Source organism: Hibiscus syriacus, unplaced genomic scaffold (assembly GCF_006381635.1).
Source record: "Hibiscus syriacus cultivar Baekdansim isolate YM2019G1 unplaced genomic scaffold, ASM638163v2 tig00111810_pilon, whole genome shotgun sequence".
Classification (NCBI taxonomy): domain Eukaryota; kingdom Viridiplantae; phylum Streptophyta; class Magnoliopsida; order Malvales; family Malvaceae; genus Hibiscus; species Hibiscus syriacus.
The window spans coordinates 2,258,269-2,330,357 of record NW_024063186.1 but is presented as its reverse complement, the minus strand read 5'-3'; the positions used below and the strand labels follow the sequence as shown (position 1 = coordinate 2,330,357).

At 32.7% G+C, this 72,089-nt stretch overlaps 2 protein-coding genes, 1 long non-coding RNA gene and 1 pseudogene across 3 annotated transcripts; 2 read left to right on the top strand and 2 right to left on the bottom strand.

Moving 5' to 3' along the window:
- Nucleotides 1–22,682: 22,682 nt before the first annotated feature.
- LOC120171091 lies at nt 22,683–24,786 on the bottom strand. Its single transcript, XM_039178888.1, has 3 exons — nt 24,506–24,786; nt 24,144–24,234; nt 22,683–23,192 (listed from the first exon to the last, which is right to left on the bottom strand). Exons 1-3 carry the CDS (start codon nt 24,570–24,572, stop codon nt 22,748–22,750), a joined length of 603 nt encoding a protein of 200 aa, XP_039034819.1. The 5' UTR covers nt 24,573–24,786; the 3' UTR covers nt 22,683–22,747.
- Nucleotides 24,787–30,072: 5,286 nt separating this feature from the next.
- On the top strand, nt 30,073–62,024 carry LOC120171056 (annotated as a pseudogene).
- Nucleotides 60,667–61,152, top strand: LOC120171067. The gene is made up of 3 exons (XR_005520841.1): nt 60,667–60,752; nt 60,921–60,984; nt 61,074–61,152. It is a non-coding gene; the product is annotated as an uncharacterized LOC120171067 (long non-coding RNA).
- Nucleotides 62,025–63,959: 1,935 nt separating the features above from the next.
- On the bottom strand, nt 63,960–66,009 carry LOC120171089 (transcription factor HHO1-like). The gene is made up of 4 exons (XM_039178887.1): nt 65,813–66,009; nt 65,490–65,739; nt 65,311–65,387; nt 63,960–64,026 (listed from the first exon to the last, which is right to left on the bottom strand). The coding sequence occupies exons 1-4, from the start codon at nt 65,909–65,911 to the stop codon at nt 63,985–63,987; spliced, it is 468 nt and encodes a 155-aa protein (XP_039034818.1). The 5' UTR covers nt 65,912–66,009; the 3' UTR covers nt 63,960–63,984.
- Nucleotides 66,010–72,089: the final 6,080 nt, after the last annotated feature.

Below are 72,089 nucleotides of genomic sequence, written 5' to 3'. Positions count from 1 at the left end.
TGTCTCAAACCTGCGACCTTCACATTAATTAATACGACCTCTAACCAACTGAGCTAATAGACCGTTTTAAATCAAAATATTATATAATTTATATAAGGAAACGCTTTAGATGATGAGATTGATTTTGGTTTATGTGTTTCTAAGATTTTCAATTTGAGTAGTCATTGTTAAATATATTTGAATTTCGATATAAATTTAAATAACCAGACCCTCTAGTGCAATGGTAGGGTTAGATCAATTCCACATCAGTCAAAAAGAAATTAAAAAAAATATTTTAGTATTAAGCTTATTTATTCTTTGTATAAGTTGTGAGAGTAAGATCCAACAACAACAAAATAAATAAAATTGACCATTTCTTACTCTTTTCAAGGACCTTAAAATATCTTGGGATTATATTTCTCACATTAATCCAAGTCTTCTATGAAATTTCATTCAAAGGTTTAAACTTTATAGGTTGTGAATTGTTCTCTTATTAAGCAACATTGATGAAGAAATGATCATATTCTATCAACAGAGTGGGGTGAGATCTACCGTCTTAACTAATATTATACTTTCCAGAAATACAATTATTATAATATTATCACTTGTATCATTTTTATAAAAAAAAATTATTAGATTTTAAAATACTATTTAAACCTTTGAATGGTCCCGTCCTTACGGAGGGTAAGGGCTTGTACGAGAAAGATATAAATTAGTTTTCTTTAGGGAATGGAGCATATGGTATCGTGCTAATCTTTAAAATTAAAAATCTATGGCAAAAAAATTGGTTAAATTTGGTTTTGGGACCACTTTCATAGAACATTAAAAGTTCACATATGTAAATTAAAAAAATAAAGTAACCTACTAATCTTTCATTAACAAAAAATGATTAATATGTTATTTTCATTTCTACACCAAGGCTTGGACCACAAGAATATATATGTTGTCGAAATATCAAGAGAAGAATTATCACATGAAATTAACTTGATTGATTTCTAATCCCTTTCATATTTTATGTAATTTAATGGAATGACTAGTAACAGTTTCTCATAAAGCTATAAACCATTAACATTTTATTGTTTTCGGTTGAAAGAAATTAAAATGCCTAAGAAAATTAATATAACCTATAAAGTGTGTTTTTACACTGCCAACAGAAAAGGAAATTTAAAAATTAAAAATAATTCATTATTTTGAAATTAATTTAAATTATTATTAAATTATTATTCGTTTTCTCTATTTTTATATAAATGAAAAGGAAACATATAAAACTACGGGAGTGTTTTTCTATCAAACTTCACTTAGGGTCATGATAATTTTATAATAAAATTTAGGTTTAAATACACGATTGATCACTTTTGTATGCGTTTTGTCCAATTTTTCTCATGATTTCAAAAAAATATTTGGTCAATTTATTTTTATTTAATTAAGATACGGACACTTTTATTTTTATTTAGTTAAGATATGATCACCACGAGTTAACAATAATTAAAAATTAACAAATTAGATGATGTGACATTTTGGTATAATCACACATTTGGTCCATGTTATTTACATATTCTCTCAATTTAGCCATAGTTTTAATATATTAAAATAAATTTAATCCTCCAACCGAATGATTTCACGTGTCATTGGTGCCATGTGTGTGTCACATGTCACCATTTGGTTAGAGAAGTAACTTTATTTTAATTTAATATATTTGATTTATTAAAATAAAGTTAACCATATATTAAAATAAAAATATTAAAATAAAATAAATTAAAATAAAGTTGGTCCTCTAAACTGAATGGTGACACGTTACACGACACTTAGTGCCAGTGACATATGGCATCATTCAATTGAAGAATTAAATTTATTTTAATTTATTAAAAGTAGGACTAAATTGAGAGAATATGTAAATAACATGGTCGAAATGTGTGATTATCCCAAAAATATTTAACGGTAGTTAACTCGTAGTGATCCATATTAATTAAATAGAAACGAAAGTGACCATATATTATGTTTTTTAAAATCAGTGAGGAAAAGTGAAAAAAACCCAAACATAAGTGATCAATCATATAATTAACCCTAAAATTTAATGTTTTATTTTTACTTATATATGTAAGCATATATATATTTAAAAATTACCTTAGGGGCCAATGTACAAAACAGCCCAAGCATTATTTACCTATTTTAGCTTTTCCAATTAAAATAGTGCAAGGGAATATTTTCTCATATATATATATTTAAACAATAAACTTATTCCCTATGCTAGTTTCATACAAAATAAAATATGCATATTCTTGCATACCTTAGCAAATATGGCAGATAAAATTAAACAGTTGGATTATACAATTAATTTCCTTTTTATTTATTAAGACATTTTTTTGCCAAAAATAACTTCTAAATATATTCTTTTAAGAAAATAATGTTATAAGTGAAATTGGAACTTTGGTTCTAATTAAAGAGTAGAATAAATACTCAACTAAATATTATCTTATATATAATTTTTCCGAACTTGGATGCATATGCACTTCACCTTAAAATTTAAAATATTTTTAACCATTGTTGAGGGAAGATATTAACTCAAAATTTTCTTTTAAAATTTACGTGATTCTATTGTTAAACGAATTCGACATATTCTATTAAATTGTCATGAAAAATTTGTTAGCAAAAGAATGTTGTAAAATAACCTATTAGCAGTGACTAGCAAATAATAAATTATATTAAATAAGAAAATAAAACATAATAAATGTAATTCATTGTCTTAAAAACAATGTTTCTCGAACTAGTATAATCGCTAAAGTATATGTTTGTTGAGATACTTTAAGTAACTCATGCACGTGAGTTAGAGCATGTCATGCATGTGAGTTGAGAGGTGATGATGGATGTAGTTAGCCATCATGTAGAAGTTGTTAGGAAACGGTTTTAGGATTGTTAAGTTGTTAGAGGTTGTTGTAAGTGAGCTATAGATAATAGGCATAGGTGATGTGTATAGCAAGTTAAGTAAATGAAATGTTTTCCTGTTTCATTTATGTTATAGCTATGCTGTGCATTTTCAGCTATACTTGACATGGTGTCATTCGCTGGATGTTCCTGAGGTCTCCATTGCGTGCTGTGCTATACTCTTGTTCATGGAGTTTTATGCTGGAAAAACCTTCACAAACAAGAAGGTTAACATCATTCTTGATGAGGCTAACTTTCTACTTTGGAAGCAGCAAGTCTTACTGACTGTGCGCAGTCACCGACTGGAGTGGTTACTAACCGGAGCTGCGTGTCCTCCTCCTGCAACAGTGGAGGATGAGAATGGTAACACGGTGGCTAATGAATTGAATGAAGAGTTTGTTGCACAAGACAATGCACTAGCTTCTTGGTTACTGTCCACGATCAACCCTCATTTGCTGTCCCAGTTTGTTGGAGCGGAGATGACAACGGCGGTCTGGAGCACAATGCTACAGCTCTTTGCGAACCGATCTACCATGACAGTTATCAACATTCACTATAAACTTCAGTCTCTCAAGAAAGGGAGTGATAGCATGCGAACGTATCTTACTCGCATCAAAGAGGTTTGTGATACGTTAGATTCTTGTGACAGTGCAATTCCTCAGGTCGAACATGTTGCGAGTATTTTAAAAGGCCTTCCCCGAGAGTATCAACCGTATATTGCGTTCATAACCACCATGAAAGATGCTTTGTCTCTTAACAACATCTGCTCGATGTTGATCGATGCATAAACTCAACTTGTTGGGTTTGATCCCTAAGAAGATTCTCTGTCGATGAGTGCTCATTTAGCTCAATCTAGTCCTAGTTTGAAGAATTTTTGTCATAGTTTTTTAGATCGTTCTTCTGGGAGGTCTGGATTTAGTGCTGGAGGTTGAGCTGGAGGTCGGGGTCGTGGTCGACCACGCTTTCAATGCCAGTTATGTGGGAAAAATGGCCATTTGGTTGTTGATTACTGGTACAGGTTCGATCAATCATTTAGTAGTCGATTGGTGATCGTGCTGTGAGTTGTGGTAATTCAGGATCTGTAAACTACTCTAGTTTGGAGTTAGCTCCTGTTGATGTGGATGAGTGCGTGTGTTGTACAAAAGCTAGGGCTGAAGTGCAGGCCTGCTACTCTTCAAAGCCGCAAAGTCACATTGCCACTAGCACGAGGGATCACTATGTAGTTGATTCTGGGGCTACACATCATGTAACCTCTGATTCAACTGATGTTCTTAATTAGAAAGACTTCTCAGGACCAGGTAAACTTATTGTTGGTAATGGAGTTTTACTTCCTATTCGAGCCATAGGTAAATTAGTTTTGTGTTCTTCTTCTCGAGCATTAATGTTAAATGATCTTCTTCATGTCCGTAAGATAACTAAAAATATTCTCCTGGTCTCGAAGCTTGCTTGGCACAATGAGGTGTATTTTGAATTCCATGCTTCACACTGTTGTGTTCGTGATGAAGACACTAGTGAGGTACTGCTGCAGGGACATGAGAATGATGAACTATACTTGTTTCAAGTTTGTGGTAGTAATAATAAGGGTACTTGTTTTGAAGCTAATAGCGTTTTACTTTAAATCATTTGTATGATCTGTGGCATATGCGCCTTGGGCATCCTGCTCATGGGACCCTTGAGCAAATATGCAAACTACTTGATGTAAACATTGAACAAATGGTTAATGAAATTTGTGTTGCTTGTCACATGAGAAAAGTCATAAACTTCCCTTCTCTGATTCAATTACGGTGTATAAGTCTCGTTTCCATCTTGTGTTTACTGACCTATGGAGCCATCACCTATTGTTTCGAATGGCTATAGGTATTATGTTAGTTTTGTAGATGCTTGCACTCGACACACGTGGTTATATCTACTCAAAGATAAGTTTCAAGCTACTCATGCTTTTCAATTGTTTCAGCAGCTTGTGGCAACACAATTTGGGTTAAAATTTTAATTTGTGCAAAGTGATTGGGGCGGTGAGTATCATAGGTTGTCTCGTATGCTTACTGAAGCTGGTATTTCTCATCGTGTTACTTGTCTACACATGTCAACAAAACGGTGTAGTAGAATGTAAACACATGCATGTAGTTGAACTTGCTCTAATGCTGCTTGCACAGGCCTCCATGCCAATCAGCTACTGGTCATATCCAGTGACTATGGTTGTGCACTTGATTAACAGGTTATCCTCGAAGGTACTATATGAAAGGTATATTTTTGAATGTATGTTCATCAAGAAACCTAATTATGGCTTACTTAAGGTGTTTGGGTGTCGATGCTTCCCTCATCTACAACCGTTCAACAATTATAAGCTTGATTTTTGGTCTCAAGCATGCACGTTCTTGGGTACAAGCCCTCAACACAGAGGATTCCTATGTATAACACCCGATAAACATGTAGTTGTGTCTCGACATATGAAGTTTGATGAATGGTGTTTCCATTTGCTGATGATAAGACTGTCAGTCAATCAGGAATACATTTGCAGCTGAGCAGACCTCTTGACATTGTGGTGGATGTTAACAAACTGTATGTTGATGTTGTTCAAGAGCCACATATTGTTGAGCTGTCTGTAGATACTCCTGAACACAGATTCACGATCTGGTGCAGATAATATTTCTGCTGCAGTGCCTGATACTACTGAAGTTACTATGGAGGTGCATCCACCATCTGCTGACAGAACAGGGACTACAGTTGCTAATGGTCACCCTATGTTGACTAGAGCAAGTGTGAAGTGTTTAAACCAAAAGTGTACACTACATTTTTTGATGATGTTGTGCCATCAACTGTTGAAAAAGCTCTTCAGTCAGCTCTATGGACAGATGCAGTTCATGCTGAATATTCAGCGTTAATTCAAAATGACACGTGTGTTCTTCTTCCCTACCTGCTGACAGGAATGTGGTGGGATATAAATGGTTATTTAAGCTTAAAAGAAACCCTGATGGGTCTGTGCATAAGTATAAGGCTCGACTGGTTGCAAAAGGTTTATACAAGTCCCTGGGCTTGACTTCAAGAACACATTTAGTCTAGTTGTAAAGTTCTCAATGTGTATGTCCTTTTAACCATGGCTGTTGCAAGAGGCTGGGTCTTGAGACAGGTTGATGTCAACATTGAGTTTTTAAATGGTAACTTGAGCGAAGTGGTGTATATGCAGCAGTCTCCAGGGTTTGAACGTTGTGCTGTAGATGATACTCCACTAGTGTGTAAGTTGCAGAAGACACTCTACAGACTCCGCCAAGCACCACGTAACTGGAATGAAAAACTTAAAGCCAGTTTCTTGGAGTTAGGGTTTATTGAGTCGAAAGCAGATGTATCGTTGTTCATTAGAATTCAAGACGATTGTTGCATATATGTCTTGGTGTATGAAGATGATATTATTATCACCGGAACTTCGATTACTGTTGTTGATAAGGTCGTTCATATACTTAGTACTCGATTTTCTCTTAAATATATAGGTGAGTTATCATACTTTCTAGGAATTGAAGTTAAAAAGGTTGGTACTGGTTTGTTGTTAACTCAACGTGCTTATATGTTTGAATTGTTGAAGAAAACCAACATGAGTCAAGCAACACCTGTGTGTACTCCTATGGTCTCTACAAAGGTTGTAGATCATACCAGTGAGCTAATGACAAACACTCGAGAATATCAGATATAACGTTTGCAGTTAATAAAGCAGCTCAGTTCATGCAGTCTCCATGAGCAACTCATTTTGTGGCTGTCATACGTATTATGCGTTACTTAGCAGGTTCACTTGATTATGGACTGGTTTTTTCAAAAGGTGATGCTCGGTTGTGTGTCAAAGCCTTCTTGGATGCTGACTGGGTTGGTGATGCTAGTGATCGCAGGTCTATGTCTGGGTATTGTGTTTTCCTTGGAGAATGTTTGGTTGCATGGAATTCAAAGAAGAAGAAAATTGTTTCTCGTTCAACAATGGAAGCTGAGTACAAGAGTATAGTGACTATGCTACAAAAGTTACTTGGCTTACTGCATTACTTTGTGATCTTGGTTTATCCTTGCAGGATTCACCTGTTATTTGATGTGACAACACAAGTGCTATTGCCTTGAGCGTGAATCTGGTTTGTCATGCTCGGTCCAAGCATGTTTAACTGGATGTGCACCTTGTTCGTGAGAAGATTCAACTGGTGCGCTTCGTGTTAGTTAAGTTCCTGCTGGGTTCCAGGTAGCAGATGGCCTAACCAAGCCAGCGTTTGAGTGATTTCGAGAAACACTGCGGTTGTTGCCTTGTTAGAGAAGAGAAGGAAAAGAAGTGGAGAGAATGTTGAGATACTTTAAGTAACTCATGCACGTGAGTTAGAGCATGTCATGCATTTCATGCATGTGAGTTAGAGGTGATGATGGATGTAGTTAGCCATCATGTAAAAGTAGTTAGGAAATTTTTTAGGGTTGTTAAGTTATTAGAGGTTGTTGTAAGTGAGCTATAAATAATAGGCATAGGTGATGTGTATAACAAGTTAAGTAAATGAAATGCTTTCTTGTTTCCTTTCTGTTATAGCTAAGTTGTGCATTTTCAGCTATACTTGACAATGTTGTCCCTCAAGATTGAGAGAGTCTTCCAAATTATGTACACCCGAAATAATATAGTAAAACTCAATTGACCAGAAAAGAGATGAAGAGGATGAAAGGAAATAACAAGTTTTAGCATAAAATATGAAAAATGGTATCTTTTTATAGTAACGGGGTAAAATTATCCGACGATAATTACTCATTACAATCACTCACATGATATCCTCACCCACAATAAAAAATATTCTCAAATTATTTACATTACTTATCATTTAAAAATGACGATGAACATCACTTTATTTATTTATTTATTTATTTGATAACGTAGGACCTCCCAAGGTCAGGCTAAAGAACCCGACCCTACAAGACAATCCTCTATAGGGGCTCAAAGAACCCATCACTCTGTCCCCCCCGGTTTTTTCCAGGATTCCCAGCCAGCGCGGTTCGAACCTAGGACATGAGACCAGCTCATAATCCCAAGAGCCCTTGCTTTGCCAACTGGGCGACGCCTGCGGTGGTACATCACTTTATTTTATGTATGACTATAGATCATTTTTTCAATATCACTCATAATAATATATGCATGCTATTTTTCTATAACTAATTGATTATGATTGAGTAGGGTATGAATCGATACTGAAATGGTTTGAGGGGATGCTGTAAATTTAAAGGTAAAATTTTTCATAGTTATGACTATATAGTCAAAATCAAAAAGGAAATTGGGACTCATGCAAATATGAAGGGTATTAATATGATCATATGACTACCAACAGGGCAGAAAATATTAATTTATCTTTAAAAGTGATGTTCTATTTGTCCATAATTTTCCTCGTTAAATCAATGTATTATCATTTTTTTATAGCAATGTATTACGACCTTGGGAGACAAACTCATGTTTAGATGAAAATCTAATACATTTCCCTTCGAAATCGAATGATGATATAGACAAGAATATTGTCACATCAAATGCGATGTTGGTCTTAAATTTTTTGCACGTAAATCAAATCTTTCGTGTTACGAAGATGATGCGACTCTTAGAAGGTGCTAAGCCAAACTTAATCCAGGTGAATTTGGATTAACGGTGGTGTGATTGCAACTTCTTACAATAATTAAAGTATTCATGCACTCACGACATAGTCATATGTCTATAGGTTTATATAGATTACGTTAATGATAATATCACCTTTTATGTGTCTTCAAAGAATCACGGTATATGAATATAAGTTTCCTCCAATAAAAAAAATGAAAAAGAATGTAATCAAGTTATAACTTGATATACAATTCAATCATATCCTTTATTGTGTAGATAACCTATAAATAATGTGAAATCAATTAGGATTTATAATAATATAAATATTAGAGAGAAGACATGATAAACTAAACGACGTGGATACTACAAAAATTTATACCATAATATAAAAAATTATCTTTTTTATCATTTCGCAACCCCGAACTATAATTTCTAATTTTTATCATTTATAATTTTCTAATAATAGATTTTTTAATTATTTTTTAACATATCATCATTTTTTTTGTTCGGCAAGAAAGTTTATTAATAGAAACACCACCTAGAATGCAAGTCTCATTAAAAAACTTCTTTAAACTTAAATACAGAAAAAGAATACTCGCATCTAGAGAAATAACAACACAACAAAAACCTATCAACAGAACCAGCAAGACACTCCAGAATTAAAACGAGTAACACCCTAAACTAGAGAACTAAGCACACTTAATAGTAGCAGTAACCACTCTTGGTAAACAACCAATTATCCCAAATGTCCACTCACTCCAAGCAAGCAAAGTTGACAAAACAATTGCCCTACCAACCCACAAATCAAAGGAAAAAATAAGCAGCAAACTTCTTGATCAGAGTCCAACTCCAACTGTAACTAGCAAGCATGAAATAAAAGAATATCCCAACTTCCCAAAAAAGACCAAACAAGCCACTTACAATCGACCAGCTTCACGACTGGAGCGCCTAGCTTAACTGGTACGCCTTTGTTACCGTCAAGCTTTGTAAAGAGACTTTTGAGGCATATCTTCCTTTGCAAGATGATCTACGATGAGATGCTTTGTCGACGGACAATGGAGAACTGAGCGTTCCCAGTTGTACAAACTAGATTATCTATTTTGACTAGGCTCTACCACGGACGTTAAGGTTTTAGAGACGCATCTGCCATCCTATTCATCACCACTTTTGAGCCCGATTCTACAACCCACATACCCTTCCCTATCCGATTTGATTCATGAACACTTCCAATGCTATTTTTACAGCACATAGTCCAGCAAAATCTGCTCCAAACCCCTCTACTGGCCCCAAAAATAAGGCCCTCAATATACCATTCTTAGAACGCAGCACCCCTCCACACCTTGTTACCTCAACATTCGCCTTGCCAATGACATTATGTAACATCCCAAAATTTCTTTGAAGACTAAACTGGTAAATAAAATTAATTTTGAGGACTAGTTAAACAATTTTTATGTGTTGTGGGATTAAATTTGATGAGATGAAAAATTAATTCTTAGAATTTAGTTTGTGGGAGATTAGTGACTAAATCAAAATAAAAGAATTACACATCTCTAAGGTGAAAACAAGGGAAGAGTTGAATTCTTTAATTAATAAATTATCCCCAAAAGTTATAAGATATTTTTACTTGGGTGGTTATGGACCGTTAGATTAGATGAAGTTATCCATCTTTAATTTAGACCATTGGATCTAAATAAAATGTGTGGTTGTTATTTTATTAGAAAATATGTTTATATGTGTAAATAAATGAGATGGAGAAGAGATGAAAAGAGATATCTTCTTCTTTCATAAACCTCAACGTTACTTACAGATATAAGCTAAAGTCTTCACTTTTTCTACATTTCCTCCATTTCTAGTTAGACTTGAGGTTAGCTTGTGAGAGAAAAAAGTGTTGATCTCCTCATTTCCTTCAAGATGAGTAGAAGAATGTGAATTATGAATGGTTTTGTTTAAACCCTAAGTTTAAACCGATTAGAATGTCACACAGAACCATAAAAATGGCTAACAAAAAATTTGCTTTAATTTCTCATTTAAAAATGATTGTTAAACATTCAAAGTAAAACAAAGCAACCATAATTAGGCCTGTAAACGAACTGAACGTTCAGCGAACCGTTCGGCGGGAAGTTTATTTCGTTTATTTATTAAATTAGCGAACATGAACAATATTTTTGTTCGTTTAATTAAATGAACTAATATGGACAGAGGGCTCGTTCGTTCATTTATGTTCGTGAACGTTCGGTAATATGTTGGTTTATGTTCGTTCATTTATGTTCGTTTATGTTTGTTCATTTATATTCGTTTATGTTCGTTTGTTTATGTTCATTTATGTTCGTTCATTTATGTTTAACCCAATCTCTCTAGACCCATTTAAAATATTAAAGCCCAATAAATTTTAATTTGATACCCATAAATATTTTAAAATTCAATTAATTTTAAATACAAATAAAAAAGGCTCAAAACAATTAAATAAAATATAATCCTAAAATTGTTAGGAAAGAAAAAAAATCTATTTTTATTTATGTTTGTTTACGTTCATTTATTGTGTTCCTTTACGTTCGTTCATTTGTATTCATTTACATTCATTTATTGTGTTTGTTTATGCTCATTTACGTTAGTTCGTTTACGTTCGTTCATTTGTGTTCGTTTATCATTTAAATGAACGACATGAATAATACGCGTCGTTTTCGCGTCAAAATAATTCTTTAATCCCAAAAGAAATATAAAGAAAATATAACAAGTGGAAAGTAAGGGTCGATCCCACAAAGACGTTGTAGTTTCAGATTCAATTATCTTTTTGTTTCTGAACGGTAGAATTTGGATAAGAATGAAATTTAAGGTAAAAATAAATAAAAGTATAAAAATAAAAGATGAGATAAGAATAAGATAAATAGGATAAAATAATGATTGGAGTTTGAAAAGAAGAGTTATTGTAAAAAGTAGGCTCATGCTTTCATCTTTGACCAGTTTCCTCGAATCTTCGAAATAGATATTTACTTCAGGATTCACGCGATCACTTGTCTACAAGGACAAATCCTTGTTACTATGCTTTGTACACTGAATACCCAAGTACAATCTTTAATATCGGTTTGTGAATTGATCTAAGCAACAACAATGTTGTAGATCTAAAAACGTTGAGGCTCGAAAAGCTGCTGACTCGATTATGTTGTTTCAACAATAATTGGTTCAGATTTCAGTTTCCTCTTAGCAACCAATTTTTCTAAGTGTGTTCCCGGGAAGTCGAATGTGTTGCCTCTATAAGTCGACCCTTCCTCCAACATTAACCATAACAACATTAAAACCAACGTCAACTTTTTAGTTTTGAAAATTGTTTTGATTTGAAAATAAGCCCAGAAAACTGAGAGAGATATCCGAGGTGATTTAAGTGTCTTACAACTCTCACATTTGGAATTGAGCCACCACTTTAGCCTTCGGCTTAAAAGAAAATTAGCTAAGCATGACAAAGTCATGCTTAGCATATTTAAAAATAAAAGTGAAAACAAAAAAAACTTTGAAAACGAAAAGAAAATAACTTTATTGAGAACTCATGGCAAAGAAGAGAAGAATGATTATGATATATCTGAGTTGTAGAGATGTGTTTTTAGGCTTACACTGAGAGGGTATTTATAGCCTTCAAAACCCTAAAAAGAAGGAAACAATAATTTCTAAAATAAAGAGATAAATCCTAAAGATAAATCCTAAACTACTTAAACTAAAACTCTTAAAGATAAACATAGAATAATAATAAAAATAATCTTAAAGATAATTCTTGAATTAATTAAACTAAAATCCTAAAAACTTGGGAAAATCTTCGATTCGAAATTCAAAACGCGTGGCTGATTTATTTGTCTTTTTAGAAGCATTGACTGGACCTTCTGGAAGGTACTGACGTCATGCCACGTCAGATGCATCATGCCTACTAATTCAGCTTTGATTCCGAAAATAAAAAAACTGCAGAATTCTGCCCTTTAAGTGCATTTTCCAGAATCCAATATCTTATACAGAATGAATCAAAACAAACAAATCAACGAAAAAAACTACAACCAAGGGGCAATTTAGACACAAAATATTAGCTAAATAAATCACTTATCAAATTCTTCCTCACTTGTTCAATGCTGTCCTCAAGCATTCATCAATTAATACATCAAAATCTTAATTTGACGTCTTGAATCCCATGTTATTCCTCAAACTTCTAGTCAAACTAAGTCCATGACAATTGTGGAATTCAAGGTACAATCAAGCAAAGACACAACTAATAAAATTTAAAGCAAGCAAAATATTCCAATTAATTGCCAACTTCAATGAAACCTCACAAAGATTCACACATATCACTCAAAGTGTTTGGGGTAAATGAAATCGCTCAAACTAGAACTAACCAAAATATTACCATAGGCTTGGAATCCAATCAAGTCTCCACTAATAAAAGTGAACATAATGCAATAATCAAGAGGTCTTTAAACAAGGTGTAACGAGGCTTAGGTTAGGGAAGGGAAAATGCCATGATATTGGTTTAAATACCAAGACAAGATTTATAAATTATTCCTAAAAATTAAAATAACATAAAAGTGACATGTAAACATAAACATAAACATAAAGCACTTTTGTTTTCAATCTTTTTATTTTGTCTCTCTCTTTTTTTTCTTTCTAGTTTTTCTACATGTATTGCTGTAATTTTTACACTATTCAAACCATATTTTTTCTGCAATCAACAAAAATAATAAGATAATAAAGAACATACATTTTAAAAAAACTAATAATCAGCTTGTCTTGATAAAAGTATAAAATAGGGATAAAAACAAAAGCTTGGGGTTTAATTATGTGGTGTAAAATAACTCAAAAGGTGGCTCACTAGTGGATAAATAAATGGGTAGGCTTTTTGGAAAAAATGGGTTTATCTTAGGTGCCCATATCACATTAAAACATTACGTTCAACATGTAGTCTCGATATGCATTGTGATTACAAGTTCTAAAATATCCTAATTAGTCCAACACACTCAAATCAAACAATGAGCAAGAAAAAAATGTATACTTGTTTTGGCTCGAATCTTACAAGAAAGGTTTATATGCACTGAGTCAAGTTCATCTATATCAACAAAAGCATGAAATAACTATACTTAACAAAAATTTTACCAGCTATGCCAAATATCATCATGCATATTAAGTTCGATCAAAGCATAGTCACAATCCAAAAGGAAGCAAGAGTATAAAATGAAGTTCAAGAATAACAACCAACGATCCCAACACATCAATATCAAAATAAATCAATTTCAATCAATTAAACAAGCTAAGGAAAAATTTTACATACTATCCTTCCCCCCTCACTTAATTGGTTTTGTCTTAAAACGTATATCAAATTTTTAAAAAAAAAGAAAAAGAACTCCCCGATATAGTGGTGACCATGGCCACGTCGAGACGAGCCCGGGCAAAGGTAAGAAACAACCTCAGCAAGGTTGGCTTCAATAGTGTCAAGGCGACCATATACACCTTGCATCTCGTCTCGCAATCCAGTTGTGTGCTGGTTGCGCCTGCTTCTTGTCTCCAGATGTGAGACATTGCTCATTCATTATATATTCGATCGGAATTCAAATTTGTAAAGATAAAAATAATATAAGAAACTATCAGAATAAAGTATACTAAAAATTAAATAGAATAAAATAAGAAATTTAATGAAAGAAAATATCCAAAAAATAAAATAAAACGAAAATGGGTTGCCTCCCACGAGCGCTTTTGTTTAATGTCGTTAGTTCGATGACCTGATTTTTTTTCAGACTACGGGTTCCTCTAAATTGATTTCTTCGATTAGACCAACCGGATCATTGTCCTAATATAGTTTCAACCTTTGACCATTAACTTTAAACTGAACTCTTGCATTATGTTTAATTTCAATAGCCCCATGAGGAAATACTTCAATTACTTTAAATGGTCAGAGTCACTTGGACCTGAGTTTTCCTACAAAAATTTTAAATTTTGAATTAAATAACAAAACCTTTTGACCAATAGAAAATGTTTTAAAAGAAATTTGATTATCATGATTTTTTTTGTTTTTTCTTTAAATATCCTAGCACTGTCATAGGGATTTCTTCAGATTTCCTCAAGTTCTTGAATGTGTAATTTCTGAGCTTCACCAACCGCATCCATGTCCATGTTACACTGTTTAACAACCCAATAAGTCCGATGTTCTAACTCAATTGGTAAATGGCATGGTTTAGCGAAAACAAGCCGGTATGGTTACATCCCAATGGGACGTTTATAAGCGGTTTGTTATGCCCAAAATACATCAGTAAATTTTAAACTACAGTCCTTTCGGTCTAGTTTAATAATTTTTCAAGAATTGTTTTAATTTCCGATTTGATGCTTCGACCTATCCATTTGTATGTGGGTGATAGGTTGTGGCAATTCTTTGATTCACTCCAAATTTCTTCATCAGTGATTCGATCACCTGATTTATGAAATGTGTTCATCTATCGCTTATTATAGCCCGCGACGTGCCAAACCTGGAAAGTTAATATTTTTCAAAAAGTTAGTTGTAGTTTTAGCATCATTATTCCAGGTAGCCTTAGCTTCCACCCATTTAGAAACATAATCTATAATTAAAATAATATAAGTATTTCCAAATGAAGAAATAAAAGAACCCATATAATCGATTCCCAAACATCAAAATTTTCACAAACTTGTATAGGATTAAGAGGTATTTCATTCCTACGACGTTGATTTTTGCATTGCCTCTTTATTGTATCATTGGATGGTCCAGCTTCGTGCATATCCCAGATGCTCTTGTTACCCCCAAATTTTCCTGCAACAAGTGAATTAACTACTTCAGTTAACTTATCTAATTTATTTTCAATGGAAAAAGTACTTATCTCGTGAACCCGTCGGATGGGTTTACTTGAAAACTGTTGAGAGTTGGCGGCCATGGTTGAAATAAACTTTTTCGATGTTGTTGGGGTCATGTTGACTAATGCTCCTCCGCTAGCGAAACTACCATTTTCATTTCCATAGGCAAAAGATCTTCATAAAAGTATTGAAGTAACGTTTGCTCACTTAATTCATGTTATGGACAACTTGCACAAAGCTTTTTAAATCATTCCCAATTAGTTATAAAGATTTTCTTCGCTCTTTTGCTGAATGGAGAGAATGCTCATTCGTAACTCGCTTGCTTTAGTCGCTAGGATGAACCTGTCAAGAAATATTCGACTAATGTCAGCCCATGAATTAACTGAATTTGGAGGTAAATGAAATAACCGATCATTAGTCAAGCCAGCTAAAGAGAAAGGGAAAACTCTTAATTTAATTTGATCTTCGGTAACTCCTTGTGGTTTCATGCTGTGCAAACCATGTGGAATTCCAATAAGTGTTTGTGCAAATTTTCATTTGGAAAGACGTGGAAAATGGGAATAAGATGATAAGTCCCGTCATTAACTGAAATGGAGTACCGACATTAGAAAAAGTAATGCATAATGGCGTATGAGTGACAGGAACTGCGGCTAGCTCTCAGATTGTTTATTCTTCTTATTCTGCCATGGGATTTGATCTTCACTATATGCGTCTGTTTCAGAATCTATCTCTGGATTTGATTTCGTTTCTGAACGCTGCTCTTATTTTCTCATCTTTTTCTTTTTCTCGAAGAGTTTGTACGTGGATTCTTCGTGCTCGTGCTTTGATCTCCAAGTCAAGATCTACTAATTCTCCTGAGTTTCTTCTGGTCATAAATCAAAAACAAAGAAAACTAAATTAGTACTTACCGTTAGTCCGAGACAACAGTGCCAATTTAGCACGTGTCATTTCCGCGTCAAAATAATTCCTTAATCCCAAAAGAAATATAAAGAAAATATAACAAGTGGAAAGTAAGGGTCGATCCCACCGATACTCTGCAATTTCTGATTCAGTTATCTTATTGTTTCTGAACGATAGAGTTTTGATAGGCATGAAATTTAAGGTAAAAAAATAAATAAAAACATAAAAATAAAAGATGAGATAATAATAAGATAAATAGAGGGTTTGAGTTAATTAAAATTGTTTGAAGATAAGATAAAGACAAAGTAGAAAAAAATAATAAATAAAATAAAATAATAATTGGAGTTTGAAAAGAAGTCTTATTGTAAAAAGTAACCTCAAGCTTCAGCTTTGACTCAGTTTCCTCGAATCATCGAAATAGATATTTACTTCAGGATTCACGCCGGTCACTTGTCTACAAGGACAAATCCTTGTGACTATGCTTGTATATCGAGTACCCAAGTGCAATCTTTAATATCGGTTTGTGAGTTGATCTAAGCAATAACAATGTTGTAGATCTAAAAATGTTGAGGCTCGAAAAGTTGCCGACTCAGATTATGTTATTTCAACAATAACTGGTTTTGATCTTAGTTTCCTCTTAGCAAACAATTTTTCTAAGTGTGTCCCAGGAAGTCGAATGTGCTTAAATAAGCCGACCCTTCCTCCCACATTAACCATAACAACATCCAGACCAACGTTGACTTTTTGGTTTTGAAAATTTTTTTGATTTGAAAATAAGCCCAAAAAACCGAGAGATATATCCGAAGCGATTTAAGTGCCTTACACCTCATATTTGGAATTGAGCCATCGCTTTAGCCTTCGTCTTAAAAGAAAATTAGCTAAGCATGACCAAAGTCATACATAGCATATATAGAAATAAAAGTGAAAAAAATTGAAAACGAAAAGAAAAGAACTTTATTGAAAACTCAGGGCAAATAAGAGAATAATGATTCTGATATATCTGAGCAGTAGAGATTTGTTTTTAGGATTACCCTGAGAGGGTATTTATAGCCTTCAAAATCCTAAAAACAAGGAAAAAATAATTCCTAAAATAAAGAGATAAATCATAAAGATAATTCCTAAACTACTTAAACTAAAACTCTTAAAGATAAACATGGAATAATAATAAAAATAATCTTAAAGATAATTCTTGAATTAATTAAACTAATATCCTAAAAACTTGGGATAATCTTCAATTTGAACTTCAAAACATGTGGTGATCTATTCATCCTTTTAGAAGCGTTGATTGGACCTTATGGAAGGTGTTGACGTCATGCCACGTCATATGCATTATGCACAAAGTCATACTCGCTAATCCAGCTTTGATTCCATAAATAAAAAAAACCGCAGAATTATGCCCTTGAAGTGCATTTTCCAGAATCCAATGTCCTATATAGAAAATGAATCAAAACAAGCAAATCAGCATAAAAACCTACAACCAAGGGGCCATTTAGACATAAAATATTAACTAAATAAATCACTCATCAATGAACGAGCACGAACAAGCTACATTCCTTAACGAACACGGACAAGAAATTTTTTGTTCATTTATGTTCGTGTTTGTTCATTTGTTCGGTTAAAGTTAAACGAATGAACATGAACATACCCTTGTTCATGTTCATTCAGTTCGTTTACAAGCCTAACCATAATTATATAAAATATGTTTACATAAGGAGCTCCTAAAATAAATAAATCAAAATATATAGACCATCGTTTAAAGTAAGGTTACGACTTCAATATACAAAAAAGGGGTCTACAAATATAACTAGAGACGTACTTTGCTTTGAATCTCAATCTGAAACATGACTGAAAAAAAAGCTCCTCAACTGCTCCTCCTAAGGATATACAGATTGATTCTATTGCTTGATACTAGTATCATTTACTAAAATGACCCAAGTGTCTTGATCGTTTTCCCGAGTATGCAAACAAGGCTAGTTTTATGTGATCCTAATATTTATTGCTTCTATTATTCTAGAAAAAAAATTATTATTATCACTTGGAGTCTTATTTTTTGTTATTTTGAGTATATGGGGTACCTTGAATCTAATCCTTGGATTAATGATCTAAAATGTTTGTAGGTACCGATACTGACCTTTTAGTATCGATACTAAACCTTTGGTATCGATACAAAACCTTTGGTATCGATACCCACCTGTTGTTATCGATACCCCCTGACTGATACAGGCTAATTGAGTAAAGTAGTATTTATACTCTAGGCTGAGTATCGATACTCTAGTGTTGGAGTATCTATATTGCTTGAGTATCGATACCAAATTTCGGTTGGATGTTTTGAAAAATACCTTAGTATCAATACCCCTATGGGGATTATTGTTAGGATTCGATGATAAAGCTCAATTGAACAATAGAAAATGTGCCAAAAAGGGGTGAATTTGTAATTTAAAGTTTAGTGAGTAAGGAGTATAAAGATAAAGAAATTTGCAAAATGATTTATAGTGGTTCAACTTAACAACCAAGTCTACATCCACTACCTAAGCTCATCACTTAGGATTTTCCAACAAATTCACTAATTTGTTCTTTCTTTTTCAAGGATAAAGAGATAACCTTTACAAACTCACTAGCTTTTTAAAGGATTAGATAGAACCAAAACCCCTTTACAAAAGGAAAAGAAAATAAACAAATAAACCTCTAAAAGGTAGGTGTTTACAAAATTAAAGCTTAAACAAACACAACTATTTACAAGAGAAAGAAAAATAAGAGTGAAAAACTCTTCTCTTGTGTTTGATTGCTTGGAATGGTGTTGGTAACCTTCTTCAAGTGTCCTTACTTATATTTATATATTGGAATGTGTTTGGTCGTTTCTAGCCGTTGCGGATGATTTAGAGTCGTTGGGGATGAAATTTTGTACAAAATAAAACTACCAGTAAAGGGAGTATCGGTACTCCTTTAATGAGTATCGGTACTTCCTTTGTTATTTTTAAATAAAACTAGCCGTTAAAGACAGTTGGGCTTGATGGTATCGATAATATGATCATGGTATCGATACTACTATGTAAAGTAGTATCGGTACCCATTTGGGTATCAATACCTATTTTGCATTGTGGAAATTTAGACATTTGAAAACAATTGGTAGTATTGATACTACCTAGAGAGTATTGATACTTCTCTTACCTTTTGCATCGGTACCACATGAACAGTATCGGTACTACGTTCGCGGAAAACTGTTTTTGCTCAAATTCTAGTTTTATGGACTTTGAATTATTTTTGAAAACTTTGAATAAATTCAATCAAGTCCAAAAATCTTTTGCCTTAATTTGTTATATCAAAATCTTATAAAACATGTTTCAACAAGTATCGATACTCCTACCCTGGTATTGATACTCTATGGATGAGTATCGAAACTATATCTTTAAAATAGCCTAGTTTTTGCCTGAAAGATGAACAATATCGATACTGTTTTTATAGTATCGATATCAACACTAAGAAATGCACTATTTTGACATGAAAATCCTATCATTCTACCCCAAAAAGGCCCTAATGAGGTCCCTAACTAATGTTTAAGTGTTTTTTATATTATGGGGACATAAAGAAGGCTTTAAACATACTAAAAATCACAAAACATGGAATCTACCATGAATGCTTCATAACTCAACTTTAGGCTACAATGCATCTCTAATGACTCACAAGTGATATGAAGAAGTTATGAATGTGTTAGCTTTTTAGTTGCTAGTATCTCTCCCAAATCAACCAAGGGTCACCTTTTCTTTCCCCTAGCTTTGGAGCCCTCTCCCATATCTTTCACTAACAATGCAAGAAATAAATTACTAGCTTATCTATAAACCTTGATTAAAGTTATGAACACTCTATATAACTCTAAACTACTAAAACTAGAATCACTTGATTCTCTTAAACATCCTTAAAAACCCATTGTTGTTCTATAAGCTCAAAACTTGAGATATAAAGCTTAAAATGAAGCTTGAGGGATGGAGATTAATATTCTCACCTTGGTTTAACAAACCAACCTTGAAATGCTCGAAATCTTCACCTTGAAAAGGAATGAGAAGAGAAAAAAGATGAAAGAGAGAATATGAGTGTTTGGTGAGTGTTTTGGGGGAGTGGTTATGTGAAAATCATATAATAGGGAGGGGATTTTCATTTTTCAAAATAACAAAGGGGAATTTGCACTCTTAGTACCTCTGTTTTCTATTTCAACTTGAACCACCAGTAACTCTTGGGACCAACTCAAGCCCACTCTTAACTTAATTAAGTCCAAACTATTCTAATAGGTCATTTGGCTCAATTTATGGGTATCTGGTTGATCCAAACTATTAACTTGAAATTTGAGGCGTTACAATTTTCCTCTTCTAATAAGAAATTTCATCCTCAAATTTTACCTGGATAGAAAAGATGTGGGTACTGGAGTTGCATGTCTTCATCAGTATCCCAAGTAGCTTCATTGACTCCATGATTCCTCCAGAGCACTTTTACTAAAGAAATTTTCTTGTTGCTAAACTCTTTCAACTCTTTTGCTAAAATTCAGATTGGTTCCTCTTCGTAGGTCATGTCAGGCCTCAACTCGACTTTCTCTAAGGATAGGACATACGATGGGTCAAAACGATACCTTCGAGGCATGGACACATAGAACACATTATGAATGCGTTCCAACTCCAGGGGTCAACTTTATAAAGACCAATGAAATACGGCGTCAACTTCCCTTTGCATCCAAACCGAAGTACTTTCTTCCACGGAAACACCTTAGGGTGCGTTTGGTTCACGAATGTAAGATTACCAGTGGAATGTAAGATTACCATGGAATAGGATTACTGGGAATGTTGTATTTTGTGTTTGGTTGATTTAGCAGGAATGTAAGATTACCGTGTTTGGTTAAAGAATAAAAGATTATTGAAATGTATATTTGACCAAATTATCTTTATTATATATATTTTTTAACAAGTTGGAAAATATTTATATTTTCTTTAAAAAATTTAAATTCATAAAATTTATATATTTTTTTACAAAATTAAAAATATAAAAAGGTTTAATGAAATGGTAAAATTTTATTTTAACCCCTGAACTTCATATAAAATTTTAATTTTAGACTTTTTTTGTAAGTCTAAAATAGTTTAAGGATAAATTTGTAATTTAACCTTCGTAGAATTTTTTGTTATTCAATGACACAGAAGAATGATATTTTTGAGAAAAAACAATTAAGGGCATTTTAGTCCAAAATGCTGGTAATCCAACAATACCTAAAGAAAGGGAGGTAATGACATTCCCGGTAATATACCCCAAAAAAATCTACTATTGGTAATAAAACATTACAGGGAATGAGATTCCCGGCCAACCAAACATGGGTATGTGGATTCCATTCCCATGGGAATCCCACAGTCCTTGATCCAAATACCCCCTTAAGAAATACCTTATCGCCCACAACAAACTCTATTTCCTTGCATTTTAAATTCGTATAAGACTTCTTCATATTTGATTCCTTATTTAGTCTACTATGAATAATTCTGATCTTTCTTCGGTTTCTCTTATCAGATATGGTCCCACTATCTTTCCCTCACTAAGCTCATTCCAACAAAGAGGATTTCTACACTTGTGCCCATACAAACCTTCGTACGGGGCCATTTGGATTATCGATTGATAATTATTGTTATACGCGTACTCCACTAAAGGTAAATGATCATCCCAACTACCTTTAGGATCAATTATGAAACACCTAAGCATGTCCTCAAGAATCTAAATAACACGTTGTAACTAACGATGAAACGTGGTGTTAAAATGGAGTTTTGTGCATAGGGACTCATGCAAAGCTTTCTAAAATTCAGAAGTGAACGTAGGGTCTTTATCTGAAATGATTGAATTTGGGACTCCATCCAACCTCACTATCTCACGAATGTAGAGTTGCGCTAATCTTTTTAAACTGGAATCAATCCTAACCGGTGTCAACCGATCTATTATCACCCAAACTATATCATGCTTGTGTTTCATCATCGGTTACCCGATTACAAAGTCCATTGTTACCCTATCACACTTTCACTGTGGTATTTGAATTGGTTGGAGCAATCCTGAAGGAACTTGGTGTTCCACCTTGACTTGTTGGCACACCAGACACTTCGCAACAAACTCTGACACCTCTCTCTCTTCATATCGGGCCAAAAATACAAGGGTCGAAGCTCTTGGTACATCTTGTTGCTACTAGGGTGAACTGAAAATGGACTACAATGGGCCTTGTGGCCTCATCCTTCATAAAACATTTATCCATATGAAATTATATAAAGACATTATTATCACATGTAAATCTAGACGCATATAACAAATTTCACCTAATTTGTGGCACACATAACATGTGATTAAGTTTTAAATCACCATCAACAGTAGATAACACAGAGTCAACTATTTGTGAAATACCAACAGTAGACCCATAACCCAGGTAAACTTTTTTATTACCTGAATACTTCCTGGAGGTATAAGAGTTAACTTACTCATACATGACATGGTGCGTAGCCCCAGAGTTTGGGTATCACCAATCAGCTACAAAAATAACACCCTTAGAAATAAGAGAGTTAACCTGAGCAGTGTCCTCAGTCTCATGTTCCTCAACCGCATCAGACCCTGTAGAAAGTTTAACAAACGAATTATAACGCACATCATTAAACTTATTAGTAAACTGAAATACATTAGCTTGCCCACTAGAACCTCCCTTAGATCATTGCGAAGCAATATTTTTGAAACCTTGATCAAACATGTGCCAGCATCTATCAGCAAGATGTCCAAGTTTACCACACAGCAGAAATTGATGGTGAAGTATTCCCTTGGACTTAGCACCTCCTTGATGATTGGGACGACTGCTATTTGAGCCAAAATTGGACTGTTCATCTTCTGGACGAACTTGTCTACTATCACTACCTTTGAACCAATCACAGGTTGACTACATTGATGTTGACTGGTAACATCCCCGCATCTAAAATTTGAGACTCTGGATCCATAAGAACAAAAGTCTCTGTGTCAAATGTGTAAGGTTCACGGATGACCGTAATAACAAACACAAAAGGCTCAATCTTCGAAGGAAGTCCATTAAGAAGAGTTACAATCTGATCAATCTCATAGTCCGCACTCCTACTTGTAGCAAGTAAGTCACATTTTTTTTAATTTGAGTAGAATACTCACGAACAGAGAGATTACCTTTCTTTAGCGATTGAAGACAACTATGTAAACTCATAATCTTGGTTGTAGTGAGATTGGAAAACAACCGAAGAAGTGTTTTCTAGATCCAAGGAGAAGTTTCTACTCTAAAAAGCTAAGGAAACAGAGATGGACAATAGTAGACAAAAGACAATAGGCCAATGAACTATCTTTCTTTTTGTGAAGACGATACGCTGGAATCATCTAAGAGATGCTCAAGTTCATGACCTCTGATCATCAAAATAACTTGTCCGTTCCAGAGAAGGAAGTTATTATATCTAAATGCACGTTTACATACTTGTTAGCAAAGGACGTTTCAACGAACGATTGCTGACCGAATCACCACCAAAATCAGTAAATCCAGTGTGCGACAAACAGATGCATGCATCGTAAGAAAACAATGAAGAAAAACAAAGAATCCTTATGAGAGACGAACATAAACTATTCCAGATTCACCACAGAAACACATATCGTTGAATATTTGATACCATGTTAAAAAGAAATAAAAGAGTTATTAATAGTAAACAAAGCATTTTATTAAACCAAGAAATTAAATCCAACAATATAACATTCATGAATGAGAAGAATTGGATGGCAGCTGTTGCTAGTAGTAAACAAAGAGAATAGAGGAAATGTAGGCCAAAAGACGATTAGCCCTTAGACAATTGTAATCACCTTTTTTATCCTAAAATAAATAATAATATAAATATAAATAATTATAAATATAAAAAATAAAAGTCATTACATAAATCCCTGAATATCCGAGGCATTCAATGCCGACTGTGAACCGGTTGTAGCTACATCAACCCAACTGCAACATCCATGCCTGCTCCATGCTACAACAGTAATTGATTCAACCATTCCTCACCAGATTAGCAACCGTACAACAACAAAAAGGAATAAAAAAATCAACAATTTTTGATTTTTTTATATATTTTTACAAGGGTAATTAAAGCTCATCAGAAACATTTTGGAGAGGGAGATTTTTCTAGATTAAAAAAAACAATTCAAACATTGAAGGTTTTTCCTCTTCCATTTTATTTTCCAGTAATTCTTTTTTATTTCTAAAATAGTAAATAAGAAGAAAGGGAGCGGAGTAAGTTTTACCTTTGGTCGGTTGGGTACCATGTCGGAGCCTAGCTCGCCGGAGAGTCAGGGTAGCGTCGGTGAGCATGTAGTTTTTAGGGAGTGTCGACCAAGATCTTTAGCCCCAAATTAGGATTTTGGGTCTTAGTTTATGGAGTGTTTGGTTTTCTCTCAGTTTAGGGTAGAGCCCAACCACTGATGGTGGTGTTAGGGTGCAGTAGCCGGTGTTGATTCTTAATCTATGTGGTTCTCGGCCGAACCATGGAAGGGAGAGGGAGAGCATGTAGAGAAAAAGAAACAAAGGGGAGAGTTGTTTTTTTGGTTTAACATGCTTCTGGAAGTTGATAATGAGGGTTAGTTTTAAAACTTTTGGGTAAATCATCGTTAAGTCCTCCATTTTTGGTGTATTTCATGCTTTTGTCACCAAAATAAAAGGTTAATCGCGTTTAGGTCCCCATACTTAGGCGTCTATTTGCATTTTAGTCACTATGTATTATTTTGTTTTATTTGTTATGATTTTGACCCTTTGTTTTGTTTCATTTTTATTTAATCATATAATTATGCTTTTATTTATTTCGAATTAACCACTAACTTTTATTTTCTTATACTTTAACCACTATTATATTTATTTATTTATTGTTATTATTCGAATCGAACTTGTGGTGTCTCGATCTGTGGTACGATCAACATTATTATGGTCCGGATTCTATCAACATCTAGCTAATAACCGCTAAGCATTAATCGCTAACTTGTTAGTACGACTCGCATTATTTGCGGTCCGGGTTATACATTAAAAATTAACACTAACATTTTATTTTTATTTTTTTTTATTTTTATTTTTTGTTATTTAAATTTTATGCACATTTAATTTTCTACCCTTTACTTTTTATTTATTTAATTTCAGTCCTCTAATTCCATTCCTTTATTTTCTATTTTTTATTTCTATCCTTTATTTTTCAGAACTTTAATTTTAGTCCTTTGATTATTGCACTTTATTTTCTGTTTATTTTAGTCACATGAACATATATATGCATGTTTCATAATTTTTATCATATTGAATGCATTATTTTGTTATCTTGCATTTGGTCCTTGTGTTTATTTATGATTTTATTTTATTTAAGCACTTATATTTGTGATACTTATTTTTGGTCTTTGCTTTTTATTGTGTATATAATTTTGTCATTAAAGTCCCAACCTTTCATCTATCATGATTAATTAAATTTGTCAAAATATTTGTTCACTTTGTCTAATATATTTAAGCTCTAAAATATGTTTATCCATGCCTACTTTAGCTATATTCACAATTAGATAGATTGCAATATTATATTTAATTCTAAGATTTAATTTTATTTTTGCATTTAGATCTAGATATTTCGAATATATGAAAGCCTCGTAAGCATAACTCAACCGATTTCATAATTAGATTAAAGGTAGTATTTATTTATTTCAAAATATTAAGAAAGGATCATATTAAGATAACTAGATGTTCTATTCCGATATTTTTAAAATAAATAATTACACTACTAGACAACCTAAAAAATCAATATGCTTAAATTAAATCAAGAATAAAAGGAAAAGGAAATGTTCATTTATTTAAACTTGTCGAGACAATTCGTCTAATTTTTATTAATGATTTGGTCTCGACCTTTTTAAATAATTGAACATCCCTTATCTTATTTTATCTTACTATTTTAATTCGTTTGAACTTAGCCACTATTATTTCTTCTTTTATTAATTTTATTTTGAGACTGATTCTTTTTTTATTTTTTTTATTTTAATCACAGATTAAATTCTGATTTGGCTACTGTTTTCTTATTTTATTATATTCTGGTCCATAATACTAAAATACGAATACTAAACGTTAATACGACCTCACGATGACCCGCCCTGGGGTATTATTCGGATTATTCATGTTCTGGGTAACAATAAAAATTAACCCCCTAACTTATAATTTTATATTAGAATGTCTAATTACTGTTATTTTAATTTTGCCCTTTAAAATTTTGTTATTTTAATTTCTGCTTAAAATTATTAATTGTTTACAGTTTAGTCATTTCAATTCCAGTTTTAAATTTTCTACACAGCCTTAATTTAAGTTTTATATTCTGATTTCTTTCATTTTAGTCCTTTACATACTGTTTTAATTCCAGCTTTGCATTTTTTTTATTTTATTTTCCTTTTGTATTCATTAATTGCTTTTAATTTTTTATCTTTAATTTCAATTTCTTTAATACAGTCTTAGAATTTTAGGTTTTAATTTAAACCTTTTGATTTTCATTTAGAATATTTTAGTACTAATCTAGAATGCTTACATTTTAGGTCTAGTCCTTAAATTTAGACTCCTTTAAATTTGGTGCTTAAACTTATAATTTAGGAGAATTTTTTATTTGGTCCTCGCTTATGCTCGAGGTTCCGAATTAATTATTCGATAGTCCATAATTGATTAAAATTAATTTAAGTTAATATTATAGCCTACATTTTTAGGTTTGTGCCTCTAGATTCTTTAATTTTCATAATTTGACACTTTAAGATAGAGAAAGTCTTAATATACTCGTAGTTTAATTAGGATTAATAATAAATTGTTTGATTGCATCATGTTTTAAAACCTAAGGCAATGTTCACTTATTAGGGAATCAATATTATATCTCCCGCAAGTATGCTCAGGGATGACTACTGGTGATTTCTGAAATAGGTCGACATCCTTTTCAAGACTGGATCACGATTCTAACATATCGAGACAATGTCCGGTTATTGGGCACAATAGTTGATCTCTCGTATTCATGTTAAGGGGTGAATGCTATTGCTTTTATAAACGAATACATTTTTCAACTTTGCATCCATAATAATTTTTAAATTAGATAAAGTTCAAACTCAAAGTTTTCGATTCTAAATATAGGTAATCAACTAGGTACCAATTTTTGGGCAATGTGGGGTGTTAATCATTTTCCACATATAACTGACTCCCGAACCTATTTTTTGGTTTTCGTAGACCCTAAACTTGGTATTTTGATAAAAATAAAATGTTTTATTAAAAAATCACCCGATTTTTATGATGTCGATCGCACCTTAAAATCATTGGTGGAGACTCCTCATATTTCAAAATATTTTCAAAGAAAAACCCCTAATTTATACTATATTTTTCTCTACCCGAACGAAAAACGGCGTCGACAACAATTGAGCCCTTTTTTTATTGCCACATCCATTCATACGGGTCAACACTGTCAGTTTGATCCAAACAGAATGATTGCGCTTATCCAATTAACAAACTCTTAACCGAACAACAACCAGCCCAACGACAATGCACATCATTCACACTACACTACAGGTCTGAACATACTCCCTTCCATTTTTTAGAGTCCCCTTCTCCTCCCCTCTAAGGATCAAGATTAGATTTACAATTAAAAAAAATTAACAATAGTTATGAACCCATCAAGTGAACTTATGGGTGTTCAGTTTTTGGCTTTAACCGAATTAATCAATCGGACGAATTAGTTAGGTAAATTCGGCGGTCACTGAATTAGTTCGGTCGGAGAATGATTAATATTTTTTCAATATCTAGTTAACAGTTAATTCGGTTCGAAATCGGTTAATTAACCAAAATTATTAAATATTAAATATTATATATATATATATATACTTATTTTAAGCACAAACTCATTAAGAATTAAGACTCAATTATTTTTTAACCACACTATACTCATTAAATTATCAATATCTATTAAACTTTAACCAAAATAAAAAAGTACCTCTATTATATTCAAATTAATCTAATTAAAAAATTATAAAAAAATCTCGGTTAATTCGAACCGACTGAAATAATCGAACTTTGTTTGGTTCAATTAATATTTTCATAAAAATAGTTAGGTTTGGTTAACGATTAAAGAAAAAAAGTTTGATTAATTCGATTTGGTTGGTGACCGAATTAGCCCTTTGAACACCCCTAAGTGACCTCAATGGTTAAAGAGAGTGATGTTTTCTCTAGAGGTCCTGAGTTCAAGCAGTTCCTTCTATAAATTTTTGTACGTTGTCAATGACTAAGAAATATTTTGAACATATACTATCTTTGTAATTACCCTAGACTATTATGAACATATACTACTTTGTTCGGTTCGATTAATAATTTCAAGAAAATTTGATTTAATTAATTATTAAAGATTTTTTTTAATTAATTCAACTTTAATTAATTCAGTTTGGTGGATGACTAGATTAACAATTTGAACACCCGACTCACTATTTGCATTCTCATAGCCTTTTCACCTTTAACAATTTCAGATTTTATTTTTTCAGAAACCAAAATCAAACTTGCAAATTCTTAGTCGAAAATTGAAGCCTAACTTTCAATCCATAAATCGATCTCGATTTCTTTGAGTTTCATCTCTCTCAATTTGCAGATTCTTACTTAAAATGATAGAAGGTTTAAACAAGTTTTCCAATTTTGAAGCGGCTTGCAAATAATTTACTCAAAACGATCAAAGATTTAAACATACTTTTCCGTTTTCAAAAGGTCTCAAAATTCATAGTCGAAAATTAAAGCCATGATTTCTACGTAAAAAAAGAACTTGAATTCTTTGAATTCAAGATAACGTCATGACACAACATTGGCATTAAGGTGGCCAAGCAAAAAGGAAAGGCATAATATCAAAATTATCTCTCAACGTTTCATTTTGAGGCATAAAGGTCTCTATATAGATGAAAATCGTTATTTAATAAAAGGTTAAAACTTGAAGTAGATATCTTTATACCCTAAAATGAAATGCTAGTGTCAACATGCTCTAAAAATAAAAAAAGTTTTTTTGTCCTAAAATAAAACATTAAGGGCCAAAATACTAAAAAGAAATAATAACCCAAATAATTATTATAATATATATAAACGTCAAGGGCTACTTTAACGTTGTGACAAAAGAAAAATTTATGATCTTGACCTCAAAATCAGAGGAGAAGAATAAACGTTGAGGCCTAATTTTAACATTGCAACAAAAGAAAAATTTATGATCATGATCGGTGAAGTGTCATCAATATCCCACAAGTATTATCTCTATGGTTGAAGATTCATAATTGCATATATTACTAGATCCATATTAAGACGATTAAAATTCCATCCCACTCCGTTACCCTCTCTAATAAGATCATATATGATACTAACTATCACTTCATATTTGATGAATAAAAATTAATACAATTTTAGTAAAACTGTTGATGTGGTTGTAAATATAACAAATGTGAGTCCAGCGGGTGTGATTCCCTCGCAGCCGTCGCCAAAAACAGAGGACACATACAATAATTCCACACTTACATCGCTGACCCAAACAAGTGGAATTGATTGTAAGGACGCTGTCCCTCATGTGGTACCCTGAACCTGTGGCTCAGAACCCTTTCCTCCGTTTAACCAATCATCTTTCGACAACCCCCACCCCTACTTTCTTCTCTCTCTCTCTTCCGTACAGATTCTGAAAGCCAAGTAATTTTAGATGTAATTGTTAGAATTTAAAATCTGCGCGTAGAAAAACTTAGTTCATTAATAAGACGGTACATTTAATGGGGAAACTAATTTTCATACTATCATCGTCCTTGTGGACAGAGACTAACAATTATTTTCATTTTCCGTTTCTTTTTGCTCTGTATATATGTATATGGGAAAGGAAACCGAAGCCTTGTGCTTCATATTACGGCATTAATAAATAGAATCCGATAGTTCAGAATACCCATTTTGTATCGGTTTCATGTTTACCTTTCCCTAAAAGAAGAAAATAAAAATAGAACCAAAATATATGACTCCGTATCTCCAGGGTTTCTTGAAGTTTGTTTTCTATTTGTTTGTTTAGTGAGAAAATTAGCTTCTTTTCTTCTTTTCTTCTTTTCAAGAGTGGGAAAGGAAAAAAATGGGGAGAGGTAGGGTTCAGCTAAGGGGGATCGAGAACATTATTAGCAGGCAAGTAACGTTCTCAAAGAGAAGAGCTGGTTTGCTGAAGAAAGCTCGTGAGATCTGTGTGTTATGTGATGCTGAGGTTGCTTTGATTGTTTTCTTTAACAAAGGGAAGCTCTTTGAGTTCTCATCTTATTCCAGGTTAAATTTTACTCTTCATCTCTTGGTTTCTCTTATTGTATATTGCATGTTTTCATATATATCTATATTTTCATTTCTGATTGTTTTTAAGTTTAGGTTTTTATTATTTTCCTTCCCTTCGTTCATTACCGCACTTTTTATGGCTTTGCATTAGACCAAAATATTCAGCTTTAGGACAGATTTGATTTGGCATGAATAAAAGCATAGGATCTTCTTTTGATGAGCCGTTTCAGATGTCATTTTCTTCCCTCCGATGCATTTTCCATTTGGAATATATTGTCTCTTTCTTTAGTTGAAGAAGATGACCATTTTTGTCTATGTTCTTTGTTGTTTGTTGAGATTTTATGACATCTTTTTTTCCTCCTCTTTTGGGGATTTCAGGAAAGCTTCTGCATAATTGATTTGTCAAATCAGAAGTGAAATATAATGTATTTATGTTATCTAACCTCTTTGATAATCTTTGTTTAGTCTTAATTTAATTTTATTTCTATTAATTAATGTGTGAAATTCCACATAAATATTAGACAACAAATTATTTGAGCTGCAGGGTACGGGATGAGTTTGCTTGATTAATTAACATAATGCAAATTAATGGTAGTACCCTTTGGTTTTGTTTTGGATTGATTCAACTTTGAAAAGTGAAGCTTAGCATACACTCTTTATTTAGTTAAAGAAACCTGTTTTTGTATTTGATTACTTGTCAAATTAGCACAAATCTGATTGCTTAATCTTAATTCTATGATTTGTTGTTTACTGTATTTGATACTTGTATGTTTCATATATAAGTATTTTTCTGAAAAGGGGTATGTTCATAGAAGTTAAACAGGAAATAAAAAGGTGGAAGATTATGGAAATGTTTGTGGTTCAATTTTCTTTTATGTACTCTAGGTTAATTACAAGGTAGCATGTGTTTAGAATTTTTTAACCAATTGATAACACATATATATCCCGTAGACACTAGGGGTGAGCAAAACTCAACTAGACTCGAAAAATTGAATTTTATTTCTCAATTTCAAGTTAGTTGAGTCGAGTTGAAATTTGAAAATTTTGAGTTACTCAAAAAATTAAAAATTTGACTAAGTATTTTGACAATATTACGATTTAATCCATGAGTTGATTATTCCTTCAATTTCTCCTTCATTTTAAGTTCATTTTTTTACAAAATTTGAACTACATGCTCCTAATCCATCCTAGAATACATATGCACTTTCAATTCCTCTTTTTGATAACAATTTTTCTATTTTTCAATTTAGTCTATCAATTTTTTATAATTTCCTTATTTCTTCAATTCATCATTTCTTTTGGAGAAAATAACCTCAGTGAAAAATGCCTTATAATATACGATTTTAACCATTTTTTTTTGGATTTACCAAAATGACCAACTAAATCGCAATGTGATCGATAATTCGCAACGCGATCTCCGATATCGCAAATCAGTCTCCAGATTCGCAACGCGATTCTGACTATCGCATTGCGATTTTTCAAATTCGCGTTGTGATTTTTCGACTATCGCAATGCGAATATGTAAATCACAATGCGAATATGTAAATCGCAATGTGAATATGTAAATAGCAATGCGATTATGACTATCGCAACACGATTCTGACTGTCGCAACGCGATTCTGACTGTCGCAACACTGAATTTCAAATTCGCGACAGGTTTTAATTTCGCAACACAAATGTTTTGGGTATATAACTATGTAGCAGAAGCAACTCATAACCTAAATCCCTAAATTACAACTCATTCCATCTCCATCTATCACTCTCTCCGGCAACATCCGTTCCTATATCCAACGACATCATTTCCCATCCGGCAACAAGTTTTAGTTTCGCAGCTCGTTTGTTTAGTAAATTAATTTACAATAATGAAATCATCTAATGTTGATCATGTTTGGATAGATTTGTGTTTGGAGGGTCATGGGAGAATGTTCATGGTGTTTTACAATATATGTCTTTATCCATGAATCTTCAACTAAAACTGTCATTAAAAAAGTCAACTTATGAAACTCTAATGTTACGTGTTGCAAATAAATTGAATTTAGAGCCCTTAAATGGATTTAGGCTATCTTATCAGAGAAAAGGTAAAGTTTATTTGTTAACCGACAAAGAAGATGTTGAACGATTCAATGCTTACATTAGTGTTTCGCAAGATGATGTTACATTGTATGTTGTTGAACCTAGAAGTAGTGAAGTTGGGTCAGTAACGGGTAGTAATCAATTAAGTTTTTCAACCCTAGTTTATGGTGCTCAAAATTTAATGGTTCCACCACAATTTCATCACCAAGCAAATTTTGTTTCACCACATTTCCAATACCAAACACAATCTCAAAACCCACAACCTTTCCCTAATCCAAATCCCAATCAACTTTCAGCACCAAATTCCGGTTTTCGTATTAACTAGTTAGACGATGATGAGCCAACATAAAAAATTGTGAGTACTAGTCGGTATTCAAAATTTGATCTTGGTCAATACCCGACTTTGATCTTGGTCGATACTCGGATTTTGATGATGTTTCAGAAGAAGAAACAGACCCTGCGTGTAATGATTTTGATATTGATCAATACCCGAATTTTGATGATGAAACAACCGCTGCCGAGGAAGATGTTGTTGATGATAATGAGGAGGAAGTTACGACTGTGAATGAACATGTTGAACATCCATTCTGTAATTCATATAACCCTGAGAAGAAAAGAAGAAGAAGAAATCCTGAAGAAAAGTCCCGAAGAAAATGCCACGGGAGTATAACTGGAATATGCAGAATTACTTCAGATACCGGAAGAAGAGTTGGTAAAAATACAGTTGATTGTTACACAAAAATTACCCGTATCAAGAAAGATGATTGTTTTGATACAAAGGAAGATTTGAAGATAGCTTTGTATACGAAATGTGTGGAAGATGTCTATCAACTAAAAGTTAACAAATCAAGCAAAGATCGTTTCGAAACAAGGTGTATGATTGACAAAAACTGTACGTGGCGTATGATTGCAAAGAGGATAAAAGATTACGAAATGTTTCAAGTTAGGACTTTTATTGATAAACATACATGTTCAATAACCCAAGTTTTTCCTCACCATAGACAGGCAAACAAAATGGTGTTGGGTGGTTTTCTGGCTGAGTTAATGTTTTTGAATGGCAGGGTATATCGGGGACATGAAATTATGACTGACATGAATGCTCGGTTCAAGATTAGTATCTTATATTCTCAAGCTTGGAGAGTCAAATGTTATGCCTTGAAATTGTTGAGGGGGTCGGCAGAAGCATCGTTTGCCCAACTGTCGGCTTATTGTCACAATTTAAAGCTAAAAAATCCTGGGTCGGTAACTCATATCAAAACAGATAGAGATGGACACTTTGAGTTACTGTTTATCGCCATTGGTGCTGCGGTTAGTAAATCAATATAATTTTGTTTACTCATTTTTGTTAGTTACATGCATTTCACATTTAAATGATTATATTTCTTGTGTATATGATTTTGTAGATTCGTTCGTTTATTACTTGCATGCGCCCAGTTATTATAGTTGAGGGAGCACATTTAAAAGGTCGATACCTTGGAGTAAACTTATTAGTAGTAGCCATGGATGCTAACAATGGGATACCGCCAATAGCTTACGGGGTTGGCAAATTGAAACCTCTGATTCACGGACATGGTTTATGGGGCATCTTAGGGATTGCATAGGTTCTATTAGCAATCTGACAATCATATCCGATAGGACAAACTCAATTGACAACGTTGTTAGAAGGTGTTTTCTAGATGCTTTTCATAGACTTTGTGTAAAAGCTTATCGGGAAGTGGATTTTAATAAGCATATAAATTGTTTAAGACATATTTTGCCTCAGTGTGTTCAAACAATAGAAGATTTTGGGTTTGAAAGATGGTCAAGAGTACATCAACTTGGAGTAAGATATGGTTTCATGACGTCTAATAGTGCAGAATCAATCAACGCTAAGTCGTCATTCCTAGAAATTACCAATTACTATGTTAATAGAGTTTTTTCGAGCCTCTATTCAACAGTGGTACTACAAGAAATGAAACCATGCATGTATTATTTCTTTAAATTCGTAACTTATCATATATTTTACTAAGTATTATTTATTTAAATTTACAGGAACATTGGAACATCGTGTTACACCATGGACTGAAAAAAGATAACGAAACGTGTTATGATGTCAACGTCATGGAGAGTTGAACCTTGTTCAAACATTTTGTTTGAAGTACTGGATAATAACTTAAATGGGCTTGTCGATCTAAATGCAAAGACGTGTAGTTGTATGAAATGGCAAACATCTGGTTATCCGTGTGGGCATGTTATAAAAGTTGCTCTTCATCTAAACCAAGATGATTCAAGTGCATACGCTATGGATTGCTACACTACATAAGTATATCGACAGACTTATGCCGAGATTATCTACCCTATTCCACATCCTTCTGAGTGGGACATACCAGATGACTTACAAACAGTTTTGCCACCAACCATGGACAGAAGGCTACCTGGCCGACCAAAAAGTCACGATCGTATACCGTCTAAGGGTGAAGAGAAGAAGAGATCGACATGTAGTCGGTGCAAGGAAAGTAGTCATACAAGGTTGACATGTGGATCACCAGTGCCATCACAATCATCTTTTCTTCTACCAAAATATGGATCCTCATCAAAATCCAAAGCTCATATGGTGTCAAGAAAAAGGAAATCAAAATCGCAATCAAAATCAAAATCCCAATCACAACCGGCTTCACCTTTTGGGACTATTAACTTTGGTGATTTTTAAATGCAAACGTTGTATTATGTGTAAACTTTTAACATTTTCAGTTAGGCATGTATTAGTAACTTGAGTTTGAACATTGCTATGATCTATTCAGTTGTTATCACTTATTACACATTCATTTGAATATCGCAACGCAAATTTGACTATTATGTGTATTTTATGTGTAAACTTTTAACATTTTCAGTTAGGCATGTATTAGTAACTTGAGTTTGAACATTACTATGATATGTTCAGTTGTTATCACTTATTACACATTCATTTGAATATCGCAACGCGAGTTTGACTATCGTAACACGAATATGACTATCACAACGCAAATTTGTCTATCGTAACGCGAATTTGACTATCGCAACGCGAATTTGATTAACGCAACGGCTATTTGACAATCGCAACGAGAAAATTACAACGCGAATTTGACTATCGCAACGCAAATTTGAGTATCGCAACGTGAATTTAATTATCGCAACGGGTATTTGACTATCGCAACGAGAAAATCGTAAAGCGTATTAGACTATCGCAACGCGAATTGACTTTCGCGTTGCGATTTTGTCTTTCGCATTGCGATTTTGAGTTTATCGTTGCGAAAGTGTACCTCCAACAGGTCTTTTGCCTTCATATGATGCAGATTGAAATCAAAAATCAACTTTTACATTTCAATCAATTAAACAAGCACAAATAAGAATTATTTACACATCAATATTAAACAAATCAACTTTTACAAATCAATTTTTATAAATCAATTAAACAAGAAAAAATGATAATAATTCTTATTTTCCTCATCAATTAAACAAATCAGACTTTTAAGAATAAATTAAACAATAAAAAAAAGTGTACCCCAGACAGTTGTTTATGCACCCATACATCAATTTCATGCAGCTCACTTTAGGATTAACCTACAGAAACCAAACATTTGCTCAAATAACACTTTCTACACATCTAAAACCAACAAGCAGCAAATTATTATTGAATTCTAGGTACTTAACAACACTTGCATTTGACTTACAAATTGTTTATGGACACTTTCATAACGCGGATGCAGGTAGGCAGTGTCTCGAATATATCGCTCTAGCCATAAAATGCCGAAACCACAAGCCTACTGCACCTCTATCTCTATCGGTGGGAGGTAGAAACTGTGTACTTCCTGTCGTCAAACGCTCCAAGCACATGCATACGAGAGGACCACAATCCCCTCTAGCTTCCGACGTTTGTTGTGGCGCGGTCTCGTCTCTGATAACTGTAACATTGAACTTCTTTAGCTTCTTGTTTCCAGAATAAGTCCAATAATTAATCGCATCCAAGAATTTAGCCAAATGAGAGCTACATCCCTTAATAATATCTCTCAAATCAGACAATGATATATAATTTATTATGCTGTCATATACTATTGTCTTCAGGGATGGGAGCTGAAGCTCGACGAGAAGCCAATGAGTACGTTCTAAAACAGGGATAAACACTTGCAATCATAAGTAATAATTCAAATTGCACACTTATTTATGAACACCTTTAAAATATTTTAAAAAATAAATACTAACCTTATCGACCTCTCACCATGCAGGATAAAGTTTAGCTTGTCCATTAGCCAGCACATATGATTCATGTCGTTGATTCTTCAAGTGAACTATGTGAAAAGATGTCGTCATAATTGTATATCGCGTATTTTTTTTTCTTCAATTTCCTTACTATTAGAAGACGTGACACTCATGCATCAATATGCTGTTTTACAAAAAAAAGACATATATTAGTGAATTACATAGATTTAAAAAAAATTAATCAAAATGAAATATAAGAAGAAATATAAGAAGAAATATAATACTTACCCCCCATCGAAATAGCCATTGTCTTCAACCCCTAATAACACACCCCACCAAGAGCGTTCAATCAACAAATACATATCATCGTTGAGTTTGTATATGTCAGTGTAACACCCTTAGCTCCGCTCATGTAGATAAAAATCAACTGCGGTCTTAGCCCAAAAGGTATTATCCAGAATTGTTTCCGGTAGTTGTTTCCTCTCCACTTCATCTGCCGGAATGGTACTGGCCGGTAACTTATACGAAAGCCAATAGTCATCCATCATGTCCGGCATGTGAGGGGGTTTCTCAATAATTCAATATATTACGCCGTGTGAATCGGGCTCTAGAATGTTGGGAGGGACCTCTTCAACGATGACAGTGGCCTCTTGAACAGTGGGAGGGGACTCTTGAGGGATGATAGGGGCCTCTTGAACGATGACAGGTGAGTCGGGTTTTTTCTTACGGATTCTTCGCACTATTGGGGTGAACGGAGAATTAATGGCACGTGCACGCCGTCTGATGCGTGAACTCCATCTTGCAAGAGAAACCCGACGTAGAGCATCCACCTTAGCGGGCCGCTAAAAATAAATTAATACATAAATCAGTAAATAAAAAGACATGATATTAAACAGTGAAAACAAAGACAAATATATTTCAAACTTGTACGATATTCACCCAAGTCATTATTCTATCATTGTTCACAAAATGCATCAGATAACATTCCAGAAGTAATCACTTATATAAACATTTAAAAGGACAGCATATAGGTTTAGTGCAGGTTCAATGACAACATAAAGAGTAGTAGTTTATTCTTGAAACTTAAATTTTCAACACTGTGAAGTTAGTATTTGTCTGTCTTTTGGTTGAAGTAATGCAATTCATTCAAGTTTCAATTTACAGAAGAAGAATAGAATCTGAAACTTAAAATCGCAACACGAATGACTATCGCAACGCGAATTTGACTATCGCAACGAGAGAATCGCAATGCGATTTTCATTTCGCATTGCGATAGTCAAATTCACGTTGCGATAGTCATTTTCGCGTTGCGATAGTCATTTTCGCGTTTGCAAAAGTAAACTATTCTTCTTCTGCAAATTGAAACTTGAATGGATTGCATTACTTCAACCAAAAGATAACCAAAAACAAATACTAACTTCACAGGGTTAAAGAATAAACAATTTAGCAGTATTGACAGCAACCGAATGAATTTACTAAGCAATCTAAGTGAAATGGTTAATCTAAGTGAAATGGTTAATCTAAGTGAAATTACGAGTAAATTTATCATCAAGTTAATTATGAAAAATATTAAACTTACCTTGTTGCATAGAGTATGAACCTCATTCTGCAACGATGCTACCATCTCACGTAGAGCGGCTACCTCACCACGTAAAGTAGACACCTCAACACGCTATGCACCATTGTCATCGCGTAAAGTACCGACCTCCTCTCGCAAGGCATTGACCTCATCACGTAACTCCCCTAACTCATCCCATAGAGGTGGAGTTGGAGAACAGGGAGATAAACGTCATGGCATCTTTACCGGTCGCCTATCATGAGGTGATGGTGGAGAAGAGGCTCGATGATGTGATAGAATAGGTGATGGCTCTCGTTGTGGAGGTGTATAGTCGGGTCGATCAGGTGATGGCTCTGGGTGAGGTGATGGCTCTCGAAGTGGAGGCTGCTCATCATTCGTGCCATCAAAAAAACGCTTACTAGCTTGCCACCAATCAGTGGCAAGCTCAGCTTCCGTGGGTGTCAGCCTCTGTAATGGAGTGTTGGCCTCCTAACAATATAAAAGCTCAAACAAAGTTAAATGTGTACTAGTAATAACTTGTTTATAAACATATGGTAGTATTTGTGTTAACTTACATTATTTATTGTCGTATATGGTAGTAAATTTTCCCATTGCTGCAAGGTCCATTTCCTCTTCCAGGAAATAGCCCTAGGAATATCATTAGAAGTTTTTAATGCATATGTCTGCATGGCGGGAAAGGCCTCAAATATCCAAATCTACAAACAATATAATAACAAACATTAGTAATTGTTAAATAATAATTAATTATTATTTTGGAAACATTATATAAAAATTCTTACCTTAAAGGCCTAAATAAAGCCTGACAAAGTGTATTTGGAACCATCGCCACGCAAACTTTTTCGATCATCAAAGGCAGACGACAACTTATTCCATGTAGCTTTCCATAGATACGAACCCCACGGAAACAGGTTTCATGCATTTAGGTCCTCTACCAATTTAATTAGATCATTCGGAATAGGTTGTCTGGCCTCTCTGCCTAAAAAGTCGACATGCAAAAGTATTAGAAGGCATACTCGGACAACATCGACGTCATCCATCCGAGTAAAACCATCTTTCTTATTCAATAATCTCGTCAAGTCTTCCACGTGTAAATTCGGCTTCTCTATTGACAGCTCAGGAAAAACCCGGGATAACCATGATAGGCGGGTAATATGTCTAGTGTACCGACCTACATCATCGTGTCCGAAGCGTAGACCGGTGATTAAGCAAAACTCCTCTCACCCAAAACACGTATACGCCGGTAGAAAATCAAACCATATCTCTTCATCACGACGTTGTATAGTCTCTGGTAGATCGCTAGTCATGGTTTGAAGAAACAGATGGGTCAACATAGCATCTCCACTCGGATGTTGTACTTTCAGCCATGGCCCGAAGCAAGTATCCTCAAATATTTTTCTTTGTGCAGGTGAAAGCTTCGACGCAATTGTTTTGGCCAGGCTTAATTTATTTCTTAAGGTCAATTGACCCGAATAAAAGTTCTACAAAAACAATAAATATACAAAGTTAGATATACCAAAAACTACACTGTGAAGATATACCAAGAACAATAAACATAAAGAGTAGTAGTTTATTCTTCAAACTTAAATTTGCAACACTGTGAATATAGTATTTGTCTTTGTTTTTTTTGTTAAAGTAATGCAATTCATTCAAGTTTCAATTTGCAGAAGAAGAATAGTTTCTGAAACTTAAAATCACAACACGAAAATGAAACTCGCAACACGAAAATGACTATCGCAACGCGAAACTAAAATCGCATTGCGATTCTGTCGTTGTGATTTTCATTTCGCATTGCGATTCTCGGTTTCAAATACTAAAATTGAAACTTGAATGGATTGCATTACTTCAACCAAAAGACAAAACAAAGACAAATACTAAATTCACAGGGTTTAAAGACTAAACAGTTTAGCAGTATTGGCAGTAATCGAATGAATTTAATAAGCAATATAAATGAAATGGTTAATCTATTATTGAAATTACCAGTAAACTTATTATCAATTTCAATATAAAAATCTAATAATAATGCAAAAATTTCAAAAAAAAAAAAAAAAACTAACCTCGGTGGTTGATTTGGTTGATTTTCATTTCTGACCGTGAATGATTGGAGGGTGGCTCTGAGAGATGGAGATAGACGGATTTCTCCGAGATGGGGACTTATTTCGTCAGAGATGGGGACAGATGTCGCCTTAGAGAGTGAGAGATGGAGATGTGACTGAGTTGTGATTTAGGGTTTTAGGTTATGAGTTGTGATTACGGGATATACTGTGGACTGTTCAGTGTTCTGATATATTAATATTCGTGTTTGGAATTTGAAAAAAAATACGCGTTGAGATAATAATGGCGCTTTGAAAATCGCATTGCGATAGTCAGAATCGCGTTGCGACAGTCAGAATCGCGTTGCGACAGTCAGAATCGCGTTGCGATAGTCAAAATCGCATTGCTATTTACATATTCGCATTGCGATAGTCGGAAAATCGCAACGCGAATTTGGAAAATCGCAATGCGATAGTCAGAATCGCGTTGCGAATCTGGAAACTGATTTGCGATACCGGAGATCGCGTTGCAAATTATCGATCGCATTGCGATTTAGTTGGTTATTTTGGCAAATCAAAAAAAAGTTTGTTAAAATCTTATATTATAAGGCATTTTTGGTCACTGAGATTATTTTCTCTTTCTTTTATGTTCTTTTTTACCAATTTGAGTCACATGCTCATATACTACTATAGAATATCTATGTAACTTCAATTCATTTTTTTACTAAAAATGTTCTCTCTTTTTTTTAGTCCATTAACTTTGTATTTTACTTGATTCGGTCTTTTGACTGAATTTGTTTGCAAATTTTTTTCCCATCAATTCCTTTACTCATTTGCACTCTCATCAATATTTTACCTTCAAAATACTTTCTTTAAAATATAATAATGTGAATATATTTTATAATTTTAGATTATATTTGATATATTAAATAACGTTATAATGTGAAAAAGAATGTGAAATATATATATATCTTATATGGTTAAAGAAAGTCAAAAAGTTGGAACCAATCCTTACCATAATATTATAAACAATTATAACAAAATCAGCATATAAACTCGAATAACTCGACTCGAAAATTTTTTAAGTTAAGTTTGAGTTGTAAAATGTGACTCTTCAACTCGAATAACTCGAAAATTTGTTTACTCGACTTGACTCGATTGAATGCTCACCCATAGTAGACACAACTGCTAACTCAAGTCCACTAAAAATAATAAAATTCCCTTTTATTATGGAGATCGTTTATCATATTATAATTCTGGTTTAAGTTAATTCAAATGACATTGCCCTTTGATTATGGGAGTTTGGTTAAGATTTGTCATTAATTCAAGTTTGAAGGGCCAAATAAGCTTAGGTAAACTTCCTAGAGCTTTGTGCCATGTTTAGGGCTTGGTGTTATTAGACACAATAATATATTTCTCTCATTAGATTGCCACCTAATGACATTGGCTATGTTCATGGGCATTATGTATGGAAAGTGAGGAAAGCAATGTAACTTTGTCGTTTACAATATCCATATTGATCTTTCAACATAGTATTAGCCACTTAATTAAATGTTATTGTGTCTAATTATAACATTATTAGTTTATATTTGATATTTTTATGATATATACAATTATAATTATGTATTAAAATCGTGTTAGGGATAGTCCTGTTAATATTCAAACTGTTTGTAAATGCTGTAGATGCTATAGTAGGAATTGGGTTCTAGTTGTAGCAAACATTTTGCTTATAAATGATATAATTTGTTTATCCAAAAAATATATTAAATGTGACATTTTAATAATAAATAAAATCATACATTATTGATATATTAATATAAATCGTTATTATAACTCTGTTAATTAAATATATTTCCTTTAAATTTTAATCTGATTTTATTTTGAGTATTTTCACGGTTTTAATCCGCATCCTCTTTCTAATTTAATTAAATAAATTGTATCTAATAATGACATTTTTGTGATGTGACATATAATAATCACATTGAATTCATTGGATTCGAGTGCTCATCATAAACGAGTAAATGAATAATTATGATTTGAAAGATAACAACTCATCTAATAAGATGAGTGAAAAAAATAGCTCTTTTTCTTGAATGCATCACTGTTTTTGTCATTTCCTTTCACTTTTCATAAAAGATATACAAACGTAATAGCCTTAGAACACATTGTTTAATAATAGTAATAATAATAAATTTAAATTTAAATGACATTTTATATTATAATATAAAAATACATAAATTTAAATTTATTTAAATATATAATAACATATGTAAATGGAAATTGATTTGACCAATTTGAATATTATTATTAAAAAAAAATATAAAAACAAAAAACTCATGAACATCAAGGAAAATGAGATATATGAGTCATATGTACCATAATTCCTTGCATTGCAGTAAATATTCTTGAGGTTGTGTAAATTTTCTTAGAACATGTTATTTATTGAATATAGTTCATTTCTTTGTTCATATTTATGTATGCAAGGACGAGTGATCAAGGGAGTGGAAGGGCTATAACCCCTTCCAAATTGGTATAATGATATCTAATTTTTCTAAATTTAAATATTAGTTAAAGAAAATTTTTATTTTATTTTTCAAATTTTGAACTCCAATGTATAATAAATCTATTTTATGTAAAATAATTTACTTTCTTTTAATATTTGATCTTAACTTTATGTAAGTATTTTTCTTAGTTAGCTTTTTGTGTTGTTATTACAGCATGGATAGAATCCTAGAACGATATGAACAAAAATCATATGCAGCGAGGCAGCTTGCTCCAACTGGTTCTGAATCACAGGTATGCCTTGCATCATATCATGAAGTTTATTCAAAATGTACATTGTCGGAGTACTCATTCCAGATTATGCTGTGATTTCACAATATTTATATTTAATATAAATATATACTACAATAACGACCTTTGGATTTGAGAAATAACCATAAAGTTCTTGTCAATGCTACACAGGCAAACTTGTCTTTGGAATGTTCCAAAATCACTCAACTGTTGAAGCTTTACAAAGGAACTTGAGGTACAAATGTAACTTCATATTTTTGAAAGTTGCTCCCATATCTGAGCTTTCCTTTATATTTTCTACTTACCCTCGGTCCATGATTGCAGACAGTTCCAAGGAGAAGGGCTTGATACCTTGAGTCTGAGGGACCCGCAACTTTTGGAACAACAAATTGGTAATTCTTTGAAGCGCATAAGAAATAGAAAGGTATAACAAGCATTTGAAAATTCAACATCTTGTTTCAGTTATTTGCGTGTTTTAAGTTTAATTGGTTTACATGCAGAATAAACTCATGCACGAGTACATTTCACTGCTGCAGAAGAGAGCAAGATCTCGTTCATGACTTGGATTATAATACTTAAAAATCATTGATTAAATCCGAAAAGAGAAGAAGAGATTATTGAGTGGATATATTTTGAGATTGAATGTGGTGACAGGAAAGGACATTGCATGACCGGAACAACAATCTTGCAAAAAAGGAAAAGACATATTCATCAAATACATGAAGTTTCTAGTTTCATTATTGACTTCATTAGTAGTACTTGTGCCATGGATAAAGCTGAAAGAGAAAGAGCAGACGCCGTCAGAACATGCACAAAACCCTGCCAAAAACTCATCCGTACAACCACAGTTTCCTATTTGACAATTGGGTATGAGTGTGATAGCGCCCGTTAGTTTCGCCGTCATTCGAGTTACCCGTTACACCCGCAATAGCGCTCAACAGCGTCTGCGACGGCTGTAATAACGCTCGCGACGACCACAATCACGATAAATCTAAAATAATCGAAAACGTGACCGTAACCGCGATTTGAAACTATGATATTTCCTATGGTTATATTTGTGTTACCCTAAAGTGCCTTTATAATGAGTTGATGTGATTTGCTGCAATTACACTGATTCTCGAGCTTTTGGACATGAATCATGCAGAGGGGTTTACTAGGCCATGGAAGGAACAGACAAGGAGGTTCAGTTCAATCTCAATCTAGTACCGATACTGTGATAGGCTTCCTGGATGCTTGTAAACAGCGCGAAAGCTGAGCCCGACACGTACCACGATCTCTTCAAATCTCCAACATTTCAAACTATGTTTTATACAGAGAATACCTGGCATGAAATCCTCAAAAAAAAAAATGCTATGAGAAAACTATATGCAAGTTGTTTATTTACTGTTTATCAGACCCAGTTGAAAAATGTTAAAAGACATTGATTTACAATTCCGTGGCTAGGAATATGCAAAATTGAAGTTGAAAATGAATACGTCTATCATATTTACAGCAAACCCTTTGACGCAACAAAATAAAGCTGTTTTACTGAACACTATAACCTGGAAAAGCAAACAAAGTTTAAGAATTCCTTGTCAATTCTCTTCTTAACAAAGTAACGATCTTTTTAGGGCTTTATTTATAATTAGCAAAACCATTCATTCCTTTAATAAAAAGAAATCAAAATACCAACAAAACAATCAATAATCAATCTGGCGATTAAAAATAACAGCTAATAACAAAACCATTCCAAGGCTCAATTTTTCATTGAAATCAACAGCAAAAAAGCCATCAACAACCAAAATATCATCAACCCAGAAACAAACATGAATCAATAAAACTAAGGAAATCCATTTTGAATTATACCTATGAAAGCATCAGGAAAAAAAACTTTAAAAGCACGGAATCCAACACATGCGTAGAATGAAAAATACCCAATCCAGATAATCCCAAAAGCCAATGCTGATTGAAACAAAACATTTAACTTGTGAAAATTGAATTGATAAGGAAGAATTAAATGTTTGGGTAAATTATATAAATGATCATGAAGTAAGTCTTTATTCGCCGTTGAAGTTCCGAAAACACTAAAATGAGTATTTAACAATAACAAATAGATTACTCGGTCGTTATCTATCAAGTAACGAAAACCTAATATGGTATATTTGGCTGGCTTACTTAACACTATTTGACCACACGGGACAAAAGTTGACCAACCATTTAACTCCAGTAAAAACAATTATTTTAAGAAGAGCCTCGACCCCCTAAATAAACCCTAATTTCGAAAGTTGTAGATGTTAATTTGAAGATAAACAAATGGGTAAATTTGACAGGGTTGGTAACATAGGACACAAACTGCAAGGGCAACGGCAACGAGTTTGGGAATTTGGGATGGTCGGAGAGAGTTTGGAGGTTGGAATGGTCGGTGAAGGTTTAGATGAGAGATTTGAGATTAAGGTTTAGGATTTAAGGCTTGAGATTAAGATTTAGGTATTTTACTCTATTTAATAAAGAGCCACGTCATAATAAAATGTGAATAAAATAAATCATATGGTTACATTTTATGATTTGACGATCGAGTATTTAAAGTAAATTAATTTTAAAATTGAGTGGTTAAATTAATTTTTTTGAATATTAATAGTTAAAATAAAAGTGAATAGATTTCAAATAAAAAATTATAATTTAATCATTTGCTAGATTAAATTGAGAAGATGAAAAATACTTTTTTATAGAAATACAAATGGTTAGTTTTATTAAAAAAAAGAGAAAATATCTAAAACATGAGACCATACAAGAAAAAGATTTAAAATCCATCTAAAATACTCGAATAAATTTGATTGTATCGATAAACGAATTATAATAAGAGATTAAACTATTGAAAGATCACTGACAATTGTAAATCTAAGTTGAACATCCTGAGAAAAATATCTTCGAAAATAAATCAAATATCCATTTCTTTGATCATAGATGAAAGGAAACGTAACTTTTAGAGTTCTATTTTTCTTTAGCATTAAAATGCAAATGAATTCATTAGACAAAAACTACAAATATAAAGCATATATTAATGTGTAAAATACTATCTATATCTATATATCCAGGTAGCTAGCTCTCTAATAAAATGAAGGGCCTTCCTATTCCAGAAGCATTCATTGCTTGTGAGTTGGAGGAACCTCTAACATTATTCATTTTTTTGGCCAACATCTGCGGGTTCAGAAAGCTCCTGATGTTGATCCATCAGCACTGCAACCGAACCTTACCAGAACGAAGCCTATATTTCTGAAATTAATACATATTTAGAAAGATTATTATGTGTTCTAAAACAGTATAAACTGAGGCTGAAATGAAATGCCATTTTTAAATTCATTGATGTCCTCAGTGGTAAAAGAGATTATTGATTATCTTAAAAGACTTAAGTTTGAATAAATATGAGTGTAAGGTATGTGTATATTATCAATGGTTGTGTATATCTTGACAATAGTTAAGAAAGATTATAAACATATACTAATACAACTTATAATCACCCCATACTATTTGGAAAAAACACTATTTTTTTTACAAAATTAATATTTCTAAAGTGTACAAATATATAATTAAGTTTAAGTATATCTATATCTATATCTATATCTATATCTATATCTATATCTATATCTATATCTATATATATATATATATATACTTAAACTTAATTATGAAGTAATATAGGTCTATAATCTTTCATAATTAATCAGACATGACTTCAAAATCAATGATTCATACTACGATTTTGCTTCTAAGAGCATTTGAGGCAGAGGCAAACAAAATGGGGCATATGTGGGCCACGGCCCCAAAATTTTGAAAAATTATAATTTTGATCTTTAAATTTTCAAAAAAATTAATTAGGTCCCCAACAAATTTTTAGAAATTTAGATTAATCTTTAATTTTTTTAATTTTTAGTTAATTTTCTCTCATAATTTTTAAAAATTTTCATTAAATCTCTCAGATTTTTAAAAGTTTTAGATAGACCCCATATTTTTGAAAACAATTGTAAACTGAACCTTCAATTTAAAAAAAAAAAAATTTAAATCATTAAACTTTTTAAAATTTTAAGGTGTGCCCTCAAAATTTATCACCAAGTTCCCGCACTGGTTCAAAAGATGATATTTTTTTAAATAAAATATCACAATTATAGAGTTGTTTGGTTACATTGTCTTAATTTCATATGTTTGATTTTTTTTTAATTTTATAAGACACAATCATAATATGATAAATTTTAATATTTTATAATTTCATCTTATTATACAATATTTTAGGGGTCTCATTTTAAAAAATAGCACAAAGTCTCCATATCTTTTGGGACGGCCTGTAATTAACCATTGACAAATGCACACATACTTTACAGATGCAACTGTTTAAACCCAGGATAAGATGAATAACGCTCACATTAACCACTGAGATCACTTGATAATTTCAGTTTAAATATATATGTATATGCATGCATTAATGATTGATTACTTGATCAATTGTCAGCCCCTCAACCTTCATCATGTCTCTAATCTGCTTAGGAGCAGCCACTGCATGCCCAACATGAAAAAAAAGAGAAGGAAACAATTAAAACTATTATATCAACTTCCCATGCACAAACTAATTATATATATGATGTTCAGTGATCAGACCTTCAATGCCTCCAACCATGTTCAGAGCCTCCACAAATCTTGAATGAAGCTCTGAAGACCAACAAATTCTATTGTTCTTCCAAAAGGGTTGAGTCAGTGGCTTTAGTTCACCATAATTATTGAAACCTTCATCTTCTTTCTTGTTCAGATACAAGAAACCTTGGTTATAATTTCCACTGCTTGATGCTCCAAGAGAATTAATCCATCTACTCTCTTTGCATGCCAAAAATAACCCTTCCATACTTCTTTCCTGGAAATCATTCATAAAAAATATGCATATATATATATATATATATATATATATAGATTTGTTAAAGCTTATATCTCTGTTTTACCTGGAAATTATTATCCGGGATTAATGTTTTCTGCTTCTTTGCACAATCTTCTTCTGTAGTACTGCATGCAATTTCCTGGATTTCCCTCTTGGTTTGCATATTCTTCTTTATGTTTAGGAATTCCTCCTTTAATTTTTCAATGGCTATACGTTTCAAAAGATATAAATAATCAGGAACTAAAGAGAAAATGGAAACAATTTCTTTGAATTCTTGTTTTGAAGCATGAGTTTACCCTCCATTAGAAGCAGCTTGCACTGAGGAAGTTCATGCTTTAAAGCTTCAACCCTAGTTAACTCGTCTTCATGCTTGCGAATATAATCACTCAACACCGATAACTTATAGTACTCATTATCAATCCTCGATAGCTCTAAGAACAAGCTGCTCAAAGATTTAGGCACATATGTTGGCTTAAGACTCAAGCTAAGCTCCATGGAACTTGGGTTCATTATTTCCCCAGTCTTTTTACAGGAAAAAGGATTGAGAAATTATATGCCAAAATGTATGTTACATGTTTGGGTATATATTGTGTGTAAAACATTATTATAAATTCTGGGTTAGTCCTAGAAGATATTCCAATTCATTCTATATGATTTTGACAGCCAATATGAAACTCCAAAGCAGTAAAGCGGAAAGATTTCTTTTCTCTAAAGATGAACAAGATAAAAAGGTATCAATATTCAAGGTTCTTTTTAATACTGAGTAATTTAACTCCTCCATTAGAATATATTAATACGGAAGTAAGAAAATAAAAATATTTAATTTTTATTAAATTTTATCAGTTTTAGGCTTTTGAATAAGAAGATTATCTAAATTTAGAAGATGTGAACCGATCCAATCAAGTTTAACATCGTTTTTGAAATATGATTTTAGAAAGTGATGTTACAAAATATTTCTGAAAAATGATTTTGTGGAGTTGAATTTAAGTATAGTATTACTATTAAAAAATATTTTTGAAAGGATAAAATGTTCACTTTAGAGGTAATATTTGTAAATAAATTTATTTTAACTATAACAGCCGGTTTTATGATATCCAAATAATCTAACCCTAATTTAAAAAAAAAAACTTGGAATCGGCCGTTTGTATACCTGCTGCGCCGTAAAAATAATAGGTAAAATAAATTAACTTAGATTGTAATAAAAATATAAAAATTATAACATTTTATTATTGATTTTTAAATATAAAATATAAATTTAAATATCTTTTAAGTGTTTAAAATGAATTGTTAACTTAAATAATAAATTAGTATCGAAATTATTATTTTTTGCACGAGTCTAGTATCTTTAAATATTTATAATTAATATGTCTTGGAGTATAAATTATGCTTACACAAAATTTAATCTCAACAAATTAAATAATTAAAAATATATAATTTTATTTCAAAACTGATTTTCATAAAAATTAAAAATTTTAAAATTTTGAGATTAAGTGTAAAATTTTCCAATCATGACTTTAAAATTAACTTTGAAATTTTTAACATTACCAATAAGTGGAAAATCACTTTTCCATCTCCAAAAACATTTCTAAACGGGGGCCTAAGATTATTGTAATTTTTATCTCAAGTGTCCGTACACAATAAAATCTCAATAAACTGTAACACCAGAGGTAAGTGAAAAACAACATAAGCGAAGTCTTAAGAGATATAGGTAAAGATAATTGTTTTTGTTGATTTACGAATTATCAAAGATTCCATCATTTATATTTAAAGATTATCGTAGAACACGAATCAAACGATCTTCTTGGTTGAAGGTAAAACCGTTTCAAATCCCTAAGCAAAACTAAAAAATAGGTCATTGTACAACGAAAGTATATTATATTAATTTGAAGATTATCGTAGAACACGAATCAAACGATCTTCGTGGTTGAAGGTAAAACCGTTTCAAAACCCTAAGCAAAACTAAAAAATAGGTCATTGTACAACGAAAATATATTATATTACTTTGAAGAATTAATTTAATATCACATTAATAAAAATAATTAAAATAGGGCTTAAATTATAAAAGTAAAGAGTTGGATTGAAAAAATAGGGGCTTCAATTATGATGGTAAAAAGTGAGATTAAAAAATTAGGTCCTTCAATTATTAAGGTAGAAAGTGATATTGAAAAAGTTAGGGACCTAGATTTTAAAGGCAAAAGTGAGTGTAGTAACCGATTTTCGGAGGAAAGACCGATCCGACGTTTTGGAAAATAAAAATATTTTATGAAAAGATGGGAGTTGCCACCAATTATTTTTAAGGTGAGATTGGAACACCTAAAATCAGGTAATTTAATAAAACTTTTATTTCACTAAAAATACTAAGTTTTGGTCTACGAAATCAGAAATCTGGTTTGGAAGTTAGTTATGCGTGGGGAAGGATTAACACCCTACATCGCCTAAAATTGGTACCTAATCGATTACCCTATATTTTAAAATTGAAAATTTTGAGTTTAGAATTTTATTTAATTTAAAAGCATTACGTATGCATATTTTAAAAAGGATTTCAATTTACCAAGACCAATAACGACCACCCAAGCACAAGCGGTAGCTTCGTTATCAACCCTAATAAATGAACATTGCCTTATTTTGAAATCAAAATGAAATCAAACAATGAGTTATTCAACCTAATTATACTAAGTATGTTAATTAATGTTTCCTTATAACTTAAAGTGTCAACTTATGAAATTTAAAGGAACCTAAAAGATCAAACCTAAAATGTAGGCTCTAATATTAACCTTATCAATTTTATAATTTATTGAATCGAATAATTAAAATGGAACCTCGAGCATAAAGACGATGACCAAGTTAAACATTCTCCTAAATTAAAGGACTAAAATGAAATTAAACCTGAGATGAATGCTCTAATATTAATTCTAAATAGATTTTTTAATTGAATAATTAAAACAATACCCCGAACATAAGCGAAGACTATTTTAAAATTTCTCCTAATTAATTAAGGACCTATAAAAACTTAAATATTTAATCTCAGTCAAATAATCTAATCTGAGACTTAAATTTAAAAAAGAAATTACACAAAAAAAATTAAATAAATAAAAAAAACGAAAAAAAATAATATAGACAAGAAAAAGGAATATAAAAAATATATAATGCAATGAAATAATGGAAACTTTTTTAAAGGAAAGGAAAAGTTATAAACATAGAAACAAGAATTTAAATTAAAAGAAATAAGAATAAGGGGGAAAAACAAAACGGCTAAGTTGAACACATGAGCATGAATTAAGCAATATTTAAAGAAATTTAAAATTTAGGAAAAGTAAAATATGATCTAAGAGTGGCAAAACTAAATTCTCAAGATTTAAAAAGGAAACAAGGAATTAAAATAAATTTGGAAATCGATCTAGGAATAATAATAAAGGGCAAAACTTAAAGCTTGATTAAAATTAAATGAGACAAACCGTGAAATTAAGGCAAATCTGAAACCTCTGATTCATGGACATGGTTTATGGGGCATCTTAGGGATTGTATAGGTTCTATTAGCAATCTGACAATCATATCCGATAGGACAAACTCAATTGACAACGTTGTTAGAAGGTGTTTTCCAGATGCTTTTCATGGACTTTGTGGTGTTCATTTATATAGAAATCTAAAATCAAGGTCTGCTGGTATAAAAAATCACAAATGGACATACTGGAAGGCTGTAAAAGCTTATCGGGAAGTGGATTTTAATAAGCATATAAATTGTTTAAGACGTGTTTTACCTCAGTGTGTTCAAACAGTAGAAGATTTTGGGTTTGAAAGATGGTCAAGAGTACATCAACTTGGAGTAAGATATGGTTTTATGACGTCTAATAGTGCAAAATCAATCAACGCTCTAAGTCGTCATTCCCAGAAATTACCAATTACTATGTTAATGGAGTTTTTTCGAGCCTCTATTCAACAGTGGTACTACAAGAAATGAAACCATGCAGGTATTATTTCTTTAAATTCGCAACTTATCATATATTTTACTAAGTATTATTTATTTAAATTTACAGGAACATTGGAACATCGTGTTACACCATGGACTGAAAAAAGATAACGAAACGTGTTATGAAGTCAACGTCATGGAGAGTTGAACCTTGTTCAAACATTTTGTTTGAAGTACTGGATAATAACTTAAATGGGCTTGTCGATCTAAATGCAAAGACGTGTAGTTGTATGAAATAACAAACATCTGGTTATCCGTGTGGGCATGTTATAAAAGTTGCTCTTCATCTAAACCAAGATGATTCAAGTGCATACGCTATGGATTGCTACACTACAGAAGTATATCGACAGACTTATGCCGAGATTATCTACCCTATTCCACATCATTCTGAGTGGGACATACCAGATGACTTACAAACAGTTTTTCCACCAACCATGGATAGAAGGCTACCTGGCCAACCAAAAAGTCACGATCGTATACCGTCTAAGGGTGAAGAGAAGAAGAGATCGACATGTAGTCGGTGCAAGGAAAGTGGTTATACAAGGTTGACATGTGGATCACCCGTGCCATCACAATCATCTTTTCTTCTACCAAAATATGGATCCCCATCAAAATCTAAAGCTTATATGGTGTCAAGAAAAAGGCAATCAAAATCGCAATCAAAATCAAAATCCTAATCACAACCGGCTTCACCTTTTGGGACTATTAACTTAGGTGATTTTTAAATGCAAACGTTGTATTATGTGTAAACTTTTAACATTTTCAGTTAGGCATGTATTAGTAACTTGAGTTTGAACATTGCTATGATCTGTTCAGTTGTTATCACTTATTACACATTCATTTGAATATCGCAACGCAAATTTGACTATTATGTGTATTTTATGTGTAAACTTTTAACATTTTCAGTTAGGCATGTATTAGTAACTTGAGTTTGAACATTGCTATGATATGTTCAGTTGTTATCACTTATTACACATTCATTTGAATATCGCAACGCGAGTTTGACTATCGCAACACGAATATGACTATAACAACGCGAATTTGTCTATCGCAACGCGAATTTGACTATCGCAACGCGAATTTGATTATCGCAACGGCTATTTGACTATCGCAACGAGAAAATTGCAACGCGAATTTGAATATCGCAACGCAAATTTGAGTATCGCAACGTGAATTTAATTATCGCAACGGGTATTTGACTATCGCAATGAGAAAATCGTAAAGCGTATTAGACTATCGCAACGTGAATTGACTTTTGCGTTGCGATTTTGTCTTTCGCATTGCGATTTTGAGTTTAGCGTTGCGAAAGTGTACCTCCAACAGGTCTTTTGCCTTCAATATGATGCAGATTGAAATCAACAAATCAACTTTTACATTTCAATCAATTAAACAAGCACAAATAAGAATTATTTACACATCAATATTAAACAAATCAACTTTTACAAATCAATTTTTATAAATCAATTAAACAAGAAAAAAAATGATAATAATTCTTATTTTCCTCATCAATTAAACAAATCAGACTTTTAAGAATAAATTAAACAATAAAAAAAAGTGTACCCCAGACAGTTGTTTATGCACCCATACATCAATTTCACGCAGCTCACTTCAGGATTAACCTGCAGAAACCAAACATTTTCTCAAATAACACTTTCTACACATCTAAAACCAACAAGCAACAAATTATTATTGAATTCTAGGTACTTAACAAGACTTGCATTTGACTTACAAATTATTTATGGACACTTTATAACGCGGATGCAGGTAGGCAGCGTCTCGAATATATCGCTCTAGCCATAAAATGCCGAAACCGCAAGCCTACTGCACCTCTATCTCTATCGGTGGGAGGTAGAAACTGTGTACTTCCTGTCGTCAAACGCTCCAAGCACATGCATACGAGAGGACCACAATCCCCTCTAGCGTCCGGCGTTTGTTGTGGCGCGGTCTCGTCTCTGATAACTGTAACATTGAACTTCTTTGGCTTCTTGTTTCCAGAATAAGTCCAATAATTAATCGCATCCAAGAATTTAGCCAAATGAGAGCTACATCCCTTAATAATATCTCTCAAATCAGACAATGATATGTAATTTATCATGCTGTCATATACTGTCTTCAGGGATGGGAGTGAAGCTCGACGAGAAGCCAATGAGTACGTTCCAAAATAGGGATAAACACCTGCAATCATAAGTAATAATTCAAATTGCGCACTTATTTATGAACACCTTTAAAATATTTTAAAAAATAAATACTAACCTTATCGACCTCCCACCATGCAGGATAAAGTTTAACTTGTCCATTAGCCAACACATATGATTCATGTCGTTGATTCTTCAAGTGAACTACGTGAAAAGATGTCGTCATAATTGTATATCGCGTTTTTTTTCCCTTCAATTTCCTTACTATTAGAAGACGTGACACCCATGCATCAATATGCTGTTTTACAAAAAAGGACATATATTAGTGAATTACATAAATTTAAAAAAAATTAATCAAAATGAAATATAAGAAGAAATATAAGAAGAAATATAATACTTACCCCCCATCGAAATAGCCATTGTCTTCAACCCCTAATAACACACCCCACCAAGAGCGTTCAATCAACAAATACATATCATCGTTGAGTTTGTATATGTCAGCGTAACACCCTTGGCTCCGCTCATGTAGATAAAAATCAACTGCAGTCTTAGCCCAAAAGGTATTATCCAGAATTGTTTCCGGTAGTTGTTTCCTCTCCACTTCATCTGCCGGAATGGTACTGGCCGGTAACTTATACGAAAGCCAACAGTCATCCATCATGTCCGGCACGTGAGGGGGTTTCTCAATAATTCAATATATTACGCCGTGTGAATCGAGCTCTAGAATGTTGGGAGGGACCTCTTCAATGATGACAGTGGCCTCTTGAACGGTGGGAGGGGACTCTTGAGGGATGATAGGGGCCTCTTGAACGATGATAGGTGAGTCGGGTTTTTTCTTACGGATTCTTCGCACTATTGGGGTGAACGGAGAATTAATGGGACGTGCACGTCGTCTGATGCGTGAACTCCATCTTGCAAGAAAAACCCGACGTAGAGCATCCACCTTAGCGGGCCGCTAAAAATAAATTAATACATAAATCAGTAAATAAACAGACATGATATTAAACAGTGAAAACAAAGACAAATATATTTCAAACTTGTACGGTATTCACCCAAGTCATTATTCTATCATTGTTCACAAAATGCATCAGATAACATTCCAGAAGTAATCACTTATATAAAGATTTAAAAGGACAGCATATAGGTTTAGTGCAGGTTCAATGACAACATAAAGAGTAGTAGTTTATTCTTGAAACTTAAATTTTCAACACTGTGAAGTTAGTATTTGTCTGTCTTTTGGTTGAAGTAATGCAATTCATTCAAGTTTCAATTTACAGAAGAATAATAGAATCTGAAACTTAAAATCGCAACACGAATGACTATCGCAACGCGAATTTGACTATCGCAACGAGAGAATCGCAATGCGATTTTCATTTCACATTGCGATAGTCAAATTCACGTTGCGATAGTCATTTTCGCGTTGCGATAGTCATTTTCGCGTTTGCAAAAGTAAACTATTCTTCTTCTGCAAATTGAAACTTGAATGGATTGCATTACTTCAACCAAAAGATAACCAAAAACAAATACTAACTTCACAGGGTTAAAGAATAAACAATTTAGCAGTATTGACAGCAACCGAATGAATTTACTAAGCAATCTAAGTGAAATGGTTAATCTAAGTGAAATAGTTAATCTAAGTGAAATTACGAGTAAATTTATCATCAAGTTAAATATGAAAAATATTAAACTTACCTTGTTGCATAGAGTATGAACCTCATTCTGCAACGATGCTACCATCTCACGTAGAGTGGCTACCTCACCATGTAAAGTAGACACCTCAACACGCTATGCACCATTGTCATCGCGTAAAGTACCGACCTCCTCTCGCAAGGCATTGACCTCATCACGTAACTCCCCTAACTCATCCCATGGAGGTGGAGTTGGAGAACAGGGAGATAAACGTTGTGGCATCTTTGCCGGTCGCCTATTATGAGGTGATGGTGGAGAAGAGGCTCGATGATGTGACAGAATAGGTGATGGCTCTCGTTGTGGAGGTGTATAGTCGGGTCGATCAGGTGATGGCTCTGGGTGAGGTGATGGCTCTCGAAGTGGAGGCTGCTCATCATCCGTGCCATCAAAAAAACGCTTACTAGCTTGCCACCAATCAGTGGCAAGCTCAGCTTCCGTGGGTGTCAGCCTCTGTAATGGAGTGTTGGCCTCCTAACAATATAAAAGCTCAAACAAAGTTAAACGTGTACTAGTAATAACTTGTTTATAAACATATGGTAGTATTTGTGTTAACTTACATTATTTATTGTCGTATATGGTAGTAAATTTTCCCATTGCTGCAAGGTCCATTTCCTCTTCCAGGAAATAGCCCTAGGAATATCATTAGAAGTTTTTAATGCATATGTCTGCATGGCGGGAAAGGCCTCAAATATCCAAATCTACAAACAATATAATAACAAACATTAGTAATTGTTAAATAATAATTAATTATAATTTTGGAAACATTATATAAAAATTCTTACCTTAAAGGCCTAAATAAAGCCTGACAAAGTGTATTTGGAACCATCGCCACGCAAACTTTTTCGATCATCAAAGGCAGACGACAACTTATTCCATGTAGCTTTCCATAGATACAAACCCCACAGAAACAGGTTTCATGCATTTAGGTCCTATACCAATTTAATTAGATCATTCGAAATAGGTTGTTTGGCCTCTCTGCCTAAAAAGTCGGCATGCAAAAGTATTAGAAGGCATACTCGGACAACATCGACGTCATCCATCCGAGTAAAACCATCTTTCTTATTCAATAATCTCGTCAAGTATTCCACGTGTAAATTCGGCTTCTCTATTGACAGCTCAGGAAAAACCCGGGATAACCATGATAGGCGGGTAATATGTCTAGTGTACCGACCTACATCATCGTGTTCGAAGCATAGACCGATGATTAAGCAAAACTCCTCCCACCCAAAACACGTATACGCCGGTAGAAAATCAAACCATATCTCTTCATCACGACGTTGTATAGTCTCTGGTAGATCGCTAGTCATGGTTTGAAGAAACAGATGGATCAACATAGCATCTCCACTCGGATGTTGTACTTTCAGCCATGGCCCGAAGCAAGTATCCTCAAATATTTTTCTTTGTGCAGGTGAAAGCTTCGACGCAATTGTTTTGGCCAGGCTTAATTTATTTCTTAAGGTCAATTGAGCCGAATAAAAGTTCTACAAAAACAATAAATATACCAAGTTAGATATACCAAAAACTACACTGTGAAGATATACCAAGAACAATAAACATAAAGAGTAGTAGTTTATTCTTTAAACTTAAATTTGTAACACTGTGAGTATAGTATTTGTCTTTGTTTTTTTGTTAAAGTAATGCAATTCATTCAAGTTTCAATTTGCAGAAGAAGAATAGTTTCTGAAACTTAAAATCGCAACACGAAAATGAAACTCGCAACACGAAAATGACTATCGCAACGCGAAACTAAAATCACATTGCGATTCTGTCGTTGCGATTTTCATTTCGCGTTGCGATTCTCGGTTTCAAATACTAAAATTGAAACTTGAATGGATTGCATTACTTCAACCAAAAGACAAAACAAAGACAAATACTAAATTCACAGGGTTTAAAGACTAAACAGTTTAGCAGTATTGGCAGTAATCGAATGAATTTAATAAGCAATCTAAATGAAATGGTTAATCTATTATTGAAATTACCAGTAAACTTATTATCAATTTCAATATGAAAAACCTAATAATAATGCAAAAATTTAAAAAAAAAAAAAAAAACTAACCCTCAGTGGTTGATTTGGTTAATTTTCCATTTCTGACCGTGAATGATTGTGAGGGTGGCTCTGAGAGATGGAGATAGACGGATTTCGCCGTAGATGGGGACTGATTTCGTCAGAGATGGGGACGGATGTTGCCTTAGAGAGTGAGAGATGGAGATGTGACTGAGTTGTGATTTAGGGTTTTAGGTTATGAGTTGCGATTACGGGATATACTGTGGACTGTTCAGTGTTCCAATATATTAATATTCGTGTTTGGAATTTGAAAAAAAAATACGCGTTGCGATAATAATGGCGCTTTGAAAATCGCATTGCGATAGTCAGAATCGCGTTGCGATAGTAAGAATCGCGTTGCGACAGTCAGAATCGCGTTGCTATTTACATATTCGCATTGCGATAGTCGGAAAATCGCAACGCGAATTTGGAAAATCGCAATGCGATAGTCAGAATCGCGTTGCGAATCTGGAAACTGATTTGCGATATCGGAGATCGCGTTGCGAATTATCGATCGCATTGCGATTTAGTTGGTCGTTTTGGCAAATCAAAAAAAAGTTGGTTAAAATCTTATATTATAAGGCATTTTTTTTCACTGAGGTTATTTTCTCTTTCTTTTATATTCTTTTTTACCAAATTTGAGTCACATGCTCATATACTACTATAGAATATCTATGTAACTTCAATTCATTTTTTTTACTAAAAATGTTCTCTCTTTTTTTTAGTCCATTAACTTTGTATTTTACTTGATTCGGTCTTTTGACTGAATTTGTTTACAAATTTTTTCCCATCAATTCCTTTACTCATTTGCACTCTCATCAATATTTTACCTTCAAAATACTTTCTTTAAAATATAATAATGTGAATATATTTTATAATTTTAGATTATATTTGATATATTAAATAACGTTATAATGTGAAAAAGAATATGAAATATATATATATCTTATATGGTTAAAGAAAGTCAAAAAGTTGGAACCAATCCTTACCATAATATTATAAACAATTATAACGAAATCAGCATATAAACTCGAATAACTCGACTCGAAAATTTTTTAAGTTAAGTTTGAGTTGTAAAATGTGACTCTTCAACTCGAATAACTCGAAAATTTGTTTACTCGACTTGACTCGATTGAATGCTCACCCATAGTAGACACAACTGCTAACTCAAGTCCACTAAAAATAATAAAATTCCCTTTTATTATGGAGATCGTTTATCATATTTATAATTCTGGTTTAAGTTAATTCAAATGACATTGCCCTTTGATTATGGGAGTTTGGTTAAGATTTGTCATTAATTCAAGTTTGAAGGGCCAAATAAGCTTAGGTAAACTTCCTAGAGCTTTGTGCCATGTTTAGGGCTTGGTGTTATTAGACACAATAATATATATTTCTCTCATTAGATTGCCACCTAATGACATTGGCTATGTTCATGGGCATTATGTATGGAAAGTGAGGAAAGCAATGTAACTTTGTCGTTTACAATATCCATATTGATCTTTCAACATAGTATTAGCCACTTAATTAAATGTTATTGTGTCTAATTATAACATTATTAGTTTATATTTGATATTTTTATGATATATACAATTATAATTATGTATTAAAATCGTGTTAGGGATAGTCCTGTTAATATTCAAACTGTTTGTAAATGCTGTAGATGCTATAGTAGGAATTGGGTTCTAGTTGTAGCAAACATTTTGCTTATAAATGATATAATTTGTTTATCCAAAAAATATATTAAATGTGACATTTTAATAATAAATAAAATCATACATTATTGATATATTAATATAAATCGTTATTATAACTCTGTTAATTAAATATATTTCCTTTAAATTTTAATCTGATTTTATTTTGAGTATTTTTCACGGTTTTAATCCGCATCCTCTTTCTAATTTAGTTAAATAAATTGTATCTAATAATGACATTTTTGTGATGTGACATATAATAATCACATTGAATTCATTGGAGTCGAGTGCTCATCATAAACGAGTAAATGAATAATTATGATTTGAAAGATAATAACTCATCTAATAAGATGAGTGAAAAAAATAGCTCTTTTTCTTGAATGCATCACTGTTTTTGTCATTTCCTTTCACTTTTCATAAAAGATATACAAACGTAATAGCCTTAGAACACATTGTTTAATAATAGTAATAATAATAAATTTAAATTTAAATGACATTTTATATTATAATATAAAAATACATAAATTTAAATTTATTTAAATATATAATAACATATGTAAATGGAAATTGATTTGACCAATTTGAATATTATATTAATAAAAAAAATATAAAAACAAAAACTCATGAACATCAAGGAAAATGAGATATATGAGTCATATGTACCATAATTCCTTGCATTTGCAGTAAATATTCTTGAGGTTGTGTAAATTTTCTTAGAACATGTTATTTATTGAATATAGTTCATTTCTTTGTTCATATTTATGTATGCAAGGACGAGTGATCAAGGGAGTGGAAGGGCTATAACCCCTTCCAAATTGGTATAATGATATCTAATTTTTCTAAATTTAAATATTAGTTAAAGAAAATTTTTATTTTATTTTTCAAATTTTGAACTCCAATGTATAATAAATCTATTTTATGTAAAAATAATTTACTTTCTTTTAATATTTGATCTTAACTTTATGTAAGTATTTTTCTTAGTTAGCTTTTTGTGTTGTTATTACAGCATGGATAGAATCCTAGAACGATATGAACAAAAATCATATGCAGCGAGGCAGCTTGCTCCAACTGGTTCTGAATCACAGGTATGCCTTGCATCATATCATGAAGTTTATTCAAAATGTACATTGTCGGAGTACTCATTCCAGATTATACTGTGATTTCACAATATTTATATTTAATATAAATATATACTACAATAACGACCTTTGGATTTGAGAAATAACCATAAAGTTCTTGTCAATGCTACACAGGCAAACTTGTCTTTGGAATGTTCCAAAATCACTCAACTGTTGAAGCTTTACAAAGGAACTTGAGGTACAAATGTAACTTCATATTTTTGAAAGTTGCTCCCATATCTGAGCTTTCCTTTATATTTTCTACTTACCCTCGGTCCATGATTGCAGACAGTTCCAAGGAGAAGGGCTTGATACCTTGAGTCTGAGGGACCCGCAACTTTTGGAACAACAAATTGGTAATTCTTTGAAGCGCATAAGAAATAGAAAGGTATAACAAGCATTTGAAAATTCAACATCTTGTTTCAGTTATTTGCGTGTTTTAAGTTTAATTGGTTCTTACATGCAGAATAAACTCATGCACGAGTACATTTCACTGCTGCAGAAGAGAGCAAGATCTCGTTCATGACTTGGATTATAATACTTAAAAATCATTGATTAAATCCGAAAAGAGAAGAAGAGATTATTGAGTGGATATATTTTGAGATTGAATGTGGTGACAGGAAAGGACATTGCATGACCGGAACAACAATCTTGCAAAAAAGGAAAAGACATATTCATCAAATACATGAAGTTTCTAGTTTCATTATTGACTTCATTAGTAGTACTTGTGCCATGGATAAAGCTGAAAGAGAAAGAGCAGACGCCGTCAGAACATGCACAAAACCCTGCCAAAAACTCATCCGTACAACCACAGTTTCCTTATTTGACAATTGGGTATGACCGTCCGAAAACGTGATAGCGCCCGCGAAATAGTGGTTTCGCCGTCATCCGAGTTACCCGCTACACTCGTAATAGCGCTTAATAGCGTCCGCGACGGCTGTAATAACGCTCGCGACGGCCACAATCACGATAAATCTAAAATAATAAAAAACGTGACCGTAACCGCGATTTGAAACTATGATATTTCCTATGGTTATATTTGTGTTACCCTAAAGTGCCTTTATAATGAGTTGATGTGATTTGCTGCAATTACACTGATTCTCGAGCTTTTGGACATGAATCATGCAGAGGGGTTTACTAGGCCATGGAAGGAACAGACAAGGAGGTTCAGTTCAATCTCAATCTAGTACCGATACTGTGATAGGCTTCCTGGATGCTTGTAAACAGCGCGAAAGCTGAGCCCGACACGTACCACGATCTCTTCAAATCTCCAACATTTCAAACTATGTTTTATACAGAGAATACCTGGCATGAAATCCTCAAAAAAAAAAAAATGCTATGAGAAAACTATATGCAAGTTGTTTATTTACTGTTTATCAGACCCAGTTGAAAAATGTTAAAAGACATTGATTTACAATTCCGTGGCTAGGAATATGCAAAATTGAAGTTGAAAATGAATACGTCTATCATATTTACAGCAAACCCTTTGACGCAACAAAATAAAGCTGTTTTACTGAACACTATAACCTGGAAAAGCAAACAAAGTTTAAGAATTCCTTGTCCAATTCTCTTCTTAACAAAGTAACGATCTTTTTAGGGCTTTATTTATAATTAGCAAAACCATTCATTCCTTTAATAAAAAGAAATCAAAATACCAACAAAACAATCAATAATCAATCTGGCGATTAAAAATAACAGCTAATAACAAAACCATTCCAAGGCTCAATTTTTCATTGAAATCAACAGCAACAAAGCCATCAACAACCAAAATATCATCAACCCAGAAACAAACATGAATCAATAAAACTAAGGAAATCCATTTTGAATTATACCTATGAAAGCATCAGGAAAAAAAACTTTAAAAGCACGGAATCCAACACATGCGTAGAATGAAAAATACCCAATCCAGATAATCCCAAAAGCCAATGCTGATTGAAACAAAACATTTAACTTGTGAAAATTGAATTGATAAGGAAGAATTAAATGTTTGGGTAAATTATATAAATGATCATGAAGTAAGTCTTTCTTCGCCGTTGAAGTTCCGAAAACACTAAAATGAGTATTTAACAATAACAAATAGATTACTCGGTCGTTATCTATCAAGTAACGAAAACCTAATATGGTATATTTGGCTGGCTTACTTAACACTATTTGACCTCACGGGACAAAAGTTGACCAACCATTTAACTCCAGTAAAAACAATTATTTTAAGAAGAGCCTCGACCCCCTAAATAAACCCTAATTTCGAAAGTTGTAGATGTTAATTTGAAGATAAACAAATGGGTAAATTTGACAGGGTTGGTAACATAGGACACAAACTGCAAGGGCAAGGGCAACGAGTTTGGGGATTTGGGATGGTCGGAGAGAGTTTGGAGGTTGGAATGGTCGGTGAAGGTTTAGATGAGAGATTTGAGATTAAGGTTTAGGATTTAAGGCTTGAGATTAAGATTTAGGTATTTTACTCTATTTAATAAAGAGCCATGTCATAATAAAATGTGAATAAAATAAATCATATGGTTACATTTTATGATTTGACGATCGAGTATTTAAAGTAAATTAATTTTAAAATTGAGTGGTTAAATTAATTTTTTTGAATATTAATAGTTAAAATAAAAGTGAATAGATTTCAATGATAAAAAATTATAATTTAATCATTTGCTAGATTAAATTGAGAAGATGAAAAATACTTTTTTATAGAAATACAAATGGTTAGTTTTATTAAAAAAAAGAGAAAATATCTAAAACATGAGACCATACAAGAAAAAGATTTAAAATCCATCTAAAATACTCGAATAAATTTGATTGTATCGATAAACGAATTATAATAAGAGATTAAACTATTGAAAGATCACTGACAATTGTAAATCTAAGTTGAACATCCTGAGAAAAATATCTTCGAAAATAAATCAAATATCCATTTCTTTGATCATAGATGAAAGGAAACGTAACTTTTAGAGTTCTATTTTTCTTTAGCATTAAAATGCAAATGAATTCATTAGACAAAAACTACAAATATAAAGCATATATTAATGTGTAAAATACTATCTATATCTATATATCCAGGTAGCTAGCTCTCTAATAAAATGAAGGGCCTTCCTATTCCAGAAGCATTCATTGCTTGTGAGTTGGAGGAACCTCTAACATTATTCATTTTTTTGGCCAACATCTGCGGGTTCAGAAAGCTCCTGATGTTGATCCATCAGCACTGCAACCGAACCTTACCAGAACGAAGCCTATATTTCTGAAATTAATACATATTTAGAAAGATTATTATGTGTTCTAAAACAGTATAAACTGAGGCTGAAATGAAATGCCATTTTTAAATTCATTGATGTCCACAGTGGTATAAGAGATTATTGATTATCTTAAAAGACTTAAGTTTGAATAAATATGAGTGTAAGGTATGTGTATATTATCAATGGTTGTGTATATCTTGACAATAGTTAAGAAAGATTATAAACATATACTAATACAACTTATAATCACCCCATACTATTTGGAAAAAAACACTATTTTTTTTTTACAAAATTAATATTTCTAAAGTGTACAAATATATAATTAAGTTTAAGTATATCTATATCTATATCTATATCTATATCTATATCTATATCTATATCTATATCTATATCTATATCTATATCTATATATATATATATACTTAAACTTAATTATGAAGTAATATAGGTCTATAATCTTTCATAATTAATCAGGTTCGTCCATCAAGTGTGACATATGATACGTCACAGGACTTCAAAATCAATGATTCATACTACGATTTTGCTTCTAAGAGCATTTGAGGCAGATGCAAACAAAATGGGGCATATGTGGGCCACGGCCCCAAAATTTTGAAAAATTATAATTTTGATCTTTAAATTTTCAAAAAAATTAATTAGGTCCCCAACAAATTTTTAGAAATTTAGATTAATCTTTAATTTTTTTTAATTTTTTAGTTAATTTTCTCTCATAATTTTTAAAAATTTTCATTAAATCTCTCAGATTTTTAAAAGTTTTAGATAGACCCCATATTTTTGAAAACAATTGTAAACTGAACCTTCAATTTAAAAAAAATAATAATTTAAATCATTAAACTTTTTAAAATTTTAAGGTGTGCCCTCAAAATTTATCACCAAGTTCCCGCACTGGTTTGAAAGATGATATTTTTTTAAATAAAATATCACAATTATAGAGTTGTTTGGTTACATTGTCTTAATTTCATATGTTTGATTTTTTTTTAATTTTATAAGACACAATCATAATATGATAAATTTTAATATTTTATAATTTCATCTTATTATACAATATTTTAGGGGTCTCATTTTAAAAAATAGCACAAAGTCTCCATATCTTTTGGGACGGCCTGTAATTAACCATTGACAAATGCACACATACTTTGCAGATGCAACTGTTTAAATCCAGGATAAGATGAATAACGCTCACATTAACCACTGAGATCACTTGATAATTTCAGTTTAAATATATATATATATGCATGCATTAATGATTGAGCATAAAAAAATTAAATAACCTGCAAATGACTTTTTACTTGATCAATTGTCAGCCCCTCAACCTTCATCATGTCTCTAATCTGCTTAGGAGCAGCCACTGCATGCCCAACATGAAAAAAAAGAGAAGGAAACAATTAAAACTATTATATCAACTTCCCATGCACAAACTAATTATATATATGATGTTCAGTGATCAGACCTTCAATGCCTCCAACCATGTTCAGAGCCTCCACAAATCTTGAATGAAGCTCTGAAGACCAACAAATTCTATTGTTCTTCCAAAAGGGTTGAGTCAGTGGCTTTAGTTCACCATAATTATTGAAACCTTCATCTTCTTTCTTGTTCAGATACAAGAAACCTTGGTTATAATTTCCACTGCTTGATGCTCCAAGAGAATTAATCCATCTACTCTCTTTGCATGCCAAAAATAACCCTTCCATACTTCTTTCCTGGAAATCATTCATAAAAAATATGCATATATATATATATATAGATTTGTTAAAGCTTATATCTCTGTTTTACCTGGAAATTATTATCCGGGATTAATGTTTTCTGCTTCTTTGCACAATCTTCTTCTGTAGTAATGCATGCAATTTCCTGGATTTCCCTCTTGGTTTGCATATTCTTCTTTATGTTTAGGAATTCCTCCTTTAAGTTTTCAATGGCTATACGTTTCAAAAGATAGAAATAATCAGGAACTAAAGAGAAAATGGAAACAATTTCTTTGAATTCTTGTTTTGAAGCATGAGTTTACCCTCCGTTAGAAGCAGCTTGCACTGAGGAAGTTCATGCTTTAAAGCTTCAACCCCAGTTAACTCGTCTTCATGCTTGCGAATATAATCACTCAACACCGATAACTTATAGTACTCATTATCAATCCTCGGTAGCTCTAAGAACAAGCTGCTCAAGGATTTAGGCACATATGTTGGCTTAAGACTCAAGCTAAGCTCCATGGAACTTGGGTTCATTATTTCTCCAGTCTTTTTACAGGAAAAAGGATTGAGAAATTATATGCCAAAATGTATGTTACATGTTTGGGTATATATTGTGTGTAAAACATTATTATAAATTCTGGGTTAGTCCTAGAAGATATTCCAATTCATTCTATATGATTTTGACAGCCAATATGAAACTCCAAAGCAGTAAAGCGGAAAGATTTCTTTTCTCTAAAGATGAACAAGATAAAAAGGTATCAATATTCAAGGTTCTTTTTAATACTGAGTAATTTAACTCCTCCATTAGAATATATTAATACGGAAGTAAGAAAATAAAAATATTTAATTTTTATTAAAATTTTATCAGTTTTAGGCTTTTGAATAAGAAGATTATCTAAATTTAGAAGATGTGAACCGATCCAATCAAGTTTAACATCGTTTTTTGAAATATGATTTTAGAAAGTGATGTTACAAAATATTTCTGAAAAATGATTTTAGAAAGTGATGTTACAAAATATCTCTCTTTTCTTTCTTTCTTTCATTTCATTTCATTTTTATTTTTTCTCTATTTCCTTTTTCCTTTTTCTAATTTTCATCTCTTTTTCTTTTTCATTTTTATTTCTTTTTCATTTTTCTTTTTCTTCAAGTGTAGCACTATTGGATCACTCGATTCATCTTCATTTATTTATGTCAAAATTAACGCTTCTTCGGAAAAAGACCCTTTTGATAACGTATGGTTCTTTCCCAATTAGACATTCATTTCCCATAGAAATCTTTATGAATTGACAAAATCTTTTCACTAGATCACCCTCTCGGAATCCTCTTGGAAAAACTTTCTTGTCATGAGCTCGCATCATTTGCTTCCGACACATCTATCCATGGTAGAAAACTTTTAACCTCTTTTCTTAAATGATGTTCAACTTATCATATCGAGCTTGAGCCCATTCAGCTACGTCCTAACTTTACTTTTTTCAAGACTTGAAATATCAAATTCTTGACTTCAACGAGCAAGACTGCTTTTATTCCAATACCAAAGAGCAAAGATATTGCCCCTTTTGAAGTATGTACTAAAGTCTGACATGCATATACGACGAAAGGAAATTTCTTGTGACAATTCTCACTATCATTGTAGTTAATAAACTACTAACGAGGAACCTCCATATACTTTTACCACTTTAACGTTCTTTACATGGTCACGCTTATCCCCATAGGGTAAACCTCAAGTTATACCATATTGTTAGTGAAAAAGAACTCTGGTTAGCTTGTGAATTTGTAACAAACATTTTCTAAAGAAATCAACAATGTCCTTGTTTTTTATCCCAAAGCATTAGATGCTTCATCAAAATAAAGCTTCTAGGATTCACCCTTTGAAACAATATCCTCTTCTTTATCTGGAAAATTAAAGTTAAGGGATTCATTATCATGTAAGGCATGACTTGAAAGAAAATATGCTATGGCAATTCCTTCATTACTTTTTGGCTCACATACACAATATCCAGTTTTGACATCAACATTTTCCATCGAGCAATTCTTCCAGTTAACGTTGGAGGTTCCATTTAGAACTTGTGTCACTAGAACTGGAGCATTTGGGAAATACTTCTAGACTTTTTCTTGGCACTCATCATCTCATACCATCGGAGGCAACTAGATCATATTCATTGGTTATCTTAGAAATGGATCGAGGAATAGGATTTGACCTCCCAAGAAAACCTCAAAATTTTTACGCTTGAGGTGGGGGAGATTTTGGATTGCTTTATCTGAGCCAATCTCGATTATTCTTTGACTGACCATGGAACCCAAGAGCTTTCTTGATGTTACCCCAAAAGTGCAATTGGATAGATTGAACTTCAACTGATACTTGCTCGATCTCTAGAAAAAATCTTCTCAACTTCTAGATGAGATATTCTTTGGTTTATAATTTGGCAATAATTTAATCCATGTACATTTCAATCTCTTTTTGTATCATGTCATGGGAAAGAGGCATCATAGCCTTCTGACAAGCTGCTTCTCGTAGTGTTATCAACGAAGTATCAATATGGTGTTAAAGAGATTGCTTTTTGTGCTTGGTCTATTGGGATCTCTACAGTCTATACACATGTGTGCTTCTCCATTTCTCTTTAGCACAGGGACTATATTGGCTACCTTCATTAAATACTTGGCAGCTTAGAGGAATCTCACATTAATCTTCTTCATCCTTAATTTATAACAACACTAAGACCTCACTCTTTTAAGAGTTTGTTGAATTGATTTATGATTAGGCCTTATGAGAAACCTGTACACTACTATATTTGTATTCAACCCTGGCATATCTTGATAAGACCAAGAAAATATGTCTTTGAAATCTCGAAGCAACTCTATTAGCTCTTGTCTTGTTTAATATGACAAAACAATGCCAATCCTCACTTTTATTCTTTCTTCATTCATCCCCAGATTCATAATCCTGATTTATTATTTGTGAGATAGGGTTTGTTTATCCTATCTTTTCATCAGTCTTCATAATTTATTAGAAACATCATATTCTACCTTATTTTCACACTCATTGACTTCTTCTAGACACATGAGCCACTTCAAATTTATCTTATGATTAAATTTAGAAACATTCATGTTATTAATGATTGAGACACATGCAAAGAAAATTTAGAATGAATATATGTATTTATGAAGAGAAATTAATGTGTTATGGAATGAATGAATGAATATAAAACTGTAAATAATAAAGATTGTAAAATAATGATAAAGAATAAAAAATGTATAAAATGATTACCACTTGAGAGATGAAAGAAATCATATTCAATTGCATAAAAAGTAGAATTAACATAGTATCACTCACAAAAGATTCCTTAATGCTTGCAGGCTAAAGCATAAGGGCTAGTTTCGAGTATTACTCTAAATTTAATATAAAAACTACAAGAAGATCCTATGTAGCCCATTTGTTCAGTTCTTCAGGGAAATATGGTTATGTGATAACTCCACAAAAAGATTCAATTTCTAGTCTTTTTACTTAACTTATTGCTCGTCTAAACAAAGTATGCACAACATTTTAGTTGCATTTAGGTTATATTTATGGTGGATAAGTTTTGATTCGGAAAAATTTATTTGGTTTGACTGATGCTACTAAAGAGAAAGGGTATGTGTGGATTATGCAGGAAATTTACTTAGGAAGAATATTTCAGTTGTGACAACATAATTTGTAAGGGCCAATGGGATAGAGAAGTTAAAGAAAGTGAGGAGCAGATTTATCTCGCCAAGGAAAGGTTTATCTGGAAATTCTGAAGTGGATACGACAAAATCGCCCATGTCATATGCCAGCTGTACGACTTCCTTCACGTGCAAGTAAGCCCTAGAGATTCTGACAACATCTAGTCGTATTTCCTTTATTAGCCTGGAAAAGACAATAACGAGTATATAGGGAATCTTTATTTATGCGAAACCCTAGGAGATTTCCCTTTATAAATACCCAACCATAGCCGCCAAAAAGGGGAGGCAAGGAAGAATAACAAGCTTTACTTGAAGTACGAGCGAGCAACTATAGTGCTTTCCCACCATTTACTAACTGACCTTCCTTGGTGTCCTCCATAGCCAGACTGTTGCAAAGCGGTGGTCAGGTCTCGAGAGAGGCTGACCGCCAGGGCAGGTGCAGTGTTGATCAGAATTGTCACGACAGAGCCCCCGGTTTTGGGAGTCGTTCTTCTTTTGTTCTTAATTTCTTTATGCATTTGGGGTTGTATTAAAATGATGATACTTGGTTGTCTTTTCGATAACACCATGAACTGTCTTACTTGGTGTTAATATTTGTTTTGCCTAAATAATTATTTTCTGCTTTATGAATGATGAATTGTGATTCTTCTCATAACTGTTTTGTTCATTGTTTAAATATTTCGTCTTGACACTGTAAGAGCTTCGACAGATTGCCTGGGGTCTTGGTAAAACATGTCTTGGCAATGTAAGAGCGTCGAGAGATTACCTTTTGTCTAGATATAGGTTCTTAGATTCGAGAGAATTAAGATAGATCTACGTGAACAACAGAATAGATCCGGGATGGTGATGTTCTAACTTGTCTACCTTAGAAATAAGGAGCGGGTTTCAATCAAATAAAAGGGATAACCGCTAAAGTAGGATAGACAACCACTATAGTTTACGATGAGAGGTATTGCTACAACAACAGTCTGACAAAGGGTTGTAGTTAACGCTTAGTCGTATTGCCATAGCAACCGTCTAAGAATTTTATTAATCCTGTCGGAAACTTTAGCATGTCATAACAATTCATTCTGGACTTAGAATAATTGCTTGTCAATACAAGAGATTAACATGAGTGCTCTGTGATAAGTCTGAATATATGAGGTTATTCTAGATATATTTGAATCAACATTTGTCCTTGCTTTATTTAATTTACTTCGATAGTTTTGCAAACTTATTTTTGTTTCGACCAAACTTTTCTACAATCATACTTTATAATATTTTCTTGCTTAATTACTAATAGTTTTCTAGTTTGACAAGATAGTAGGAATTAGCTTGTGACAACTAGTTCTAGTTATGGTGGAGCTTAAAAGCATTCAACCAATCCCTGAGGAGATGATAACTCACTTACCCTATATTGCTTGATTCGATTGTGTATACTTGAACATAATTGCTTGCCTTAGCATATACATTTACAAGTGATCAAGTTTTTGGTGCTGTTGTCGGGGATTGACAGCTGGCAAAATTTTTATTTTTCACCATAACAAGTTTTTCTTGTCACCTTATATTTACTTAGTTTAACGTATTTTATTATTTCCTTTTTAGTTTTTTATCATTCTGGTAAAACATTGGAACCATTCGACCTTGAAATTTAACAGTCGTTCAGACAAAGGCAACGTAACCAATGAACCAGAGAGTATATGAACCAACTACAATTTCAAGGCAACAACATGGGAGACCAAGCAAATCCTAATGCAATAATTAATCTTCTGAGAGAAGTTACGAGATCACAAGAAATACAAGATCATTTGAATCCAATTCTTGATGATCTCAATCTAGGCATCGTGGCACCTAAAATACAAGCAACACATTTTGAGCTTAAACCGATGATGTTTAATATTCTAAATTCTATTGGTCAATTTGGTGGTTCACCTAATGAGGATGCTAGACAGCATATTCGTTCCTTCTTTGAAGTATGCGATTTATTCCGACAACAAGGAGTGTATGAAGATGTGCTTAAACTAAAACTTTTCCCTTATTCCATACGCGATAGAGCGAGAGCTTGGCTCAGTGGAGTTCCTTCAGGCTCAATAAAATCTTGGGAGGACCTATGAAAAAGTTTCCTACTTCGATACAATCCACCGAATATGAATAAACAGGTTCACAATGATATTGCAAGTTTTCGCCAAGTAGATGATGAATCAATCTATGAATGTTGGAATAGGTATAAAAGTTTACTTCGCAAGTGTGTAAACCATGGATTTCATGAATGGACTAAAGTAGTGATGTTTTACAACGGAGTTAATACACCTACTCGAATCATGTTAGACGCTCAACTTTCTGTCATAACTAATATGTTGAAAAATTTGCAGCGTCCTAATGAGTTGAGAGAAGTCAAGACAACTAGAAATGCATGCATATTTTGTAAACGGTGACCATCATAATAGTGAATGTCCAGAAAACCATGAATCTACCAATTTTATGGGCAACTACAACCGAAATAACAATAACCCCTATTCAAATACATACAATCTTGGCTGAAGACAACATCCGAATTTTTCATAGAGTAATCAAGGGAACAATAACAATTAAGTAGCAAACTAAAATAGGCCACACCAGAGTAGCTCAGATCATCAACATTTTCAAAATCAACATCATCAGCTACCTTGGCAAAACACTAAAGGTAT

Excerpts from the sequence above, each read along its gene's own strand:
- LOC120171091 (XM_039178888.1), bottom strand. The coding sequence starts at position 24,572 with ATGCTCACCGACGCTACCCTGACTCTCCGGCGAGCTAGGCTCCGACAT. Across the intron at positions 24,235-24,505 it reads TGGTACCCAACCGACCAAAG|CATGGAGCAGGCATGGATGT; the intron begins GTAAAACTTACT and ends TTACTGTTGTAG. Across the intron at positions 23,193-24,143 it reads TCGGATATTCAGGGATTTAT|AGTCTCAAATTTTAGATGCG; the intron begins GTAATGACTTTT and ends TTATGGATCCAG.
- LOC120171089 (XM_039178887.1), bottom strand. The coding sequence starts at position 65,911 with ATGCAAACCAAGAGGGAAATCCAGGAAATTGCATGCATTACTACAGAA. Across the intron at positions 65,388-65,489 it reads CATGGTTGGAGGCATTGAAG|TGGCTGCTCCTAAGCAGATT; the intron begins GTCTGATCACTG and ends TTGGGCATGCAG. Across the intron at positions 64,027-65,310 it reads AAGTAAAAAGTCATTTGCAG|AAATATAGGCTTCGTTCTGG; the intron begins GTTATTTAATTT and ends TATTAATTTCAG.